The 72,089-nt window shown below is 40.8% G+C and overlaps 2 protein-coding genes and 2 non-coding genes across 6 annotated transcripts in view; 2 read left to right on the forward strand and 2 right to left on the reverse strand.

Moving 5' to 3' along the window:
* The first annotated feature begins 24,865 nt into the window (after window positions 1-24,865).
* On the forward strand, window positions 24,866-42,241 carry slc39a7 (solute carrier family 39 member 7). The gene is made up of 8 exons (XM_037543059.1): window positions 24,866-25,014; window positions 29,228-29,784; window positions 36,738-36,906; window positions 38,021-38,095; window positions 38,240-38,362; window positions 39,820-39,930; window positions 40,050-40,246; window positions 40,940-42,241. Exons 2-8 carry the CDS (start codon window positions 29,233-29,235, stop codon window positions 41,192-41,194), a joined length of 1,482 nt encoding a protein of 493 aa, XP_037398956.1. The 5' UTR covers window positions 24,866-25,014; window positions 29,228-29,232; the 3' UTR covers window positions 41,195-42,241.
* Window positions 42,242-48,919: 6,678 nt separating this feature from the next.
* LOC119264455 lies at window positions 48,920-49,060 on the reverse strand. Its single transcript, XR_005131029.1, has one exon. It is a non-coding gene; the product is annotated as a U4 spliceosomal RNA (small nuclear RNA).
* A 2,380-nt stretch (window positions 49,061-51,440) lies between these two features.
* LOC119264456 lies at window positions 51,441-51,581 on the reverse strand. Its single transcript, XR_005131031.1, has one exon. It is a non-coding gene; the product is annotated as a U4 spliceosomal RNA (small nuclear RNA).
* A 13,274-nt stretch (window positions 51,582-64,855) lies between these two features.
* Window positions 64,856-72,089, forward strand: part of zgc:92242 (uncharacterized protein LOC436899 homolog) — a 25,686-nt gene continuing 18,452 nt past the window's right edge. Inside the window, exons 1-3 of one of the 3 annotated variants that reach the window (XM_017725754.2) lie at window positions 64,895-64,979; window positions 66,851-66,972; window positions 69,081-69,444. In XM_017725754.2, coding sequence (XP_017581243.1) covers window positions 69,267-69,444 — 178 coding nt within the window. In that variant the 5' untranslated portion in view covers window positions 64,895-64,979; window positions 66,851-66,972; window positions 69,081-69,266. Of the gene's footprint in view, window positions 64,984-66,850; window positions 66,973-69,080; window positions 69,445-72,089 lie in introns of all 3 variants that reach the window. The other 2 variants (XM_017725753.2, XM_037542407.1) reach the window with 2 other exon arrangements.

A 72,089-nucleotide genomic window follows, 5' to 3' on the forward strand; every position in this document is an offset into this window, starting at 1 on the left:
AGGGAAGTCTGTCGTTTATCTGCAGGAGATTCAGGTGTGCTCAGACGGTCAGAAGCGTGATGTCCATCCACAACTCCTGATATCAGACAGCTACAAGAATTGCGTTTGGACAATCAGCTCCGGACCACCAGACCATCAGACACGGGGGTGAAAAGCAGAAGAAAAGAAAGGAGAAATGAGGAGTTGAGGAAAAGAGGAGACAGGAGACATGAAGAGAAAAAAGTGAACACATGAGAAAAGAGAAAAGGAGAGGAGAGGAGAAATGAGGACAAGAGGAGAAAGGAAACACAGAGTACAGAAAAAGAGGAGAGTGGAGAAGAGTAGAGAAGACAGGAGAGGAGAAAACAGGAAAGGAGGAGAGAAGTGATTAGAAAAGAGAGGAGAAAGTAGGAGAGAAAAGTGACATTAAAGAGGATTAATAAAGAGATGAGAGAAGAAGCGAACAACAAACAGAAAAGAAGAAAAGAGAAGAAACAGGACATTCATAGAAGAGAGGAGGATATGAAAAAGGAGGAGATGATAAGAGACTAGAGGAGAAATCAAAAGGGAGAACAAAGGGAGATGAGAAAAGACAGGAGAACAAACAAGAGAAAAGAGGAAGAGAAGAGTGGAAGAGATGGACACAAGAAAAAAGAAAGGAAGAAGCGTTAAGAAAAGAAGAGAAGAAAAGAGACAGGAAGAGAAGAGAAGAGAGGAGAAGAGAAGAGAAGAAAGCCAGTGAGAGTGAATCTGGGCTGTATTGCACTGTGAGTTTCTCTGAGCTCTATAACTTACTCAGCGGTCAGCAGCAGTGAGGGGTCAGTACAATAGGATCCACACGGCCTTAAAGATCAAACACAGCACCACTAATACAGCTCGCATACAATGGACCTCACATACATCACACCACTCACCCCCCTCTCTCTCTCTCTCTCTCTCTCCCTCTGTCTCTGTCCTTCAGTCTGAGCTCCAGGCTCTAAAGAGTTAAGCGCTGCTTTAAAACCACCTTTTTGTTTTCGTCCACTCGCGAGTGATTTAGTTGCTGATTTGAGAGCTGAAGAGACTGAAGAAAGAAAGACAAGAGACTGAAACCTTTACATCTTATGCTCCAGGAGATATTTTGGTTTGTCCAAATCTTTTAAATTATTCAGTAACTGCATGAAATAAATGTGAATTTTCATTTCATTAACAGATTAACAGAAAAAGTGTTTTATGATCTACACATTTCACTATATGCTCACTATTTACTGCTGAAAGCCAAAAATCTCAGACGCTCTGTGTTATTTTATAAAAGTAATGTTTACAGAGACGCCGTCTGTTTATAGTTTAGAGCCCAGATTTGCGGAAAAACGGGTCGACTTTCAGTAGAAAAACAAAGTTCAGCTTCTTAAGGGTTTAAAGTGACATCACCGTCTATTTGACTGCAAAGAAGAGTTACAGCCTCATACGACGCCCAGCTTCTGAATGTAGCTTATGAAATATGAAAGTTATGAAGAGCATGACGAAGTGCACTTCGGAACCTCCGGTGGTCTCAAGGGGCATGAGAGGCTACACAACAGTCAACAGAATCATCTCTCCAGTGTATATGACTGTTATGATCTCCAAGATGGTCAGTTTTCAGAAGAAAAAAAACTGTTTTGAACTTAATTTAAATTCATTTCATTTAAATTTAAGACATTCAAGTCATTCTGGACTGTTTCTATTTATGCAGTTTGTCCTCACAGCTGACCTGACCGGTATTGACCTCATTGTCCTCATATATTCCAGTGAACTTTGGATGTTTTTGACATTTAAAACAGCTACATAATTACCCAACAATGAACAAGACAGACAAAAACTGAACCCAACTGTTAGTGTCAGATCATGAAACTTCACTCAGTACGCCCTTCTGTAGCAACTCTGTTCTAGATATTAGAATTAAAGCTATTAAAACTAATTAAAACTATTAACCGATTAAACAATGATTACCACAAACATTTATATTGGCAAGTCTAGTCTAAAATCTAAAATCTCTTATTATACGATTGCTGTAAGTATATTAAAAGATAATCCAACTTTTTCTAGATTTTACATGCATTTCAAGTCATTGTACCTGGAGAAAAGTGTCTTTGTCGCTGCAGCTCATTTCGCAATGAACCAAATCATCTAGATCAAAACATCTAAAAATATGTTTAAGAATCTTACAATATGCTATGAAAATCTCATAATGAGAATATGTATGAGAACGGATATGTTGACTACATTTAAAATGATTTCACTGATTAGCCTTTCATAATTTGCATTTAAAAGAGGTTAAACACTGAGAGAGAGAGAGAGAGAGAGAGAGACAGAGAGAGAGAGAGGGAGGGAGAGAGACCTTTCTTTTCTCTGCTATCTTACACCTGTTCAGTGGTCCAGCTCCCTCCCCACAGCTCCCCCACCCTCTGTCCACTCCCCGGCCTTCAAACTGCCTGATCTGCAGGCCTCGCTGACCAAACTCACACACAATAGAGCCCAGACAACGTCCACAAAAATAAAAACATCTAGAAAAATAAAAATCCGGGAAACATAAAAAAGAAAAAGAAAAGAAAAACTGAAAATCTGGTTTATGAGTTTACAATTTAAAAAGAGGCAAACAATAAAACAATAAAACCTTTAAAGCCCTTAAACTCTGAGAGTCTGTAACTTTAGTAACCCACAGCTATAGAATAGATCAGGTTCATAGTACTGAATCATTTTAAGTAGTACTTAAGTAGAATGTATTTTAAGTAGTTAGCTACGAAATAAATTGTAGTAGTTCTAGAAACAATAATAATAATAGTTACTGAATAGTTTTAAGTAGTACTAAAAGATGTGTTACTAAGTAATTTAGAGTAGTTACTAAGTACTTTTCAGGAGCTACTAATTAGTTTCTATTAGTGAATTATTCATACATTCATTATTAATTTATATTCAATATTGTAAGGTAGTTACAGTACAATTTTAACTAGTTACTAAGTAATTAATAGTCTTTTCAGAAAAGACTTTCATACAAGTAACTGAATTATTTTAAGTAGATACTGAGTAATTTAAAGTATTTACTATATAATTTTAATTAGTTGATGCATAAATTGATGTAGCATTGAATCATTTCTAGTAGATACTGAGTTATTTAAAGTATTTAGTACATCATTTTCAGTTGTTAATAAATAAACTTAAGTAGTATTGAATCATTTCTAGTAGTTACTGAGTAATTTTAAATATTTAGTATATAATTTTAACTACTTCATGAATAAATTGAAGTAGCACTGAATCATTTCTAGTAGTTACTGAGTAATTTTAAATATTTAGTATATCATTTTAACTAGTTCATGAATAAATTGAAGTAGCACTGAATATTTTCTAGTAGTTACTGAGTAATTTTAAATATTTAGTATATCATTTTAACTAGTTCATGAATAAATTGAAGTAGCACTGAATATTTTCTAGTAGTTACTGAGTAATTTAAAGTATTTTGTAAATAATTTATACTAGTTAATGACTAAACATAAGTAGTGTTAAATCATTTCAAGCATTTATTAAGAAATTTAATAAAATTTTGTAAATACATTTTAGTAGTTAATGAACACATTTAAGTAGTACTGAATCATTTCTAGTAATTACTGAGTAATTTAAAGTAGTTACTTTTTAGATACTGGACAGTTAGTAATTAAAAATTAATTAACTAAGATTTGTTACAAAAACAGAATAATAATTTTTAACCATGGTCCCATAAGGCACATTTAATGGTGTTAAAAATTACACATTGTGTCTTAATGTTACTTTTAGCACAAAATATGTTAAAACAGATTAAATGATGACACAAAATAGAAACAGCAGCAGAAAGTGTTTGAGGGTTTGCCTCCAGTAGAGCCTCTAGAGGAGCTTTGTTACGCTCTGCATCCCAAAACTCCTTAAAAACTTGGTGTTTGAAGGCCTGCAGGGGGAAACGAAGGTTACAGCACGAAAACATCACAAAATACTGTTCAGTTCCTTCAGCACTTGTTCTTACTTCCTCCTACTCCTCTTCTTTTCCTTGTCCTTCTCCACGGGCCTTCTCTCGCTCCTCTTCGTTCTTTGGGTTGGGTCACTTTTGCATCTGCTCTCGGGCCGAGCTGAAGCTCAACTGACACTTTCTCCTTCTGTCCCCCCAGTTTCGTATCCCCTCTTTTCACTTGTTGCCCCCACCCCTCCCCTCCTCTCTCTATCTCTCTCTCTCTCCCCCCCTCTCTCCCCCCCCCTCTCTCTCTTTCACTCTCTCTCTCTCTCTCTCCCCCTCTCTCTCTCTCTCTCTCTCTCTCACCCTTATTTCATGCAGCACTGGGGTTTCCTAAGAGACTGGACCTCAATGGAGAAAATCTCCTGTGCCACAATGCACTGAGAGAGAGAGAGAGGGAGAGAGAGCGAGGGATAGAGAGCAAAGGAAAGAGGGGGTAGAGAAGAAGAGAGAGGGATGCAGATGTAGGATAGAGGGATTGAGAAGCTCAGTGACGGGCTGAGTGGCAGTGTTTGAGTGATTAGCGCTCAGTGGTCCTGTTTTCACAGTTCACATGCACTCTACACACACAATCACACACTGAGCACAGTATCAGCAGAGAAACGGATCGTTTTTGCAAGCAAGTGTGCGCAAAACGCTTAAACACATCGCGCTAATCTTTATTCCAGTAAAACAAGCTGGCATCAGTGGGCAGTGAGCACTCCCGATCTGAAAACTCTCAAAACACCTAGTAACATCATTAAAGACGGACGCCAACGTATTGAAAACCACTCCAGATGATACTGAGAGCTTCTTTTGTTGTGCTGTAGTGATTTTCATGTAGCAACAGCTGCAGATTTTTCTGTAAAAGCTACAAATGAACCCAAATAAATGTGAAAGTAAGCCTTAACTCTTTTACTCTCTAGCATATATAATACATATGAAAGCAATACGAAGTATAAGTGTAAGAAGCAAGAGTGCACTGGTGCTGCATTGACCCCTTAAATGGGCAAAGTTTTGTTATACACTTCTATAACCTAAGAATAGCTCATCCAGTTTGTATCAAAGTCCCTGTAGTTACTGAGTAATAAGCCTTAGTATATCATCAACATGGGATTTTAAGGGATTAATATGAATAAACTCTACAGTTAGCTGAGAACAGTCTACTCATATGCTAATTTAGCCTGACTGAACTCTTCAGAAGGAAACAACACTGCACAATTTGGAATTACGCCCCAGTTTTTGGCAAAGTATCCCAAAATGCAATAATACTAAGAGCCAATACTATATTTGAAAATGAATAAAATTAAACTAAAACTCATAATGGACTCTTAAAACTAATCAAAGTAAAACTGAAGTTAAAGAACAACATAAAAAACAAAATGAAAAATGAACAAAACCAATATAATCACTTCTCTGGCTTTATCTTTTGGCTAAGGTAGAGTGTAGTATCTGTTCTCATCTGTTTAACATCTGGGAACCAGCCCCAGAGCCGACAGTACATGACTGAAGTGTCTTTGATCAAGGCGCCTAACCCCCGGGTGCTGTGGATTGGGCTGCCTACTGCTCCACGCAAGTGTGCTCACTGCCCCCTAGTGTGTATGTGGTGTTTCACTTCAAGGATGGGTTAAACGCAGAGGTGAAATTTTCCTGTTGTGGAACTAATAAGGGTCTCTTAATAAAAAACTATAACAATCCTATTATTTTATTTATACATCAAATTTTGCTCTTTTAAAGTTTTTTTTTCAGACATTGGAAACTTTATGTGTTCAGAATCCCCTGCAGGGCAGTGATGGAGATATTTCATGTGTTTAATCACTCATTGGGCAAAGATGTTACAAATGCTTTCTCGTCTGTCAACGGTTGTATTTGTCTGTACTTTAACTTTGAAATCACTATGCAAAGAGGGTTGATTTTAGAGGAAAAATGAAGCAAACATAATTAATACCATTTCCTACCAGTATCATGCTAGATGCAGATGTTTGTGAGAAACACCCTGCTAAGTTAGTACAGCAACACCATCTGGGCAGATATCAGAGCTTCTAATGCTTTCTGTAGCCGGCTAACAGTCTTTATATTCCTGTTTGGGGAATTTTCACCCACTTTTGCGTTCAGAATGTTTCTAATTCTGTGGTATTCCTAGGACATCTTGCATAAACAGCATGTTTAAGGTCTACCCACAGATTGTCAGAGATGTTGAAGTCAGGAGACTATGAGGGCTGCATGTTTTGGAGGGCTGTCCGGTTGTACAAACCAGCTTCTTTTTAGCCTGATCTTGATTTATTGTTTCATATTTGATTCTAGAATCTGCTGATATTAATAAATCTATTCCTTTGTTTTCTGAGCTGCCACACGACCATAAAGCATAATAGATCCACTTCCATGCTTAACAGTCAGCACAGTGTTCTTTTCATCAAATGCTGCTCCTTTTTGCTCCATCATAACTTTGGTGACTGTGGCACTTATTTCTAAAGTGCTTCTGGCTTATTTAGATGTTGACTTATGTGAGAAGATTGCCTTCTAATGCAAGCAGCACTGCACAGTAGAACATTGTTCCACCAGTCCTGTATCAGCTAAGCTTTCCTGCAGGCCTTTTGCTGTCATGTGGGGGTTTTGCTTTGCCTCTATGACCAGAATATGAGCAGTTCTGTATGAGAGTTTTGTTGTTCTTCCAGATCTTGCCTTGACCTTCACAGTTCCCCTTAACTGCCATTTCTTAATGATGCTTCAGACAATGGAAACTGAGCTGGAAGTTCTTTGATATCTTTCATAGTCTTTCATAGTCCTGCCTTGCAGAAATCAGTTAGCTTGGAGAAAATGTGTTACCCTCTGGAATTATCGTCAGCTGACGATTCCTAATGACCTGTCTAACCTGTATGAAATGAAGTCAAGCTGAACAAGTTGATCAACTTCTGAGATTTTAAACCTGTAAGGGTTTCCAAACATTTGTACATGTAGTTTTTTTAAAATTAATTCATTTTAAAGCAGCTGTAAATAACATTTGCAGTTAGAGAATCACCAAAATATTGTAGCATCTAGGTGGAGAAGAACCAGAGGGAGACGCTGTGCATGCAAGTATGCTTGTAATCCATTCTAGTGCCATTTTTAGACTATTAAACTGCCCTTTCACAGTTAATTATATTGTAAGTACTTTAATCCAAGCCTGTGATATTAATGGTGGAACTGTTTAGGGTGTTGGCTCTTGGTTCTAGTTAAGAACATAAGTTGCCAGTCCCTCAATTTAAACAGAAAAACTGGTTCTTACTTCAGCACTTCGTCATGTTTTCAGGGTATATTTATTTACTTATTTACTCACTCGCATTCTTAAATACTCAGAAACGAAGCTGAGCTTCCAGGGTGTGTGACAGAAAATGTGTGGGAACGTAATCCGAATCTTTCTGAACTGAATTGGTGATGCAGAGCTAAACATGTAAACATCAGCCTGAGCTGTAGCTGTACTACACCCACACACACACCCACACACACACACACACACACACACACACACACGGACAGTAGAGAGAGTTGAGGCCTCAGACTGAACAGAGAGAGTGTTTGTGTTACAGCGTGTGTGTGTTTACATGTTTATTCACTGTAAGGGTCAGAGGTCAGAGTGGTTCTCTGTGGAGAGGACGTGTCTCTACTTCACCCTCCTCACAGCCGTAAACGCTGAGTGTCTGCAATAAAGAAACAATCAGCTCTGTTTGTTCTGCTCTTCACAGTCACACCGACACTCTGCTTCACTTCAATAGGAACATCTTTACGACCTGCAATCAACAGTGTAAAGTTTTTGTGTTTTTAATGTTATTTTAAAATCATGATGTGTGTGTAATTATGTGCAAGTCAATCAGGGATGTGCCTGGTTTTGATATAAATGAACAGAACAGGTTTGGAAATCATATTTTGAAGAGATCACGTCTTTTTTCTATGCTTAAGTAGACAGAGCTTTTCAATAATTTGGGATATATTTATTAAAAAAACCAAAACAAAACAAAACAAAACAAAAAAAACAACATTGGGCCTTGTTTAAGAAGTTTGTTCTTAAATGTTTATGTGAGAAAGTTCCTAAGAAAGACTGTATGTCAGATTCATGTTCACGCGGCTGTGGATTCTGTTCTTACCTAAGAACAAATCCCAGATAAGAGGACGCTGGTGAAACAACACAATCATGAAAACTGTGGAAGTGGGTTTTAAGAAGGAATTTCTTCTTAAGATCGGTTGGTGAATGAGGCCTGATGTCTGCCCAAAAGTCTCTGCAAGGTAATTATGGATCTATTAAATTTCAACAGTATTGAACACAACTGGAATAAAAACACGTTTTTATGCATTTCTTTCTATAATTAATGTTTTATCTGTTCAGAATCTCCTGATAGATTTTGATCTAGACAATATATAAAAAGCATATCACTGCTGTCGGTACAAACATTTTGGGCTTTTTTCAGCTTTTTGATATCATTTGAAAATGCCTGTTTCCCTTTATGTTGTATATAAGTTTCACGATGAATGGACCAACAGAAACAGCTCAAAATGACATGCAAAGACGCCTGGTTGCACTGATTTACAGTAAAAGTAAAGTATATTGTTCTTTCTCCTGTAAAGTTACCATTCTGGAGATACATTGTTTTGTTCCAACAACAGCGATATTGATATTTTTATGTGTGTACTTTTTTCATATTTTTTTATTTATTTAAATACTGAAAACATTTTCTGACCAAAATTCTCTGCAAGGCAATGGTGGATATTGTTGCTGTTGCAGAAAAACCTTGATCTCCTTTTTTGGCTGTACCGTTTTGCATCATTTGAAATCTCCAGTTTCCATTTATATTGTATAAAAAATGTATGATAAATTGACCAACAGACGTGGTCCAGAATTACTTGGAAAGAAATCTTGTTCCATTAACTTCTATGAAAGTTGCTATTTTGGAGCCAGTGGTTGACGCAGACATGTTTTTGTGTTTAATACAATTCATTTTCTGTCCTTTATTCATTATTTTACGTTTAAAACAGTATCTCAGCATTTTGGACCTGTTGAGTTTAGAAATCTATCTGCAGCTACAGCACTGGAGGTGGATTGTGGTTGCACATGCGGCCTAATGAGGTTATAACCTGTCTTTGCAGTGTTCAGGTTTATGGCTGTGTCTAAGTCAAGGTGAATCTGGGAGCGTGATGGTAATGACTTTATCAGGCTGCTCTGGAATGAGCGAGAGTGAGTTAGAGAGAGTGTTACTGAGGGGGGGTCCTGGGGGCAGATTGTCTGCTGCTTGGCTGAATGAAGTTATTTCCAGGGCTCTGTCCATCTGTTACCGTGGCAGCAGTGGTTGAGGCGTTGCCATGGTGAGGTCCACACAAAAGGGCGTGGCGTGGGAACGAGTGCAGGGGTCAGGAGTGAGGGTCTAAAGGTCAGGGGTCACAACCAGCTGGACAGCACAAGAGGAGATGAGGGTGAGAAAAGGGGGCGGGGCTTGTGCCGGGCTGGACACCGCTGGACGTTAACATTGAACTGTGCGCCGAGATGAAAGCAACGCGTATGTGAGCGAGAGGCCCTCTGTCCAGCTCTTTGGGGGGCTCCCCGTATTAGCCTCGCTGTGGTCCCTGCTGCCTAATCGCGCATAGCATTTGACAGGCAATTGACTCCGGTCAATGTCCACGCAAATGCGCCTATTGAACGATTCCGAAAAAACTGTGTCTGTGTGCGCCACCGCTCTGGACGGACAAGTGATACTCGCCCAAGACAATGCTCAGCCGTCGGCCAACGTTCTCCTCCCAGGCAGCACAAAAGGCTGAGGACATGCAGACGGTGGTGGCCCAGCTCTCTGTGCTGGAGGATGTGAGCCAAATAAACCACTTTTTACCCAAAGTTTGTGAATAACTGTTGGCTTTTCATCTCTACAATCATAAAACATCTTCCGTACATGTAGAGCAACAGTAAGATTCACAGACAGAACAAAAGATCATAATATCATAACTCAAGGCTTCCACCTATTTTTCAATATTTCTGCATAACTGTAGTTACTGAAATGTAGACATTCAAAGTGGTTTGGTGTTAAATAGTTCAGATTTTTTTACATAGGATCCAGGGGTCGCCATGGCTACAACACAAATATAGACACTTTATTTACAGTCCAATATCACCAGTGAACCTGTACGAGTCTTCTGACTCGTTTATATGGAATGATGCTAATGGTACAATAGTGAGAAATCTAGAAAAACAAATTCAGGTACTATTTTGCCTTAGAACACTCTGCATGTATCCCTCCACCATGAATGTACTCTAAAAATACATTTTAGACCAAAATTTGATCTCAAAACTATTTTTAAACAGTGTCCCAGGCATCAGGCAGTGAATTCATAACCACATCATGTAGTCATGGTCTGTGAGGGAGCTTTTAGAAGTTCCTGTCACCACCACTGTGAACAATTGACACCAAACTACTCTGAATGATGTTGTTTCATTCTTAACTATTCAACTATGCATTTAAAAAGAATCTGTTTCCTTTTAACATTTGGTTGAAATAGCTGTAATAGCTTTCTGAGGGCTAACTTTTAGAGGCATCAGGCTCTTCACAGGCACTATGAACAATTCTGACTTGGTAAATTTCGCTAGAACAGAGAATTTCACACCAAACCTCTCTGAACGACTCTGTATACATCTTAACCATTTAATTATGCAAAAAATTTAAATAACCTGTTCCCCGTTAACATTCAGTGCTTGGACCCCTAACAGAAACATTAATTCTCCTTAATTAAATAGATAAATGCAAACAAGATGCACTTATGCTTGCATGCTTGGTGTTCAACACTAGACAATTTATAGTTTATAACCTAACCTAAGAATATTTGATCAACAGTAAGTCTGCATCTGAACCTCAATGGTTGATGTCTATTGGGTAAACACAGCTAAGTTCACAAAGGAAACATCTCAGGGACATCAGCAGACACAGTGGAAGTCCCAGCAGGCTGAGCAATAAAAGCAGTGGATCAGTACGATATGGGGTGTCAGTAACAGGATTAAAGAGAACAATGTATTCTTAGTGCAGAGACACATTCAACACCTTTTATGGATCTGCAGGAACAAGACTCGGATCTGGAGCTTCGTGATAAAAGCCCTCCAGCTGACACGTCCAAGCCGCTTATAAGTTTAATGACAGAACGCTAAACGATACTGGAAGGTGGGCCTGATGTGACATCTTAATATAGTCCTTGTCAGTATTTTCTCTGTAGGTGACACGTTAAGCTCACAAAGCTCCAACTGTTTCAATAAAAATGACAACAAACTACAGCTGAGTCCCAATTCAGGGGCTGCATCCTGCATTTAAAGGCCAACTGCGTCACAGCGTCGACTAGGCTGTCCCATTTCGAAGGCTCCATCGTATGTGGCTGAGAAATGTGTCCTTCTTTTCCATGGCAATGAAAGATCCAACGAGTGGATCCTCCATCAGCCAACGTATCGCGTGGTTCCTTGCGTGCCTTCAAGGTTTCGAGAACATGGCAGCGTCATGGCGGAGCGAACAGAGGATGAGGAGACACTTTTAACCCTTAAGCAATTTGCAAAACGCTAGGTCACTTCTAGCCTTCATAACTTCAGAACGCTTTAAGATACAAACATGATCCACATGTCAGACCATTCATCAGACCCGCCTCTAATGAGCAAGCATGACATCTTTGAGCTGTGATGTCAGCATCAGTGAGTAATTTGGCTCAGAAAATCACCTAAAATCCTGATATTATTGTTCAGTTTTTTGGCCTTCATATTCCAACAAAGGGTTAAACCAGTGACAAGATTCACACATCAGGTCACTCATCGGACTCTTCCTCACCATCCAGAGTGATTTTATTGACCTGTGACCATCAGCCAGCCAGCAATCCAGCTCCACAATCACTCACAACCCACTCGCTACTGTTCTACTACATCTCTGCTCTTAGCCTTCATATTAATAATAAAAAATACATCTGCCTTAAGCTAATTGTGAATGAATCACCATCAAATTTATTACACTTTCAGCTCACAGACACTCCAGACTATTTCTGAAACAATAACTACAACTGTACTTGCTTTCAAGATCTTTATAATTAAAAAAAAGAAAGTTTGATCAGAAAATCACTCAATGACAGGTTCTTTAGCTGAACTCAATGACATATCTAGCCTAGAGTCTCCTGAAAATAACAACATATGGCATGTGTGACTGTCCCATGTAAATACTTTAGAATTGCAATTGTAATTGAATCAATAGGGATTGAAAATCCCTAAAATTTTAGGTTTCCAAGGGTTAAATGTAAGTATTGGATTTAAACTGAGTTGAATAGCTAACTATACAAATGTTAAATATAGCTAAAGTTTTCTGAAGCTAAACTTATGGTAATGTTTCGTTTTGTTTCAGGGAGCAAGGAGCTGACAGAGAGAAGCATCTCCAACTGTAATCAAATCAAATCAAACTTATTTGTGTAGCATTTTTACAACGGATGTTGTCACAAAGCAGCTTCACAGAATTTCAGAAAAGACAGAGTTTTAACAAGAATGTAATGTGAGCAAGCCAGGGGTGACGGTGGCAAGGAGAACCTCCCTCAGAGCTGAGGAAGAAACCTTGGGAGGAAGCAAGGCTCACCAGGGGGGACCCGTCCTCCTCTGGTCAGACTACTATTAGTAGTAGTAATAGCTGGGAGTCTATGAAAACATCAGTGTAGGGTGGGCAGCTAGTCCAAGGTAGGTGGCGGTAGCTGGGGCGTGGGCGGCTGGTCTGAAGTGGGTAGCAGGAGGGCTCAACAGTCAGTCGTCCAGTCGTTCAGTGTCCGGCCGGACATGTGGGCGGTTGTATACTCGGAAAAAAAGCAGGGAGAGGGAATTAGTTTTATTCTGTCTGTTTGTATGTAAAACAGTGTTTGTTTAATAAATGAAACAATAAAAAAAAACTAAAATCAAAGTTTCTTTAAAGAACTTTAAAAGAACTTGACTGAAGTGCGTGGGTGGGAACAGCGATGCTGTGATGCAAACAGGAAATCCACCGTAGAGCAGACCATTTCATTTAGCCTTCGTGGGTCTATGCAGTCTTTGAAGGACACACCTCCTATGAAGAATGCAGCCCCTGAACTGGGACACAGCTAATGTGCTCTTCTCCCTCAGGCTTGCACTGCACAAGTAAGAATTATCACCACTAATTTTGGGATCAACGTTACCTATGCCTGCTCAGTCCTCCAAGCCTTAAAGAACCATCTATTGAAAGGTTCTCTAGTGAACAAAAAGTTGTGTTGTTGGTTTGCACCAAGGAACACCATGGCAACCTTGTTTCTGAGAGTGAAAGTGAACGTCTAACCCCTTCAGATACCACAGATACCACAACCAAAAACAAAGCTTCATAAATGGTTCTTGACTTGTTGTTCTTTAAAAAGGATCTTCAGCCTCTACCATGTCATTTATAAAGAAAGGTTCTTTAAAGAAGCATCTATTGAAAGGTTTGTCAGGGAACCAAATGCCTAACATTAATCCTGAATCGGAGGCCTGATTGTTAAATTCAGAGGGTGGTTACTCACAGTGTAGTCGAAGGTACACGGTTAAAATGATGGTTCTTCACAGGTTCTTTAGTAAAGAAAATGACTCTCTATAGAACCATGAACACTCAGAGAACCCTTTCCATGATAAAAGTTTCTTTGCATCATGAAAACTTTCTTCAGGTTGATGTAGAATGTGCTGTAGATGGTTCTATATAGAACATTTTTGAAAAGAGTTCTATATAGCACCCAAAATGGTTCTTCTATTTTTCCAATACAATAGAAGAAACATTTTGGTGTCATACAGAACCCTTTTCAAAAAGGTTGTATATAGAAACATCTACAGCTCATTCTTAATAACACTTTCACGGTGGCCAGAAACCTTTAATCATACAGAGGGTTCTTTGAGAAAAGAACAATCTGTAGTGGTTTATGGTGCTAATAGTTTCCATAGGATTCAACTGGAATCAATTGGCATTAGCTGAACTAGTAAAAAACAAACCCAAAACCAAACCCTCTGCATGATTAGGGTTCTTTGCATGGTGAATGGTTCTTCGGATTGATGTAGAATGTGCTGTAGATGCTTCTCTGAAAGGTACTTTAGAGCTCTAAAAAGGGTTTGTGCTATTGCTATGATGTCAGGTTCGTTACAATAGTGCTGACTAGAACCCTTTTAGAAACGATGCTATATACAACCATTTCCAGCACGTTCTCCATTAATCTGAAGAACCATTTCACCATGCAAAGAGCCCTGATCGTGCAGAGGGTTCTTTGAATGTTCATGATTCTCTATAGAATCATTTTCTCTGGGACCATCATTTTAAGTGTGTACAGTGTTAGAAATAAGGATTCTGTGCAGGTACATTTTTCATTAATCAAGGCACAAACAATGTAAACATTCCCTCAAAGGTTCTACGGTGGTTTTAAGGTCTGATTGTGAACCTTAAATAAGTTTATCCAGGTGAAAAGTTCATGTTTGTACCTTTTCATAACCGAATGTTTTAAAACAGAACAGTAGAATAAAAGCCTGGAGACAAGACGGGCCCTTGAGGGTCCCACCCCGGTGACAAGAGGGATCCATTCCAGGTAACAGTTTAGTACCTTTATTTCTGAGAGTGTAGATAGATGCAAGTTCAGCTACAGAACCTAATCTTCTCAATTATAGTGTTGCAGTGTGGTCTAGTGAGGCCTGGCGCAGGAACAGGATCATGAGTGGAGTATCTAAAAGCCACAGAGGGCAGTGTGGGGGGGTGTGTAACGTTAAAAAAATATGATTTTGGCCTAAAACTTTTTTTTACTCCATGCAGGGTGGAGAGGTACATACAGGATGGTGTGAGGCCAGACAAAAAAACAGAAAACTTATTTTTTTAATTTTTCACTATTTTATCGACCTCAACCTTCCAGGAGACTTGTGTAGGTTCTCTGGTGGTTCTGGATAGTGAATAAAATGTCTATGTTTGTGTTGTAGTCATGGCGACCCCTGGTTCCTATCACCACCACTGTAAAGACATCTGAACCATTTCACACCGAAACCCCTCTGAATTACTGTGTTTATATTTCAATTATTAAAGCAATTTTTAAAAATTACGTGGAGTTCCCCTTTAAATACGGTGCAGGTATCATTCAGATCACTTTCTCTATGATCTTGCTTAGTGAAAACTACTTATCACATCTTTTATGCTGAATCTGTCTTTGCTACGATGAGTTAGTGAGTTCCTGAAGCAGCTCTCTCACTTCCTCTCGACTGATGAGGAACTTTTCACTTCACTTCCATCTTCAGCCGCTCCGTGTTGCTTTAACCTCTAACCCGTGAAGGACTGAACAATCGTGACTCTGGCAAAAAAGCGGGAAAACGTTTAAGGAGCAGACAGACAAAAGTGAGGAGCGCTAAGACAGGCTTGTCTGGCCTCAGGAAAACCCCGGAGGCCCTTAAAGCCATTTTCAGTCTCGCCTTTTACACGAGGGCCGTGTCAGTGCGGACGGGGGGCCCGGTGGGCAGAAGCGCTGAAAGAGAGCAAAAGAGCAGCGCATATGATTAGGCAGCAGGTCAGGCTGGAAGAGAAAGAGAAGGACCTTTACCTTGAACTCTGTCCACTCCGTCTGCAGTGCGGGGTCAGCGGGTGTGGCCTAGTGTGAGGGGTCTGGGCTAGAGGGAGGAGGGGCTTTTTTAATGTGATCCAAAGACATTAGTCATTGTCTGAAGCCCTCATCTGTCTATCTATCTATCTATCTATCTATCTATCTATCTATCTATCTATCTATCTATCTATGTCTGTCTGTCTGTCTGTCTGTCTGTCTGCCTATCTATCTATCTATCTATCTATCTATCTATCTATCTATCTATCTATCTATCTATCTATCTATCTATGTCTGTCTGTCTGTCTGTCTGTCTGCCTATCTATCTATCTATCTATCTATCTATCTATCTATCTATCTATCTATCTATCTATGTCTGTCTGTCTGTCTGTCTTTCTGTCTGTCTGTCTATCTATCTATCTATCTATCTATCTGTCTGTCTGTCTGTCTGTCTGTCTGTCTGTCTATCTATCTGTCTGCCTATCTATCTACCTATCTATCTGTCTGTCTGTCTGTCTGTCTGTCTGTCTGTCTATCTATCTATCTATCTATCTATCTGTCTGTCTGTCTGTCTGTCTGTCTGTCTGTCTGTCTGCCTGTCTGTTTATCTATCTATCTATCTATCTATCTGTCTGTCTGTCTGTCTGTCTGTCTGTCTGTCTACATATTCTACAGAAAACGCACTTCTGCTTATTTGCTGAATTTAATATTTTGGAAATGTCTAATATATTTTTCACAGGCCACTTTATTTTAATATATTAGATTATGTATAAGATTCATGGAGAACGTGCTGTACATGGTTCAATATAGAACCTTCTTGAAAAGGGTTCTATCAATGTTTACATGTAATACATTTAATACAAAACCCATAATAATGTGCGCGAAAACTAAACATTCTTAGAACCTTTTAGTCATGCCAAATCTTCAGTTTGATGGACAGCGTGCTGTAGACGGTTCTATACAGCACCGAAAAAAGGTTTTATGGGTCTATAAAGAACCATTTAATTTAATCAGAGACTCTCGAGGAACCATCATTTTCACGTGTGTATGCGATGCTACCTGAGGCTGGGGTGCATGGTCTGTGGTGCGGTGGTCTGAATGCTAGCTCGGTTATATTTATTAGTCTGCAGGCCCGTCTCCACAGGTAGTGATGAATTATCATGGGACTTCATGTTGTCTTAATAGCAATGCAGGCTACAGTGAGTGACTGTTACCTGTTAGAGGTAACAACAACAATATATCTCTAAACACTATTTAGAGAAAATGCACTCAAGCACAGCTGCATACTAAATCCATGTTGCCTGGTCCTACTGTGGGCCTTGGTGGGGGGGGTGGTCCCGGGTCGAGGGCGGCTCTAGGGTCACCGGGGGCCGTCTGAGGGGGGTGTTAGGGGCAGACGGCTGTGTTGGATAGATTTGGGAGCAGATGCCCAATATGCAGCTGTCTGTAATGGAATCGAGTGATATTGAATTGGCCGAGCGATTAGCATCGGGACAAAGGCCGCTCTTTCCCGCCTGTGGCTCAGGGGTCATGGGAGGTGGGCTGAACTTGAAGAGGGGAGTCTGAGCGAGAGAGAAAGAGAGGGAGAGAGAGACGGGGGGTCAGCAACAGCCACGCTGGACACCTCGGAAGCGATTATGCCAGATTACAGCCACGATCGGATTGGATGTATTTAAGAAGGCCTGAACAGAACATGTGCACATGTACAAACTCCATGACCGTCAGTGTGCGCTGAAGTTTGGAGCCGCACGTCAGATTAAGAGCTGCTTTTGTTTTTATTATTAACGTATTAGTAATGTATCGCCGCTGTCCAAAGAACATCTCCATTCTTGTGAATTTTTATTTCCGACTTCATTTAAACACGGCTTTTACATTGCGTACATTGTGTGAACATTTCCTGAAGAAATGAAATGCTCCAAATTCAGTTGGAATAAAATCTATGTACATTAACTTAAATTGAAAGTTAAAGAAATTTTTTGCCCTTTTCTGTCAATGTACCAATTTGGAGAGACATGTTTTCTTAGGACAGCATTAGTATAAAGCGTAGATTGACCTTGATGCTGTACGGCCTCGTCGGTCATTTCTGAACCTTCTCCAGCTCCGGTCACTGTTCTGGACACATTTAACTGTTTTACATTTTAGAACCAAATCATCTCATGGACCAGGACCATAACTCACTCACTCTCTCATTCACTCACTCACTCATTGCTTGTCCACTAGGGGCACTACTGGCACGCTATAGTGTTAGAAATAAAGGTTCTGTGTAGGTAAATTTTTCGTTCATCAAGGTACAAATAGTGTAAAGATACAGCAATGGTTAGATTGTGGGTCTGATTGTGAACCTTAAATAAATGTTTCCAGGTGAAAAGTTTGTATTTGTACCTTTTCATAACTGATAGTACAGAACAGTAGAATAAAAGACTGGAGGCGAGGCCTTGAGAGTTCCACCCCAGTGACAAGAGGGGCACTGACCCAGAGACAGTTTAGGACCTTTATGTTTGTAAATGAAGTTATTTACAAAATTTTACAAATGAGCAATACTTTATTTGGACAGCCCTCTGTACACACTACCTACTAAATTCACCTTAGTTTTCTCTCATCCTGATCCTAATCCTAACCTTAACCTCAATGTTACACGTAAAACTAACCTTTCCCTTGGTCTTAACTATAATCCTGGTTCAAATCCTAACTCTGACCCCAAAGCTGTTGAGAAGCAGTTCACTAGATAGGATGTTAACAATTTGGGGGTCCAAATTAGGGGGGGCACCCAAATAAAGTCAAACCTATGAAAGATTCAGCTAACAACTGCCGTGTGGTCAAAACCCGGCCACTGGGTGATACGACCTACACCAGGGTACGAGTATAACCGACAGTGAGTAGCAACTAATACTCTCTTCTATGTAATCAAAGACATTTTTATTTTCTAATAATAATTAGTGACTATTTGCTATAATAGCTTTATCAATGGCTAATTTCTAATTCCTCATTATTTTGGCATTTCATTTTACAGGCTAGCAATACAGAGAGAGCCTATTTGAAGCCAAACACATGACACATGTTTATTCTGGCTAATATAAATGTCTCACTTTGGGGCTTTCTGGTCCGTTCTGTCATCACAGCCTTCAATGATCTGTTTATTGTGGAAAGTCATATTGTGATAATGATAGTGAGACAATTTATTGTCTTATTTATTAATTTAAAAAATGGTTCTGTATAAAAAGTGTAAATAAGCTTTTTTTTTAAAGTTTAATGAATCTCCACATAATCTGAACATTTTCCTAGAACTGTACATTCAAGTCAAGAACCATCAAGAAGCCTTTAGTTTTTTAAAGGGTGCCCTCTAGAAGGAATGACATCCTTGGTGAAGATGACAGACGATACCTTTATACTGTAGATGATTTCTGCCTGAACCATATAATTGATAAACATTTATTCTCAAAACACATTTGTTACAGTTGCTGGTGCCTGAAAATCTGAACACTATATAGTTTATATGCTATAGGCCTGTTTCTCTGATAGGGATTAAGCCTAGTTCTGGACTACATTTCCCTGCCAACTGAGAATTTCCATTCAGAAAGCTGTGGAGTGCAGGACTAGGCCTAATCCCTGTCTGGGAAACGGACTGCGATTGTCCCAAAGTTTGGGGACACCTGCCTCTGCAGCGTTTCTTCTGAAATGAAGGGTATTAATAATGAGTTTGTGCTGCAGTACCAGCCGCCACTCTTCTGGGTAGGCTTTACGCTAGAGGTTGGAACATTGCTGTGAGGATTTGATTGAGCATTAGTGAGTTCCTGACGTTAGACGGTTCTCGTAATGAGAAATATTGGATATTTTGATAGTTTGACTAGATTTAGCCAATGCATCTAATATTATAACGATTTTTCATTCATCATAGATAACGTGCTTGCCAAGATGTCATTTTAATGCAGTGTATGAAACAGCATTATTGTAGTTAAACATTGTCCAGTTTTTATTTTTATTTAGTTTTTAATTTTGTTGTGTAAATTAGTGTCTGTCTGTCTGCCCTGCGATAGACTAGCGACCTGTCCAGGGTGTTTCCAGCCCCCCTCCAACGATTGCTGGGATAGGATCCAGCTCCCCCTGCAACCTAGAAGTGGCTTAGAAAATGTGTCTGTGTGTATTTCAGTTGAGTTTCAGTGAATTTTAAAGGTGCAGTTTTAGTTTAGTTTGTATGTAGTTGCAGTTTGAAGATGTTTGGTAAGTGTAGAACAGAATTAACACAACTGTAGACTCCAGCTTTCCTTACAGAGGTCCAAACACAGGAAGACTCCACTTCTAAACTCTTATTCACACACTGAAAAAAAAACTCGAAAACTAAAGACTTTTAGAAAAACTAAAGAAAACTTTTTTCTCACTAATTCCATTTCTTATCTTTTCGCACTTGCCTATAACCTCCCTCATACCTTCAGTGTCTGACCCTGCCATTGTCCAGCATTTCTTACGTAAACTGCTCTGCCTCAACATATAACCTGCCCTCAGTCTGTTATGCTCCTTCATTTGACCTCCCATATACTGCCTTGCCTTATTGTATGTATTACTGTGCTCTTGTTGTCTGTGTTAAGTGTGTTATCTATGTACTCTGAATTGTAAGCGTCTTTGGGTCCTTGATAAAGCGCTATATAAAAATAAAGAAATATTATAATTATTATTTCATTGTAGTTAGTTTTGCACTGAACATTATACGTTTTAATTTCATTTTCATGTTTTTTAAAAAGAGTCATTTGTATTTTTATTTGTTTCTTTTTTTACATTTTTAATTTAATTTGTATTACAACAAGCCCAGTTTTTCACTGATAGCTTTCATTTTACTAATTGTTTTGTTTATCTCTAACAAACCTGGTAGGAAACATGTAATGATGGACTCCGTCAGACACCTGGAGATTTTACACTACGCTTTGGCTCCCTCTGCCAGACAAAAAGACCACAGTGGCCATCCCAAACTGCCCCGACTCATTTTTACATCTGCTCCATTAGTGAGCACTAAAGACCCTGAATGGTCTAGAGTGATTCTGTATGGAAGGATGACCTCAGATCTCTCTGACCACCCCCCCCCCCCCATGTTTCAACTCTATGAAAAGCTTTTGTAGGAATGTTTCCCTTAATTTGCTGCTTTTCTGTTGTTTTTTTAGGTTCACTGTGCTAAAAAAAGGTTTTGAGCAGAAGAAGCTGAGAAAGTGGGCCTTGAGGTGGAAAAGGTTGAGAACCCCTGTGTTAGAGAAATACACGGGAAGTGATTTCTTTAGATGGATCAACGCCTACCTCATCCTGTTACATCAAATCTGGTTAGCTTCCTGAATATATTCAATCCCATTTCTTCTTTTTACACCCACCCCTTGTTTTTCAGTGTCACCCTGACTCCTTGGAACTGAGTTACAGGGCAGTGAGATCTTCTCTCTGAAATGGGACCCTCAAATAAAAACAGCATCACTTCATTAACAGCTACTAGCACTTCTCTGTAGGCGACCCTGCCCGTCTGCAGTGACAGCAGAGGAGGGTAAAGTTCAGCTCCTCACTGCTGGACTTTAGTTACATTTAGGGATCATACACCTTCAAAGAGGGGCAATTATTTATTATCACCCACCCCTAATTCTTCAGTGATATGAAGCTGAAGCTCAGGTATTTTTCAGCTTCTCGTTTGAATTTTCCCGTTCCACCTTAAATGGTGCAGCAGTTACATTCTGGCACTTTAGGCGTCAGAACTGCTGGACTATTTAAGGTGGAACAGGAAAGTTAGCTAGTTAGCTTCTGAGACATTAGCATACTATTAACGATATTTATGCTTGTTATGAAGAAAATGACCAAAATAGACTGAAAGGACAATAAACTAAGATAAAACAGTGATTATCGTACAACCCCATTTCCAGAAAAGTTGGGACGCTGTGCAAAATGTAAATAAAAACAAATTGCAATGATGTGCAAATCATTTAAAAACTGTAATTGAAAACAGTACAAAGGCAACACATCAAATGTTGAAACTGAGAAACTGTATTTTTTTGTTTTAAATATTTACACATTTTGAATTTGATGCCAACAACAAGTTCCAAAAAAGATGGGACAGGGGCAGCAAAAGGCTGGTAGTATTGTGTAATGCTGAAAAAACACCTGGTGGTTGATTGGCAACAGGTCAGTAACATGATTGGGTGTAAAAGCATCTCAGAGAGGCGGAGTCTTACAGAAGTAAAGATGGGGAGGGGTGCGTCACTCTGTGAAAGACTGCATGATCTGCATGATCAAATAGTGCAACAATTCAAGAAGAACGTTTCTCAACATAAAATAGCAAAATTGTCTATGGTACATAATAACATTAAAAGATTCAGAGAATCTGGAGAAAACTCTGTCTGTAAGGGATGAGGCCAAAAAACAGTATTTGCTGGCCGTGATCTTTGGGCCCTCAGGCAGCACTGCATTAAAAACAGACATGATTCTGTAGTGGAAATCACTGCATGGGCTCAGAAGCACTTCTGAAAACCACTGACTGTGAACACAGTTCATCACTGCATCGACAAACGCTGTTAAACTCTAAAACACAAAGAAGAACCCAAATATAAACAGGATCCAGAAACGCTGCCACCTTCTCTGGGCCGGAGCTCATTTAAAATGGACTGAGGGGAAGTGGAAAAGTGTCCTGTTGTCCGACGAATCAACATCTGAAGATCTTTTTGGAAATCCTGGACAATGTGTCCTCCAGGCTAAAGACCACTAGCTTGTTATCAGTGCACAGTTCTAAAGCCAGTGTTCATGATGATTTGGGGGGCATTAGTGCACATGGCATGGGTGAAGTGCTCATCTGTGAAAGCACCATTAATGTTGAACGATATATACATGTTTTGGCAAAATATGCTGCCATCCAGACGACGTCTTTTTCAGGGAAGGCCTTGATTATTTCAGTAAGATGATGTCAAACCACATTCTGCATGTACTACAGCAGCATTGCTCCACAGTAAAAGAGTACGGGTGCTGAACTGACCTGCCTGCAGTTCAGACCTGTCACCACTGAAAACATTTGGTAAATTATGAAATGAAAAATAATAAATGAGCCCCTGAAACTGACAAGCAGCTGAAATCCTGTAACAAACCAGACCAGGAAAACATTTCACTTTTAGAACTACAGCAGCATCTCTTCAGTTCCCAACAGAGGTGGACGAAGTACACAAACCATGAACTCGAGTTAAAGCAGAGATGCCCAAGGTAAAATATTCCTCCAGTAAAAGTAGAAGTTCCTCCCTTTAGACCTCCACTTGAGTAAAAGTACTAAAGTATTTCCCTTCAAATGTACTTAAGTATAAAGTAAAAGTACTAAAAGAGTAATTCTGGCTCTGATCTGGTCCTGTTATCATTTTTATAACCAGACTGGCTTCATGAACTCATTTCAGGTGAAAGTCCTCCAGCGTCTCTCTTGGTAAACCAGTCTTTTAATAGAACGTCATTAATTAGTGACGCTGACGTCTATTAAAATGATCAGAAGCACAAAACACTGAAGGTAAACAGTTTCCATCAGGGAGAACCGAGTGGCTCTGAAATCACTTTTTACACACAAGCAAAGTTTCAGTTTCAGATTTATTTACAACTTAGTTCCAAGTTTAAGTTGAATAAAAACTGGCTTTAAACTCAGGATCACAGATGAGCTCCTTTACTATGTTGATCTGTAGGCGTCTGTTCATAAACATAAACCAGCCCAAACTCATTTACTATAAAATGAAATGGTGTTTGTAGAAATTCAGAAAAAAGCCGCGTCAGTCTCGACTGCATATGTGGACATATTTCTATATTGAGCTCTATTTACACAAAGTTAGGTTAGTTCATCATTTATGTTGAACAGACTCTCCCAAAGTTTTACGCTGCTGCGCTGACGTTGAACCGCGTGCTGCACTGGGTCGGTATGACCAACAGGTCAAAACCAGCTCTAAACAAAGTGACCGCTGGGCCCTGATTGGTGCTCTGGCTTTGCGCTTCTTTCGTTTTGACATGTTACGTTTTTATACACACAGAAACCAAAAGGAACGACAGATTTCTCAGAATGTAGGAGGAAAAAGTCGGATATTAGACTCTGAAATGTAGTGGAGTGAAAGGAAAAAGTCGCTCAAAATGGAAAAACTTAAGTAAAGTACAGATACACAAAAAAACTACTTAAGTACAGTAATGAATTACATTTACTTAGTTACTGTCCACCACTGGTTCCCAAACACTTACAGAGTGTTAAAAGAAGAGGTGATGAAACACAGTGGTAAACAGGCCCCCGTCCCAACATTTTTGAAACATGTTGATGGCATCAAATTCAAAATGGGCAAATATTTTTCAAAAAACAATCAGATTTCTCATTTTCAACATTTGATTTGTTGTCTTTGTAGCTTTTCTTTAAAAATATGATTTACATGACTTACACATCATTGCATTCTATTTTTATTTACATTCTGCACAGCCTCCCAACTTTTTGGGAAATTGGGTTGTAAATTCTCAAATTGTCCCGTTTGGAGGGCCATGTAGCCCTAACACTTCACCCTACCCCTCTATCTCAACAAGAATTGGGACACCCTACTCCTAGACCAGGGATGGGGGGAGTAGCTATAAAAATATTAGCAGCTAGCAGCTGTAGCTGTTTTGTGTAGCTATAGCGAAATTTATCACTACAATTTTGCTACAGGCTTGAGTCAATCCACGCAAAATGAACCACAGAACGCAGTCGTTCACTGAGCTGGTGGTGACTGTGCAATCCTGACTGATCCACTCAGACCAGCGCAACACACACTAACACACCACCACCACATCATTGTTACTGCAGTGCTGAGAATGACCCACCACCCAAACAGTACCTGCTCTGTGAGGGTCCATGGGGGTCCTGACCCCTGAAGAACAGGGTAACAGAGTATCAGAGAAACAGATGGACTACAGTCTGTAACTGTAGAACTACAAAGACCAGCTATACAGTAAGTGGAGCTGATAAAGTGGACAGTGAGTGTAGAAACAAGGAGGAGCTCATAATGTTATGCCTGATCAGTGAATACCAGAGTCTCACAGTCCTGTCATCTTTATTTATCTCGTAACTGAAGATAATAACACAGCGCAACCCAGAAATACCTTCCTGTACGACTCTAAGAGTTACCGACTAACTCAGGTCGTTACTTTTACTGCATATATCGTTCTGTTTTCCCCACAACGACCCCCTTCTTGTTCTCTGTCTTCCTATTTCTCCTGAAACCTTTCAATTTCATCACATTTTCACTACTAACAACGGAAAAGCGTCCCAGAGAAGGAAGGAGAGCGGCTTTATATTCATTCAGGAACTTGTGATCGTCTCCCCGCGAGATTTGGGGGTCAGCAGTTGCGGCGGCCCAGGGGAGATCTCGCGATATTTCCTCGCTTGACTAAACGCCACGTCGGTTTTCGGAAAGTAGGAGAGCATCAGCTGTGCAGCGGGTTCTGGCGGTTTTGAGGAAATCCTTCAGACGAATAGCCTTACGGTGCCGAGCGCGGTCAGCAGACAGGTGAGTCCATACGAGCTCAACGCCCAAACGGAGGACTGCTGACTTGTTTTTGTCCAGCAGCGACATGTAGTTAAGCTAGCAGGCTATCGTTAGCCGCTCTATCATAATAAGCCATGTAGCCTGTTAGCAGGTCCACTTTCATCACTGTGCTCGTAAGAGTTCTGCATGCTGGCATTGGCAGAGCGCACACATCATTTTCAGTGCGCAGTGTAGGCAACAGCACAGCACAGCCTCGGCTTTGTTCCTCCCAGACCCTGTAGCCACAGATTAGCTGCACTGTTTGAATGAAGCAAACGGAAACTGGGGGTTTAAGGCTTTAAGACGGGCTGTGACTGACCTAAACTGGGGGTTTAAGGCTCTAAGACGGGCTGTGACTGACCTAAACTGGGGGTTTAAGGCTCTAAAACTGGCTGTGACTGACCTAAACTGGGGGTTTAAGGCTCTAAGACGGGCTGTGACTAACCTAAACTGGGGGTTTAAGGCTCTAAGACGGGCTGTGACTGACCTAAACTGGGGGTTTAAGGCTCTAAAACGGGCTGTGACTGACCTAAACTGGGGGTTTAAGGCTCTAAGACGGGCTGTGACTGACCTAAACTGGGGGTTTAAGGCTCTAAGACGGGCTGTGACTGACCTAAACTGGGGGTTTAAGGCTCTAAGACGGGCTGTGACTGACCTAAACTGGGGGTTTAAGGCTCTAAGACGGGCTGTGACTGACCTAAACTGGGGGTTTAAGGCTCTAAGACGGGCTGTGACTGACCTAAACTGGGGGTTTAAGGCTCTAAGACGGGCTGTGACTGACCTAAACTGGGGGTTTAAGGCTCTAAGAGGGGCTGTGACTGACCTAAACTGGGGGTTTAAGGCTCTAAGAGGGGCTGTGACTGACCTAAACTGGGGGTTTAAGGCTCTAAGACGGGCTGTGACTGACCTAAACTGGGGGTTTAAGGCTCTAAGACGGGCTGTGACTGACCTAAACTGGGGGTTTAAGGCTCTAAGACGGGCTGTGACTGACCTAAACTGGGGGTTTAAGGCTTTAAGAGGGGCTGTGACTGACCTAAACTGGGGGTTTAAGGCTCTAAGACGGGCTGTGACTGACCTAAACTGGGGGTTTAAGGCTCTAAGACGGGCTGTGACTGACCTAAACTGGGGGTTTAAGGCTCTAAGACGGGCTGTGACTGACCTAAACTGGGGGTTTAAGGCTCTAAAACTGGCTGTGACTGACCTAAACCGGGGGTTTAAGGCTCTAAAACTGGCTGTGACTGACCTAAACCGGGGGTTTAAGGCTCTAAGACAGGCTGTGACTGACCTAAACTGGGGGTTTAAGGCTCTAAGACGGGCTGTGACTGACCTAAACTGGGGGTTTAAGGCTCTAAGACGGGCTGTGACTGACCTAAACTGGGGGTTTAAGGCTCTAAGACGGGCTGTGACTGACCTAAACTGGGGGTTTAAGGCTCTAAGACGGGCTGTGACTGACCTAAACTGGGGGTTTAAGGCTCTAAGACGGGCTGTGACTGACCTAAACTGGGGGTTTAAGGCTCTAAGACGGGCTGTGACTGACCTAAACTGGGGGTTTAAGGCTCTAAGACGGGCTGTGACTGACCTAAACTGGGGGTTTAAGGCTCTAAGACGGGCTGTGACTGACCTAAACTGGGGGTTTAAGGCTCTAAGACGGGCTGTGACTGACCTAAACTGGGGGTTTAAGGCTCTAAGACGGGCTGTGACTGACCTAAACTGGGGGTTTAAGGCTCTAAGACGGGCTGTGACTGACCTAAACCGGGGGTTTAAGGCTCTAAGACGGGCTGTGACTGACCTAAACCGGGGGTTTAAGGCTCTAAAACTGGCTGTGACTGACCTAAACCGGGGGGTTTAAGGCTCTAAGACGGGCTGTGACTGACCTAAACTGGGGGTTTAAGGCTCTAAGACGGGCTGTGACTGACCTAAACTGGGGGTTTAAGGCTCTAAGACGGGCTGTGACTGACCTAAACTGGGGGTTTAAGGCTCTAAGACGGGCTGTGACTGACCTAAACTGGGGGTTTAAGGCTCCAAGACGGGCTGTGACTGACCTAAACTGGGGGTTTAAGGCTCTAAGACGGGCTGTGACTGACCTAAACTGGGGGTTTAAGGCTCTAAGACGGGCTGTGACTGACCTAAACTGGGGGTTTAAGGCTCTAAGACGGGCTGTGACTGACCTAAACTGGGGGTTTAAGGCTCTAAGACGGGCTGTGACTGACCTAAACCGGGGGTTTAAGGCTCTAAGACGGGCTGTGACTGACCTAAACCGGGGGTTTAAGGCTCTAAAACTGGCTGTGACTGACCTAAACCGGGGGGTTTAAGGCTCTAAGACGGGCTGTGACTGACCTAAACTGGGGGTTTAAGGCTCTAAGACGGGCTGTGACTGACCTAAACTGGGGGTTTAAGGCTCTAAGACGGGCTGTGACTGACCTAAACTGGGGGTTTAAGGCTCTAAGACGGGCTGTGACTGACCTAAACTGGGGGTTTAAGGCTCTAAGACGGGCTGTGACTGACCTAAACTGGGGGTTTAAGGCTCTAAGACGGGCTGTGACTGTCCTAAACTGGGGGTTTAAGGCTCTAAGACGGGCTGTGACTGACCTAAACTGGGGGTTTAAGGCTCTAAGACGGGCTGTGACTGACCTAAACTGGGGGTTTAAGGCTCTAAGACGGGCTGTGACTGACCTAAACTGGGGGTTTAAGGCTCTAAGACGGGCTGTGACTGACCTAAACTGGGGGTTTAAGGCTCTAAGACGGGCTGTGACTGACCTAAACTGGGGGTTTAAGGCTCTAAGACGGGCTGTGACTGACCTAAACTGGGGGTTTAAGGCTCTAAGACGGGCTGTGACTGACCTAAACTGGGGGTTTAAGGCTCTAAGACGGGCTGTGACTGACCTAAACTGGGGGTTTAAGGCTCTAAGACGGGCTGTGACTGACCTAAACTGGGGGTTTAAGGCTCTAAGACGGGCTGTGACTGACCTAAACTGGGGGTTTAAGGCTCTAAGACGGGCTGTGACTGACCTAAACTGGGGGTTTAAGGCTCTAAGACGGGCTGTGACTGACCTAAACCGGGGGTTTAAGGCTCTAAAACTGGCTGTGACTGACCTAAACCGGGGGTTTAAGGCTCTAAAACTGGCTGTGACTGACCTAAACCGGGGGTTTAAGGCTCTAAGACGGGCTGTGACTGACCTAAACCGGGGGTTTAAGGCTCTAAAACTGGCTGTGACTGACCTAAACCGGGGGTTTAAGGCTCTAAAACTGGCTGTGACTGACCTAAACCGGGGGTTTAAGGCTCTAAGACGGGCTGTGACTGACCTAAACCGGGGGTTTAAGGCTCTAAGACGGGCTGTGACTGACCTAAACCGGGGGTTTAAGGCTCTAAGACGGGCTGTGACTGACCTAAACTGGGGGTTTAAGGCTCTAAGACGGGCTGTGACTGACCTAAACTGGGGGTTTAAGGCTCTAAGACGGGCTGTGACTGACCTAAACTGGGGGTTTAAGGCTCTAAGACGGGCTGTGACTGACCTAAACCGGGGGTTTAAGGCTCTAAGACGGGCTGTGACTGACCTAAACCGGGGGTTTAAGGCTCTAAGACGGGCTGTGACTGACCTAAACCGGGGGTTTAAGGCTCTAAGACGGGCTGTGACTGACCTAAACCGGGGGTTTAAGGCTCTAAGACGGGCTGTGACTGACCTAAACTGGCCTAAATCTGCACAGTGAGGACTGTTTAAACCAAGCCATTCTCTATCCTCACTTAGGTGTAATGCATTTACTGACATAAGGTTTGAATTAGGGCACCCAGGCTGAGATTTCTCCTTCTAAACATGAGCCCTGAGGTCTATGAGGCTGTTGGACTGTAACATGCATTGTATTGTTCCATCTCTCTTATGTGCGTTTATAATCATAAACTGGCAGCATATGAGCTCGAAAAAGCCGAGAATCACTGATGGAGCCGTGCTTAAATACTTTCTTTGTGTGGCTTTTGTCATAAAAGCAGTTAGTTGTCGATTTATGGATGAAATTAGACAAGTGTGTCCTTCCTCAAGGTTTTTTTCTAGCTTGCCTGAAGCTCCAGTATAGTTTCTGCTGCTGGGTGCCAGTTTACAGTGACAGACCTCACCCACTTAAACGTGGCAATGTTTGCTCCATGGCACCATTTCCTGCTCCAGGATTGTGAAGTGGATGCTTTGTTTTCATTCCTGTCCAGGTGAGATGAGGGCCCTTCCTCTGTCTGTGCTGCTGCTGGTGTTTGGGTTAGCAGTGTTAACATTCCAGCTAACCGGTGCTCACGACCACGGTCATGCCCACTCGCATGGCCATCACAGACACCACCATGAGCATTCTCATGGTGAGGGTGGTTGCCATGGGCACCATCATGGGCATTCTCATGGCGAAGGTGGTTGCCATGGACACTCCCATGGTGATGGTGTGAAGATGCACCACGGTGCCAGCAAGTGGAGCGCACAAGCAAACATGCAGCATACAGAGGAGGAGGAGCTTCAGCACGACCACGGACATGACCTCGACCACGGACATGACCTCGACCACGGACATGACCTCGACCACGGACATGACCACGACCACGGACATGACCACGACCACGGACATGACCACGGACATGACCACGGACACGACCACGGTCATTCACACGACCACGGTCACTCACACGACCACCGGCACACCCACAGCCATGGTACCGGTGAAGAGAGGGTGAAGAGAGATGCGGAGGGCGAGAGACGGAACACGGTGGAGCTGTGGATGCAGGTAAAAACTATAAAACTGCACACAATAATAGCAACAGTTCATCAACAGACAGTTGCCTGAGGTGATCATATCACAGTCTAATAATCTGATGTGACTATGCTGGCCTTTGCATTTATTCTATGCAATATGAAATAACCAACACTATATAAGCACATATATATATATATATATATATATATATATATATATATATATATATATATATATATATATATATATATATATATATATATATATATATATATATATTGCTGTTGATACTTTGGCCTTTCTGTTTAACATAGTTAGCTGGTGAAGCAGCGGTGCAACTCTGGGAGGGTGATGTGGCAAACCTATCATATCACAATACCTTTGACGCAGACACAGTGCACTAGTAGTGCCACATTTAAAAATGCCGTCAAAAACTAGCTATCATACAGTTAAACTGGACAAAATGACGCTTTCTTTAATGAAACATACAGCTGTTCAGTGTACTTTAAGTACAAGTAACATCCGCAATATGCCCACAATAACCTATTGTCATATTACCCACCTCTAATTACTAACAAAGCCTTGTTTATCAGCTTGATATGACCTGGAACACTAGCCTGAAGAGTTTGCTAGTCCCCAAGCTTATCAAGCAGTAGTGATCTCAGCCATTCTGGTATCACATACCCACATACACCAACCATGACAAGCTTGAAATGAAGGCTGGTTTGTGCCACATATTTTAGCAAAGTATACTCAAGAACAGAATATGGCCGTTAGTCCAAAATACTGAGCGCATTCACACACATTCAACCCCCAAACACACACACACACACACACACACACACACACACACACATGCTGGAATTTAGAGATGATGTTGGTTTAATATTTAACATGTCGTCGTCGTCGTCGTTGGTGGTGGGTGCTCTGCTGACAGTCTGGTTTGGTTATTAGTATTGACACCTGCAGTGAAACCCAAGTAAGAAAGTATCACTTCCTATGGTTTTTACCAGTTCAACTGATGCCGGCTGATTTCAGTTGAATCCTATAGAAACTGTTAGTACCGTAAACCACTGCACTCTTAAAAAAAGGTGGTTCTCATAGTTTCGTTTGTAAGCAGATGTTTTCTACATAAAGCATGAATAAAGGATACATTGCACCATGAAAGGGTCCTTGGGAATGCGCTCTAGATGGTTCCTTATTTGAAAAGATCGATATAGCGTCAAAAAAGGTTCTTCTGTTGTTACAGTATCAAGCTTATAACAAGAGAACCCTTTTGGGGTTCAAAAGGTTATGTAGAGGACCATCTACAGCACATTCTCCATGAAACTGAAGAACCCTTTCAGGATGCAAAGAACACTTTAGTCATGCAACGGGTTCTTTAAGTGTTCATTGTTCTATATAGAACAGTTTACTAAGGAATCCTTAAACAATCTGGACTGAAATTTCCTATAGGAAGAATATATGCATTAGTTTCATAGTAGTTACTGAATAATTCATATTAATTATTTATTCATAGCATTTGTAGTATTCGCTTTACAGTGCAGTTAACAGTCACTGAGTTTCTACATTACCTCATACAAAACCAGAAAATGGGCACATTATATAACTTCTGTAAGATAATATTTGACCAGCAGGCTGTTCAGTCTGATTCTGAAGAGGGAGAGTTACTGCAGGACTTGAGTCATAGTTCTGAACGGGTCGTTCAGCCTTTCGAGTGAGCTGTTAGGCCGGAAGCTGAGGCAGAACAGCTAAACAAACTGGAATTAGCCAGAAACAAACAATATACAGTTCAGCAAACAAAATCTGCTGTGAGAAGCTTTATAGACTAACTGGAACAAAACCACACGCAGTTTAATCTGGTAAGTATTGGAAAAACTGAGCTGAACCTGATATTGCCAATGTTTTGTGGCTCTATCTGTAACACAAAGTTAACACTTTTTTGGCAGAAGGACTTCCCAAAAAAGCCGTTTAACACAGGTTGTGTGTTTTTGAAAATAGTCAAGGCTGTAATGATCCATTGTAATCCCCGTCAGCTTGTACCTACAGCTAAATCAAAGGCGTGAGTTTATTTGCTGTAACGTGCTTCCTGTGTTGTATTACTTAAAGTAGTTAATGAATAAATCGTATTAGTTAAAGAATAAGTTATAGCTCTTATTTACTGAGTAATTAGTAATATTTGTTGAATAATTCATAAAACTTACTTAATAATTTATAGCAGTCAGTGAATAATTTGTTACAAAATAATTTGTAGTAGTTGCTGAATAATTAATAACTTACTCAGTATTTCATAGTAGTTACTGAACAATTGGCAGTAGTTACTGAACAATTGGTAGTAGTTACTGACCCTGAATAATTCATTATAATTACTGAAAAGTCTGTAGAAGATACTAGTAAACTGAATAATGGGCATGCATAATTATCCAGCTGACTTTAATATGAATTCAATGCATTAATATGAATGTTATGCATTGGTGTGCATAGAAATGAGAATGCTTGTCTGATCAAATCTGATCAAGCTGTTTAAAGTGTAGTTAGTCCAGAGGAAAAACTCACATGCAAATTTTGGCTCAGAATCTCATATTGACGCATCATTTCGTGGATTGGCGAGAAACGTACGTTGTGTATATTTACAGGCTTTGTGTATGTATGTATTTATAAACAGTTGGATTACATTTAACATCTGTGCCTATCACATTCACTCTGTTCTCTGTTCCGTTGATGGGACGTTGCTTCCATCGTTTACGTTGTGAAGCTTCATCAGCATTTCCTGTTATTTGAACACTTGATTTACCAGGACTTCTAGCGTCCTTGTAGCTTACACAAAAACACATTGTTCCTCAGAAAGCTGACCTGAGTTGTGCTGTGCTTTTGGTGAAATTGGGACCGTGCAGAATGTCTATCAGTGTAAAGATGTGGTCCCTCCGTTCCAGTCGTTCCATGGTTGGTGGTTTAGTGGTTGGATTTTTTCAGCTTGTTATGATGTGCAGGCTGAAGTTCGCTCCAGTTTCGTAAATGTGTCAAGAAAAAAAACCGAGCAAAATCAAGAGTAGTGGCATTTATGACTGGGTTGGGCGGTAACCACTTGAAACCAAGCCTGCAGGGCTACTTTCATAATCGATTAGTTGTTTTTATGAATTGTTTAGTTACAATGTGCAAACCTGCAGGTATTAGCCTGGCACAAAAAGCCAGGTAAAAATAGCCTTTTTTCCATTTATTAAAACTCTTTAATAAATCTCTTCTTTCATGTTATATAAAACGGGCTGTCATCAGTAGTACAGCAACACATTTTCTGCATTGCTCCTGAAAACTGCAGAATGCAGAAACGAAGAAAAATCTATTTGTTTATGACCGTGGAAAATGGGGCTTTCCTGTGTTTCTTCTCTAATCATAAAGCATAAATAAAAAGCTTCTGTGTGGTCGATAACCTATCAAATCTCATTATATATTTATAGGTGTCAGCTGTGTTTGATACGGAGATCTACATTAAACATTATAATGTGTTCATGAACTGTCCCCTTAAAAACCTGCTACCGCGTGTAGTCACATGACTCTGCTACCTCCACACAGCAGGTAAAAGTGACCCAAATCCAATTTTTTTCTTTGCCTGTTCACATTTATCTTTTAAATGTGATCTGTATGTGACATCAGTCTGAATAGATTAGTCCCTAAACTGACCCGCATGCGCAAAACAACAGTGCTTCACGGCTCATCCAGAGGTCAACCATCATGACCGCCAACGAACGCCAGTCGCTCCTGGAGGATCAGCTTCATCTTCACCAGCATCACAGGAGCCACCATGAAGCTTCACTGACTGACAGCTGGGCTCATCAGCCAGAATGCGTTCAAGCTGTAAAAGGGCACGGTCACTTCTTTGGCTCGGATTCTTTAAACTTTGCTTTCAGACTTGTTCTTTGACGCTGCGGCCTCGTTCTCCTACAGCCGCCTTTGGCCATTTCTACAGAAATGTCTTGGAACATGGAGGCGTTTGGATGAGGCTCTTCTAGTTTTAGTACAGATACATCAGCCTAAATCTTTATTAGTCCCACAACAGGGAGATTCTCAGCATTAAAGCAGCAAAGGGTGAGTAAGAAAAAGAAGCAACAAGAAGAGCAAGTAATTAAACTTCTTAATTAGTTAACAAGGTTAGTGTTTGTTACTTATTACTGCAACACACAAAGTACTAAACATAAACAAACTCCATCCTTCACATAAACTCTAACAGAAATTTAACAATGTAAAACATCTGTAAATTAAGAAGCGAGAAAAATTCACACTGTACTGCACATGGAGTGCTGATTATATTACACAAGGGAATGGTGATGGATTAATAATATAAACAGAAAAGCAAGAAACTTTACACTGTACAGATATTATATATATTTTTCTATTTATATATTAACAGCACCCAAAAATGTCTTGTTGAATCCCGTTTCAGACAGATTTAAACTAAATTTCTACTGCTGTGTGTGTTAAATCTACACTATAATAATGACCAGCTAAAAGATTTTGTTCAGACGTGTTTTGGACAGACTCAAGTCTGAACACTGAACACTGAATTTACATCTAATGTATGGCAAATCTCTGAAACTCTAATCTGTATCACTGCTGACCTCTGGTGGCTGAACTGTATTACTGAAACGTGTGCCTGTTTCTTCGTCTTGCTAGAGAAATCAGTCATTCGACCATGCGTTGGTCTAGCAGTGCTTTAGGTACGCTTGTAAAACGGTGGTGAAGTAGTTCACTGTTCAAACTGGCATTACTTCTGTGAACTGATTGTAATGGTGCATTAAAAACCTGTCGAATATATTACTGATGTATGCACACACTCGCATGAACTCTCACGTTCTCCCATTACTGGCAGAACAAAGATGAAGTTTTGCTGAAGTGCTGCTGTTTTCTCTGCTGTTGGCACAGACACAGAAAAGAAGCAGCTATTAAAGCTTAAGTGACAGTCATAAACATAAAAATGTGATCAGTTTGGTATTTTTTAGTTTTAAATGTACATAAACTCAGTCGTGCCTTAAACTCAGCTCATTAAAAAGCTTCGCTCCACATGTGAGAGACTTTTCAACATTCTTCTGTTTACTTGCTGTATTTTCTTCTGTAGTGCTCTGTTTTCATTGGTTGTTGCAGGAACCCCCTCAGACTGAGCTGATCAGTTTACATTAGATTACTCTCAAAAAATTATTTCATCAACTCCAACCAGTCTGAAACGTGACTGGGAGGCCAAACATCTGAGTCTGCGCCCCTCAAACACGACTCAGCTCTCTCTCCAACTGTCGACTCCGACTGACCCAAAAACCTACAGACTAGAGTCGACCAGCTCAGACTCAGCCAGACTGAGAATCGGGGCTAAAATCGGGGGAAACGTCATGCAGTGTAACCCCAGATTAGAAGTTAGATTCACTACAGGACACGTTCAATTTCAGCTTCACACAACTCTCAGATATCCTCGAAACATGGGTCATTTCAGCTCCAATCAGCTGGAACCGGGCCTCTGCTGTGCTGTGTAGCGTAGCATGTCTGGCCTGCTAACTAGGCCATCGTTATATTATCATCTACACTTGTTTCAGCAGAGCAGCGGTCAGTCAGAATCAGACCCGTGCTGTAACGGGTGGAACTGTTTGGGTCTGCAGCTGCTCACGTTAAACAGCTGATCAGGATACAGATCCAAACACCACATGACGGGTTTAATTTCATCTTTATGTCACTCTGTCAGAATTGAGTCATCATCATCTAAACTTGTGTCGGTGCTCTAGGTACAGCCAGAAATGGACGTTCTGTGGTGAGCAGCACTGTTTTCATACTAGCTGAGCACTAGTTAGCAGCACTGTTTACCTCTAATCAACAGTCAGACAAATGGTTTGACACTTACTGAATGATGGCTTGGTATTTGGTGCCAACGTGAGTTTAACTAAAAAGGTTTGGATTATTATAAAATACAGTACAAAAGTGGTCCAGAGAGAGGCCATGAGCTAGTTCAAATTTTCTGGATGGTTATTTTGAGATCACCACTTTTTCTTGTGATCTCAAAATCATAGCCACAGCTCAAAGCCCCGTCAGACTTCCATACAAAATGACCAACATGATTTTACATCATTTACAAATGCTTTTATGCAACTGTTGGTCTAAACTGCTCTAATATTTTCAGGATTTGATTGTGGACTGATCAAACCCATATTTGAAAACGGCAACATCACATTAGTACTGGGCGATATGACAAATCAATGTCATGATTAATTGAATATTTTACCTCAAGTATGACTAATGACTGATTATTTTTGTTTGCTTGTTTGTTTTTTTGCCCTCATAGTTCACTGACAAGGTTTGGACTGTAAATATGCTCTGCATATCTTAATGTAAACGTTTTACGTCAATCCAACTTGGCATTTCGTGGTGCTGAGACCTAATAAAGATTTAGTTTATCTTATTTCATTTTATACAGTATTTGTTGTCTACACCAGAATATTGTGGTCCTGACACACGGTGGTGTTGGTTTTCACTTTAAGTCCCAGAAAATTAGGTCTGTTTCCTCAAACGTCTTGTTTTGTAATTCCACTTTGTGCTACAAGCCTCATTGATCAATTTAGATTTTTTTTGCTCAGATCTGATCCTTGTGGTTTATTCACATGCGTGAAGGTAAATGAGTCAAATACATTATATGAACGAACACTAATGTAATTGAACGTCCTAATCAGTAACATGAGCAGATAAACAAACTAGCAGAACAAACTTTTTTCATGAAGGTAATTAACTACTTTGGCGGTGTTTACTGGCTCTAACTTCATGTTTGCTGCTGTTGTCGCATTAACACTGAAGGATGGTGGGAAAAAATCTGGTTTGTGGCGATTCTGCCGAGGAACGGGAATGTAGCCTTAATGTGTCCACGGACTTCATTCATGTAATTGTGTGATATTTAAAGTTTCAGTGATAAACATTTCACATGGTATCTTTAATGGTTCTGTTCTAACCGGTTCTAGGCAGTCGGAGCCACTCTGCTGATCAGCGCTGCACCCTTCCTCATCCTCTTCCTCATCCCCGTCCAGTCAAACACGGATCAACACCAGAATCTCTTGAAGGTTCTGCTCAGCTTCGCTTCTGGGGGGCTGCTGGGGGACGCCTTTCTACACCTCATCCCACATGCTCTTGGTTAGTGTACACACACACACACACACACACACACACACACACACACACACACACACAAAATAAGCATTCCCACTTGTGGCTGATGTGGAATGCAGCATTACGTAAGTATTAATTACGTATTAAATAAAGTATTTTTCCGTATTTGAATATTTGGAGTGTTAATAGTTGTTAAATGAATGCTACACAACTTCAACCAGAAAAAAATGATGACGATCTTCACAATTGGTGGAGGAGGGATGATGCTATGGGTTTTTTTTCCTCAGGGAACTCTTAGTTCCAGGGAAGGGGAAATCTCAGTGCTTCAGCACAAGACATTTTAGACGATTGCACACTTCCAGCAAGACTGAACACCAGTGCACAATGCAAGGTCGATAGCGGCTACTTGTGTCTCCAAGTTCTAATCGGTTCTTTGTGACATGGCATGAGGCATTTGACTTCATAAGGTACTAAAGCAGTGCTGCATTTTCATACGTTCACGTTAGCAGGCCACCCTTTCCAGTGGAAGCAGGCGACTTGTACCTGTGTTTTAGCGTCATGGCAGCAGAAGGCTCAAGTGGCTAAATGAATTAAGAAATTTTCTCAACTTCATGCAAAGTACCAATCATGTGGTGAAGCAAAAATCCACATGATTGGCTGAAGCAAAATTCTTGGATAAGTCAAAGACATGGAAGTCTGGGTCCCCAGCTCCAGCATTCATTCCTATTTTCAACAGTATTGCACAAAATATGTAAGAGAAACTTGTAAACTTTTGAGTACGGCTCGTATTTTGAACAGAAAGACGATACGTGAACTACATTTGGTTTTTTTTTTTATTATTACATTTTCTTGTCAGAATCTCGACAGTGTACGCACCCACACATGGCACAGTGTAATGAAAGCTGGAAATGAAGGAAAACATTCCTGTGAATGGGGCTGAAGGATATAACTCTGCAGATGTAGTACTAAACTCTAGCTTTAGGCTGGATGCCAAGATCGACTCAGACATCTGTGTAATCAAGCAACCACATTCATTTCTAACATCAAACTCGCTCATTTCTGCTGGAGTGGAGAATTCTCACGACTTTTGCTAAAGTTCCAGCAACTCAGTTCGTTTTCACTCTTTCCTCCTGCACAGAACCCCACTCTCACCATGGAGACGAGGGCCACGGTCACTCCCATGCCAGCGAGGCGTCACACGGTCACTCTCACGGTACGTGATTGGCAACATGAAGAACAGGAGGAGGATTATGGTTGTGCTGATCTCACTTTAGGCATGGACAGATGGCTGATTGCAAGTGTTTGTACATGTATTTGTTTGTGTTTTCATTGACACAGCGGTTTGTTCCCTCTCCAGGTGCAGCTCATGATCACATGATGTCTGTAGGTCTCTGGGTGCTGGGAGGTATCGTGGCGTTCCTGGTGGTGGAGAAGTTTGTTCGTCTGCTGAAGGGGGGACACTCTCACTCTCACTCTCATGGTAAGAACCTTGTTACTTTCCGTTTCTCGCTTACGCTGCTGGACTTGGGCAGTATAACTACAATAAGGTTTTCTGTGCGCTTTCAAAATAAGTGTTTTCAAACGATCACTCCATTTCAACATGATGACGTCAAATTTCTGGTGTACGTCTATCTAGTAAAAAGTCAAATAAGCACATTGCACCATTCACACTTTAGTCAGCGGATGAAGTGCCTGAAAACAACCGTAGCCAGAGATGGAAATACATCCAACATGCTTTCCCATTTAAAATGAAATACCTGGTAACACAGTCTTGTCGTGAAGAAAAAAAGAGGGATCATCCGGCAACGTAAGAGAAAGGAAGGCCATAGCATGTATAGTTTGCCTCGGTAAGTTTGTTGTGTGTGTGTGTGTGTGTGTGTGTGTGTGTGTGTGTGTGTGTATTACAACAGAAGGATAAAATTAAGCATATAGAAATGCAATCTTGATAGTCAAACACTGGCAGTATAATGGCAGCGCCTTTACACTGGGCACTGTCATGGGATGGCACCTCTGATACAGTTTAGTTTGTGAAATTTCTGTCCTGCTAGATCTGCCCCTGTCAGCTGAAAGTGCTATTATTGTGAAATGGAAGCATCTAAGAGCAGCAACAGCTTAGCGCTGGAAGACAGAGAAGAGCCGCCGAGTGCTGAAGTGCCTCTGGAAGCTACATCAGCAAAAGAACTGCATGTTAGATTCTTCATGAAATGGGTTTCTGTGGCTGAGCAGTTGCACACAAGTTGCTCACAATGCACAGTGTCAAGTGTCAGAGGGTGTAAAACACTGCTACTGGACTCTGGAGCAGAAACATATTCTGTGCAGGAGTTACCTGCCTGACTGCACTGTGCCAGCTGTAAACTTTGGTGGAGGAGAAATGATGATATGCAGTTGTTTTTCAGGGTTTGGCCCAGAACCCTTAGTTTTAGTGAAGGTAAAATCTTGATGCTTCAGCACCAAGACATTTTGGACAATACTATGTTTCCAACTTTGTGGAACAGTTTGGGGAAGAGCCTTTCTGTTCCAGCATGGCTGAGACCCAGTGCACAAAGCAAGGTCCATAAAGTCATGGCTGGGTGAGTTTGATGTGGAAGATCTTGACTGGCCTGCTCAGAGCTCTGACCTCAACCCCATCAAACACCTTTGGAATGAACTAGAACAGAGATTGTGAGCCAGACCCTCTTGTCCAACATCAGTGTCTGACCTCACAAATGATCTTCTGGATGAAAGGACACACATTCCGCACAGAAGCTTCCCAGAAGGGTGGAAGCTGTTAGAGCTGCAAAAGGGGGCCAACTCCATATTAATGCCTATGGATTTAGAATGAGATGTAGGTGTCCTAATACTTTTGTCCATATATTGTACCTTGGACGTCTGTGACAATGAATGCCAGTTTACCTCACTTTGCATTGAGAACTTAAAAGAAATATTTTATGTTCCCAGCTGCCCCAAAAACAAAAGACAGCGATGGAGAAGAGAAAAAGGATGATGTGAAAAAAGGAGACAAAGAAAAAAAAGACAAGAAGGCGAAGAAAGCAAAGGCGGAGAGCTCAGGTAAAAGGTTAAAAACACGTAATACAAGCTTATTCCCCACCAGTTGGCATAGAGCCATCACAGTGATATGACCTCAGATGATTTGCCTGATGAGTGTCTCTCTTTTTCTTGTGTTTTAGACATTAAAGTGTCTGGCTACCTGAATCTGGCAGCTGATTTCACTCACAACTTCACGGATGGTCTTGCTATCGGAGCATCCTTCCTGGTTAGTCCAGCGGTCGGCGTGGTAACTACTATCACCATCCTCCTGCATGAGGTGCCGCACGAGATCGGAGACTTCGCCATCCTCGTCCAATCAGGATGCACCAAGAGGAAGGTGTGGTGCCTTACAGTGTGCTGGAACACAAATGTGCTCATGTTTGTGTATTGTCTACCATTTGGTTGATTGAAACCTCAGGCCTGGCTTGCAGTAGGTGTTAATCCTTAGAAGTCACTATTATCATCCTGGCAGTAACTAGAAATGCACGATGACACCTAGTTCATATCAATATTGGCAGATAATTGCATTAAAGAAAACTTTGTATCAGTATCAGACTGATGTTTAGAATTGATGGATGGACTCTGAAGGTGCGCTGTGGTATCTGACACCAAGACATTAGCAGCAGATCCTTCGTAAGTCCTGTAACGTGCGAGGTGGAGCCATCGTGGATCAGACTCGTTCCAGCACGTGTCACAGATGCTCAATGGGATTGAGATCTGGGGAGTCTTGGGCGCCCAACACCCTGTCGCTGGTCTGTGGTTAGTCCATCCTCGGACCACTGTCGGTAGGTACTTGCCTCTGCTGACCAGGACCACCTTACAAGCCTTGCTGTTCCAGAGATGCTCTGACCTGATAATCTGGCCTTGACGATTTGGTCCTTGTCAAAGTTGCTTAGGTCTTCATGCTTGCCCATTTCTCCCACATCCAACATATCACCTATGAGAACCGACTAGTGTTTTGCCAATTTGTTGTTTTAAGCTAAACTCCTTTTTCTTATTCTCTTCCTCTGTGTTTGTTCTCATCTTTCAGGCGATGTTTCTTCAGCTCCTCACTGCTATTGGTGCGTTAGCTGGGACGGCCTGCTCCCTTCTGGCAGAGGGGGTCGGCGCTGCCGCCACGGCCTGGATCCTCCCCTTCACGGCCGGCGGCTTTGTTTACATTGCCACAGTTACCGTCCTTCCAGAGCTGCTGGTTGGCCGCTCAAGTGTGGGCCAGTCGTTGATGGAGATCATTGCTCTGCTGTTCGGAGTCGGGATGATGGTGCTGATCGCAGAGTATGAGTGAGGAAGGACGGAGGTTAAAGAACAGATGCACAGCAGGGGGAAGAGGGAGAGCTGAAGACGGGGTGTTTGGCTGTTAGAGACTCAGGGGATATAAAGTACAAAAGAGAACGATGTTTAAATGTTACCATTGACAACTATTGATGCATGTATGATGAGTGAAAATGGAGGCCTTCTGAAAGAGAACTGCACTAAAAAGTCCAAAGACCCTGCATTCATCCGCTCAACCAGCTCCCACAGGGACCAGCAGTGTGGGGCTTGTGGGTTGGATGCTTAATCATAATTCCTAAATATGTCCTAGAAATAGGAGTGAATTACTGTCAGCACGCATTTAAGGAGGCTATGCTTGAGCGCACTTGCTTTGCTTAAATATCATATCATATCAAAATGATGTGGAATAACGATGTGATTTGTTTTTATAAAGATTTACTTCACCTGTTTAGGACAGTAGTGCTGCGTTTACATGTTGGCGGTGGATATACCATCATTTCCAGTGGTGCCGCAGCAGTGAGTGGAACGTTTTGTCAAAAGTTCTGTTTTCCCTACTATAGCTGTTCACTGCAACAGTGGGAAAAAAAATGCATATTGATTTTTTTGAGAGCCATGAATGCCAAACATCTCGTCAAATCCCGAACAAACCCTGTATTATACAACACAAAATAAGAGTACAGAGCGTCCTCCTGCCTATTCCCACCTCATTCCCACTTTTTTTTCTTTTTTTAAGGAAACCATGCCAGTTTGCATGGCTTTACTCTGCATGCTTTACTCTGCTATTGCTCGCATCGGTTCTCTCAACGCCAACATGTAAATTCAGCATAATATTTTTGGAAAATACTTGCTTCACACTACTTTATAGACGGTGAAATGCCTTGCTTGACTCTCTCTGGAAAGCTCCTTCTCTTTGGTTGATTAAAAAAGCTGTTCATACTGTAAAAAAATGGTTCTTCAAGGGTTCTTTACTGACCATAATGGTTCCATGTAGAACCATGAACACTTGAAGAACCATTTGCATGCTTAAAGGGTTGCTTGCAAGGTGAAAGGATTCTTCAGGTTGATGGACAACGTGGTGTATATGGTTCTGCATGGAACCTTCTCGATCATCGTAACAATAGAAGAACCCTGGTAACACTTTATTTGAAGGCTACCTACATAAGGGCTTCATAACACATTCATAAGCACTGAATAATGTGTTCATGAAGCACTACTTGAACATTTATTAAGTGCTTATGTCGGTTCTCGCAACCTGACATAAGATGTTCTATGAAATAAATGACATTATACTGACATAATAAGAATAAACGTTGAACATATTTACAGCACTAAACATTTAAAACACTATACATAACTATTTATGTCAGCATTCCTAAGACGACATTGTATTAATATCAGGAAATATGCCTGGAAACCACCCCCTCTTCCCTCCATGGCATGGATAAGATGATTGATGCAATTATGTACAGGGTTTAAAATGTTTAGTGCTGTAAATATGTTCAACGTTTATTCTTATTATGTCAGTACAATGTCATTTATTTCATAAAACATCTTATGTCAGGTTGCGAGAACCGATATAAGCACTTAATAAATGTTCAAGTAGTGCTTCATAAACACATTATTCAGTGCTTATGAATGCGTCATAAAGCCCTTATGTAGGTAGCCTTCAAATAAAGTGTTACCAGAACCCTTTTCGAAAAGGTTATGTATAGAACCATCTGTAGCACATCCATGCACATTTTCCATCAATCTGAAGAACCCTTTCATAATGCACAGAACCCTTTATTCATTGAGTGGTCATGGTTCTGTGTGGAACCATCTTCTTTACTGAAGAACTCTTGAATCTTTAAGAGCATGGATCAGCACTTCTTTGATAAGCTTAATCAAAGGCCTTAATGTTTCTGCCTCCAGGCTCGAGAGGCTGAACACTCCACTGATGTCTGAAAACAGGCAAAAGCAAACTTTTAGCGGTTTAACTTCCATGACCGACACTGCTGTCCACGTCACGCCGTCGCTTTAACTCCTAGTCCGTGGAATTACAACAGTTTTTGACATTTTCTGCATAATTAAATGTAAAGTCACTTATAGTGGTTTGGTGTTAAATGGTTGATTGTAGAGGCTCAAATGTCTTTACAGTGGTGGTGATAGGAACCAGGGGTCGCCATGACTACAACACAGATATAGACATTTTATTTACTATCCAGAACCACCAGAGTCTTCTGAGTTTATATGGAATGTTGATGAGGTTTAAATACTAGCGATAGATTTCTGTCCTTAAATGTATTAAAAATAGAGATTTTGGCCTAAAAAGCAATCTGAGCTTTTAGAGGTGGATGTCTGGTTCCTATCACCACCAATGTGAACAGCTCTGACTCCAAGTTTCTCTAGAATAGAGCGTTTCACACTGAACCACTCGCCAACGACATCTTAAGCATTTTATTATGCAGAAATAGTAAAAATTCAGTTCCAGTTTAAGTACTTTCCCTGACGGTTCCTGACCCAAATCGGTCTGTTTTGTCTGTCTTAAGTGTTTTTTGTTTTGTTTTTGTTTAGTAGTATTTGTGTGCGAGTTCAAAGTCTGTCACAAATGTCTCTTCCTTCTTCCTGACTCCATTTCAGTCTTTCGTGTAACAGTAAGTGAATGTAGTTCAGCATTGTGCACTAACTGGACCAAGGAGTTGATTCTGTTGGTGATATCAAGCCAGATTTCAGAGTCTGAAGTTGTATCTTTTTGTCTGAAACTACTACTGGGTTTATTGGAGGTAGATCCGTATCCATCCAGAGCTTTGATCATGTGTAAAAAGCTGGAAATGTGGTTCTATCCATATGTGTTTAGTGGCTCAAAGCAAATCAAACTTGAATATAGTGCAAACCTCCAAAGCTGTATTGCACAAAGGTTTTCTCCACTTACTAGACAAGCCTAAGCCAACAATAAGGAATACAGTCAAAAGACTGTCATGCCGCGATAAAACAAATGGAGATGAACATTTGGCTTGAGGGAATTTTCTAGCTGAGATGCCTGTTACTTTGGGAAATACCATCTCAACACGGAATATGTTTAGCCTGAAAATTACACTTGGGAATTTTCACTACAAAAAGTTTGGCCTCGTTCTTTATTGGAGAAGCTGGGTCTGTATTCTCGGAGCTTGTCAGAGCAAGAGTGCTGAACTAGCGTGAGGGTCCTCTCTTATTTACACTGACTTTCCTGACATGAGCAGATCCTGGACCAGCACTTCTGCTCTGAGAAGCTTCATGACCTCAAGCTCTGGCCTTGAATATCTAAACTGGAATCTACCAGAAGGACCAAAACAGGGATATGGGTAGGAATGACTAAAGACTCTGAACAGGTGGCGTTTCATGCATTGTTGTAAGGCGTACTTAATTTTGTCTTCATCCCTGAATAAAATGAGTGGAGTCATTAGTGGGTTTAACTGAGTTTTCTTATGAACAGTGTTTTGGGGGGTTTCTTTTGTAAAAATAATTTTTAAACATTTAATTAAAAAATGAAGGGACCTATGAAATCTGTAAAGTTTTTTCTACTTATTCGATTTTCCCATTTTTGGTTTTCTCAGAGAGGCTGTCTCCTCATAGCAATGGGTTCGGTTCCCCAGCCAGGTGACCAGGGTCCTTTCAGTGGGGGGTTTGCTTGCTCTCCCTGTGTCTGTGTGGGTTTCTTCCCACAGTCCAAGGACGTGCAGTCAGGGTGATTGGACATGCTGTATTGCTCCAGGTGTGTGAGTGTATGTCTGTCTGTCTTGCGATGGACTGGCGACATGTCCAAGGTGTCCCAATGACTGCTGGGGTAGGCTCCAGCACCCCACACAACCCAGAAAGAATAGAGCTAGAGAGCAAAACGTAAACATCCTGATGGTTTGACCTCTTCAGTTGAGACTGAACACTTTGAAGTGTTTTGTTATGAAACGTTCTCTGCTGCATCCTAAAGAATATATTCATTTGTTAACAGGGATACATAATACTCATTTGCATCACACAGCATACTGGACATTTGGAGGTAGGCTTATGAAATATGACAGCTTTTTAAAAAAATGAGCAGAATTATCACCAGCATAACACAAAGCAGGCACTGAACCTTTTCTGTATTGACTGTATGTACAGTTGCATCAATAAGTTACTGAGTTTTGGTAGCTACTTAGACTTTTACATGAGCAGCTCTGAAAATATTAAATACATGTTCAGAACTGAGCAGCTCAAGATCAGATTTTTCACTGGTTTGTATTATAGAAGCAAATCTACCCTTCATTTAGGAATTTTATCTGATCTTATAGAATCTGATCATATTTTTCCTAAAGCTTTAACCAGCATAAAAGCTACATTGTTGTGAAAAAGTATTCACCCCTTCGTAGTTCCTTCCTCCGTAGTTCACTTCATTGAAGTGAAATGTGAATAGTGCAAATGTGAAAAAGTAATTGCCCCCTTAACTACTAAATCAACCAGTTAACCACAGTCACTTGACCACTGGGTTCAATTTCATTATTCAGGCATAACAACTGCCAGGCCTGCTGAATCTCAACATCACCTAAATAGTTATTTAAATCTACTGTCTGGAAAGGCTTATAAAGCCATGGCTGAGGCTCTGGGACTCCAGCAAACCACAATGAGAGCTATGATCCACAAATAAAGAAAACCTGGGACAGTGGTGAACTATTCCCAGCCTCTTCAGACCTGATCCAGCTCTGAAGGGTTTAATAATGATCTGATGAGCCGGATCAGGAGAGTCTCGGCAGGGAAGAGTTGATGTTACACAGGGCAGAAGTTTCCCAGGACCGGAGACAAGAACCACTGGTCCACACTGAAATCTGCTTCATCACCATGAATTAAAGCTTTAACACAATGTTAGATTTTTTTCAGAGATATTTTTTTCTCCAGAATCCAGAGGTCAGGCGACTCAGACTCCTGCAGTGAAATCTGCTCCTCCAGGAGAAACGGTCACTCTGAACTGTAGAGCCAGCCCTGCAGTGAATGAACACCTGTCCTGGTTTCAGCAGAAACCTGAAGAAGCTCCTAAACCTCCTGATTACAGATGTAGAAACGTTAGTCAAGCATTCCAGCTGGTTTCAGTGGCAGTGGATCTGCAAGCTGACCATCAGTGGAGTCCAGACTGAAGCTGGAGATCATTACTGGTGCGTCCACAGTGATACAGAGCCATACAAAAAGCTGTGGGAGTCCGAGACACAGAGACTGCACTGCTGCAGCTGAGACCTTCTGTAGGTGCTGAGGGGGAGGATGTGATGAATTACACACTCTGATTCACACTAGCACACTATTCAGTCAACACGACACACTGATCTGCTCAAACCGCCTCAGCGTCAGTGTTACAGGTGATGTTTCATACACGCTCTTTCTATAATATGAGATCCTGTAGTCGTTTCTAACAATTAGAAAAATTCTCCTCACCACCTTCAAACCACAGCTCTGAGCTAAACTGCTGTCCAAACACTCAGATCTTCTACCTCAGCTTCATCTCTTCAGATAACACCTGGCAGTGCATCACCTGCTACTGAGCACTGCTTTCATAAGATGCTCTTCACTCTGAAGGTGCTGATGAAGATCTGCTCATTTTAAAGAGCTGTATTGTAGGAACACAGGAGAACAGGGAGAGTCATGTGCTGTGATTGGAGGAACTGGTGAAGTGTGTAAAGATGAAAGGAGGAATTAGAAACACACTGTGGTTAATAGCTGTTAGATAGAGCTGTTCCGTTTAAACCACCAAGAGCTCCATGTCAAACTGATAAAATTCAGAAACACCCAAACGTTTCCTTTTAGAGTGTTAGTGTTGAAAGAAATTTAAGGTTTAAAATAGAATTAAATATTAAATCAGTGTTTTAAAGGAATTTTAAAGATCAAAGATGTGAATTTCTGTAGTTTGTAAATCTAAACTGTGGAAATGAAGAAGTTAAATATCAATAAAACAGCATTTTATTATAAGTGAGATTTTTTAAAGTATCAAAACTGAAAGGCTGAGAAGAATCACACTTTATTTAAAGATACAGACTTCTGGGTCTATTTTAGCTCATTAACTCTGTGCTGTGTTCTATATTGTTTGTAATCCATGGAAATCTCAATTAAATCTTAAACAAAAGGAAACTCCAGTCTCTCTCATCCAGATTTCACTCTACTGATTTATTATTTATTTTATTAAAGAGGAGAAAATGATTCATTCTCTGTAGGCGATGTGAGTGGATGTGTGCTCTGGTGTTTCTCCTGACCAAAGCAGCTGGAGATCATGGAGTCTCTCAGGCAGACTGTACAGCCCACCTCAGCCCCTCCCAGCCTATCCTGGTGCTTCACTCTCTTGAGAGCTGGGAGGCGTCAGGAATGCTGCTGAGTTTCCTCACTGGTCATGTTGCTGCTGCAGGATTCCTCACTGTAAACTGTGATGAAGACCACAGGAGAATCAGCTGGGCTTCATTCAGTGATCCACTCATTACACTCACATTTTATCACTCAGAATCAACACAGAAGCTGTTCTTATACAATACCATCCTATCAGGATCCATTTCAGACTCCACAAGTCTTTAATCAGCCTCATTAGTCTCTTTAACATACATCTAACAGTTTCAATCTTATTTATTTACTTTTATTTATAGATTTTAAATTTATTATCAGCTACATTCTGAGAAAATATTTGTATTTAATATTTACTGAATATTAATACTATTCATTTGAAATCCACTATATGTGAGTGCTAAATGTATGTTAATTATTTATAATAGTAACAATAAAAAGAATTGATAAAGGTAGTAATTAGTTCTCATTATTAATTTTGTCTTTCATTATTACAGTTTCTTTTATTGAGGTTCATCAATATTAATAATCATTAATTACATTATTACACTGAATCTTGACTCATTTCTGTTCATTCAGTGTCTATATTTACCAAACTAACCTGCTAATAAAGTCAGTCGATGTTTCTCTTTCATACACAAATCATGGCCTGCCGTTCCAAACATGGCCACACGGTGCGACAGACTCCACTGAGCGGCTGTGGGTGATGTGGAAGTGCGCGCCAGTTCTGGACTATCATTCAGATCCAAACAGACGTTCTGCTCGGTTCGGTTAACGGTCAGGTGGTGCTGGTGCTGGACAGCAGCACTAGCAGTTCTATTTCTGCTGTTTCTACCTTTAACACCATCTGTAGGTCCTGTTTTCATCTCTCTCTGAATCAGCCACTCACAGTTTCAGAGGATCAGTCAAATCAGTCTTCATGGTTCCTGATACACCTCAGACAGCTGGATCTGAACAGCAATAAAACAGGAGAGTGAGGAGTGAAGCTGCTCTCTGATCTACTGGAGGATCCATACTGTAACCTGGAGAAACTACAGTGAGTTGCTGAATTACTGTCTCTATATAAACACACACAAAGTGCGCTAAGGACTCTCCTGCACCTCACAGGGCGAGAACCCCTGCAGTTGTGCCGATCGGCTGGGAGAGTAAGTGCGGTAGGCCAGAACTGAGCTGGATGGACAAGCACAAAAAAGAACAAAGCTCACACAAACACTCCAACTCATCTGAAAACACCTCTGCTCCACAAGGGCTTGGGCTCAATTCCCCTCAAGAGGACACAGCAACATTGCACACATCCAGGATGCCATACACAGTAAAGAAGAGCAGAAAGCAAAACAATGACAGAGATTGCTAGCATGAAATATGCAATAGAAAAACACGCCAGACTAGAAATAAAAGAACACTGTCTTATTTTACACACCACAACATCAAGTCTCAAATGAGACCATCAAAAACTGCCATGGCTGACTATATTTCAAGTCATCCTAGCGGGGTATTGGGTAAAGTTTTCAACCAGCAACGATCGCGCCTCGGATTAACCTCACAGGCTACGATATCGCCTCTGCGAAAGAATAACGGCCTTATTCAGACGTATACATGCACAGGTTTAGCACCGAAGGACTCAAGAATGGTAAACAGTTAAGCAACATAATAAATAATAATAATATTAAATTTAATTTAAAAGCGCCTTTCTTGACACCCAAGGACACTGTACAAAATGTAGGGTTAAAAAAAAAAAACCTTCAACAGAGAGAGGAGGCTAATTTGAACAGGTGAGTTTTAAGACTGGATTTGAAAAGAGGAAAAGAGTCAATGTTACGGATGTCAGGTGGGAGGGAGTTCCAGAGTTTGGCAGCAGAGCGGCTGAAAGCTCTGCACCCCATGGTACTCAGACGAGCAGAAGGTACAGAGAGATGAATGGAATCTGAGTGAGCGGGTAGAAGTTACGATTTGGAGAAGATTTGACAGATAAGGGGGGGGCAAGATTATGTATGGCCTTAAATGTGTGGAGGAGAATTTTGTATTCGATCCTATATTTAACAGGGAGCCAGTGGAGCTGTTGAAGGACAGGTGTAATGTGATGGAATGAATGTACTGTCAATTTGGATAGAGGAAATATCCACTATCTATAATGTGGATTTGGAACCACAAAGCAAAATTTCAGTTTTATCACTGTTAAGTTTTAGGAAATTAGAGGTGAACCAGGATTTATTTCAGATAAACAGTTGGAAAGGGAAGAGGGCGGGAACAAAGTACTTAGCTTACTAGATAGATAGAGCTGGGTGTCATCGGCATAGCAGTGGAAATGGATGTCGAAAGAGCGAAAAATATTGCCAAGGGGCAGAAGGTAAATGATGAAAAGTAGCGGCCCCAGGACAGAACCCTGGGGTACACCAGAAGAAACAGGGGAAGACTGAGACCTGAAAGATTTGAGTTGAATGAACTGAGTGCGGCCTGAGAGATAGGAATGATCCCAGTCGAGTGTGATATGATTAATGCCAATGGAAGATAGTCTGTTAAGGAGGATAGTATCAGATCTAGAAGAACGAGAATGGAAAATAAACCAGAATCAGCTGCCATGAGAAGGTCATTAGTGATCTTAAGAAGAGCCGTTTCTGTGCTATGGAGGGGTCGAAAACCAGACTGGAATTGTTCATAGAGACAATTTTGGGATAGGTAGGAATGAATTTGAGTAGCAATAACTTTTTCAAGTATTTTGGAAATGAAAGGGAGGTTAGAAATCGGGCGAAGGTTATTAAAGTTGTTGGGGTCTGAGCCAAGTTTTTTCAGAATAGGAGTGATAGCAGCCGTTTTGAAGGGCGAAGGAACAACTCCACTAGTGAGTGAGGTATGAATAATGGCAGTTATGAGGGGGAGCAGAGAGGAAAGACCATATTTAACTAAGACTGTAGGGAAAGGATCAAGATGACATGTAGAAGGTTTTGATTTGCTAATGAGATCAGAAATGACAGATGCATCTGGAAGCTGAAAACAGGAGAGAGACTGACTGTGAAAGAGGTAGAGAGAAGGAGAGAGGCTGTGGATCAGGACAGATGTTCTGGTGGATTTTATACATTTTCTCACTGAAAAATGACATAAAAGCATTACAAGTATCAGTTGAGTAAAAGTGGGAAGGTAGGAAGGATTTGGGTTGGAAGAGTTTGTTGACTAGATAGAACAGTGTTTTGGTGTTCCCTTCACTAGAGTTAATTAGACCAGAGTAATAGGAGGATTTAGTTTGAACAATTACATCCTTACACTGCAATATGTGTGTTTTGTGCATTTCTTTGTGGATGGTAAGACCAGATTTTCTATAGAGTCGCTTGAGCTGACGAGTTTTAGCTTTCATTAGCCGTAGTTTAGGGGTATACCAGGGGGCAGAATGAGTGAAGGAAACAGTGAGTTTTCACAGGAGCAAGAGATTTGAGAACATATGGTAATGAGATCATCTGGGTTTCGAAACAACAACCTCCAGCTGCACAAGTACATTCTGGGAATACAGAAGCTGGAAATCAAGCAATTCAAACAATAAGCATGCACAAACAACATTCCATAAACTTATCTGAAAGAAAAAGCATCTTGGGAAAACTAGCACCTCAAAGGTGGAGCCAGTGTGCAAAACGATGACAAAGTGACACGGGCATTTAGAAAACACAGCAAGGCAAGGAAGGAGTCAGAAATTTACCTGGAGCTGGATGGACAAGAACAAAAAAGAACAAAGCTCACACAAACACTGCAACTGATCTGAAAACACCTCTGCTCCACAAGGGCTTGGGGTCAATTCCCCTCAAGAGGACACAGCAACATTGTACACATCCAGGATGCCATACACAGTAAAGAAGAGCAGAAAGCAAAACAATGACAGAGATTGCTAGCATGAAATATGCAATAGAAAAACACGCCAGACTAGAAATAAAAGAACACTGTCTTATTTTACACACCACAACATCAAGTCTCAAATGAGACCATCAAAAACTGCCATGGCTGACTATATTTCAAGTCATCCTAGCGGGGTATTGGGTAAAGTTTTCAACCAGCAACGATCGCGCCTCGGATTAACCTCACAGGCTACGATATCGCCTCTGCGAAAGAATAACGGCCTTATTGTTTTCTAAAGGTGAAACTTTGTCAGGAAGCCTTTCCAAGTTTTTTAACGTTTTTGAGACAGGGCTTGAACAATCAGTAGCCAAAATGATAAATGATCTACTCCCAGTGACAAACACTAGAAATAAATGCAAATAATGAACTATTATATGACCAGTAATAAAGAAAAAAATGTAATTTAACATGCTTATCTGTGCTTTAGAGTCAAACTGGTTCTTAAACTCTTTTTTGTGCTTTTAGTAGGTGTAGTTTCAAGCACAATTCTGGTTTGAACCAAACCTAAAAATTGCTGTATAACACATAAATCATCCATTTGCCACTAGATGGCACTTTTACTGGGCTAAATTGACGTTCCATTTAACCTGCTAGAGGCAGTTTTTCTTTCTTTCTTAGGCAACACAACTAAAATTGAAGCATCTCGTCTGCTCAGATATTTTACTGTTTCATGTTTTAACCTATATATCTTGATTATGTTTGATAGATTGATGTTTAATTAGAATAAGCATCTCTGTAGTTAGATATTCTCTTGCTTCAATGTAACCTGAATAGTACAATTTTAAAGCCGAGGTACGGGGTAACTAACAAAGTATTAATATAGGTTATTATAAATACACAAAATATCACCACTATCTAAACATCAGCACTATCAACAGGGGATCACATAATCAACTCACTGATGTTATAATGACAGGAGCCCAAGAGAACACAATTGGCTACAGGTTCCCAGGGTAGCTTTTTTCTCCATGTGCATTGAGCTTTCCAATGATTTTGCCTTAGTTTGAAAAGATGACTTTGAGGAGGCCTGTGTTATCCTTTACCCTTCTAGTGCTCATAGTCATGTGTGATTGGGGGAGACCTATCTAGAGGGTGGAAATGGATGTAACTAAACTGGGGAAAAAGTAGTTTGACATTTGGGAGTTGCCATTATATTAAGTGTGCAATGCACGTTGAGCGGGTGATGCCAAATGGTTGCACTGCAGGTTGTTTTGGCCAGCAGATGTAGCTAAAAACAAGAAAAAAAATTACATACAAATGCAAGTTAAAACTCAAAAATGCAGACGAAACCAGATATAAACAGAATCCAGAAATGCTGCCACCATCTCTGGGCCCGAGTTCATTTAAAATGGTCTAAAGGGAAGTGGAAAAGTTTGTATCTAAAGTTTCTCCCTTGTATCATTTGGTAAGTGTTCAGACTTATAGCACTAAGAAAGATGCAATTAAGACGTGGTGTGATCGTCCGATGGAAAAGACACGTGGGTGTCTTTCAGGTTGGGGTGCAAAAGTCGGTGTTTATTGAATCCCAGTGAAAAAATTGTAATTTATCCAGTGCAAAAAAGAAAAGATTTACAAATATATACAACTTAGTTTGAATAGTCCATTATTCAATCACAATTTTAGAGGTTTTGGGGCTTCAACCACATTTCATTAACTGCTCACAAGACTAGCTCATTCTGCCCCCTCTAGGGCTTTTATAGAGCTAAACAGGAAGTGGCGTGACATCACTTCTAGGTTTTGCATGGGAAAAGTTCATTATAAAAACTCAGCAGACAAAGGGCACTGATTTCCTCCCTGGCTGAAAACATGGCTACCTGCCTCTGGAGTCTATTCACAGGTGTTGTTGCCTCCGCTAAGTGTTCAAAAATGTAAAAGAGTTTTAAATGTTTAGTTTTATTGCAATCAAGTCAATCAAAATGAACTAATAATAAAACATTCATATTCACCATTAAGTTTTGTTTTTTTCTGCAGGTTTGCTCTTAAACATTCAATTAATGAAGGCTGTGGTGGAGGGCAGCTCCGTCACACATGGATCACCAGTGCTCCATCTTTTGTTTACAGTTCATTTTATGTACGGTATATATGTGGCTCAGTCGTTGTTATTTGTTTCACACTGTAAAATACTGTAAAAGTGGCCAGGTAAGACCTGGAGATTTTACTGAGGTGGTAAGAAATGAAATAAATAAGCTAGTAAAACTGCATTAAAATGATACATACATTGATGTGTTGTTTTTTCTCTGAACTCAACTAAATCTGTCCATCATTTCCACATAAATAAAATGTAATGTCAATATAACTACTGCTGAAAGTCAACTAAAAAGTAAAAGTGTTGATGTAACATATATTAGCCGTTCATGAGGAAATCACGGATGCGAATCAAGTAAATGCATCACTTTTTTTCAGAAAAGAAAAATGTTATATGTAGATGTTATATGTAGTCATTAGTTCAGGCTGCCCTCACTTGTACACGAGGCTAATGTTTAGAAAGCTATCCAGACACCACTGTATAAGGTAACTTATTACATTATACAGTATGACCCCTGTTTAGAGACCCCCTAGCTGAATGCGGACACAGTACCTTGGTGCAAACACTCTCCTCCACAGTTATTGGTGCTCCTGGAAAAGCACTTTAATGGCAAAGGCGAAACTTTTAGTGTTCAGTAAACCTTTTTTGTGTTGATCTGGGGACGTTTTACGTCGTTGTTGGAAGATTCAGTGATGAACCTTTTTAGTTTTTTTGGCACAGGCAGACAGATTTTGATTTAAAATGTACCAGTATTACATGGTGTCCATGACGCCAGGTACCCAGGGCCTTTGGAGGCAAAATAACCCCACAACATCATAGAGCCTCCCCCATACTTAACAATGGATATCAGGTTCTTTTCAGTATTATCATCCTTCCTTTCATGCCAAACCCACCTTAAGTGTTTGTTGCCAAAAAGCTACATTTTCTTTTTCTCTCGCCACAGAAGACGGTTCAGTCAAAGTCTCAGCACCACTTAGCAAACTCCTGGTGTTTACGCTTGTAGTTGGATAGACGGCAAGAAAGGCTTTTCCCCAACATGCCTTCCAAATAGCCTGTTGGCATGGAGGTGGTGTCTGATGGTAGTTCTAGAGGTTTGGTGCTACTATTTCTGTAATTCTCCAACAGTAATTCTTGGGGATTTATTTATTTATTTATTTATTTATTTATTTATTTATTATCATCCTCCTCACTTTACATAAGGGCAAAATAAACAACACTTCTGGTTGACTGGACTTGAGCTTTTTAACTGTAGATAAAGGCGTTTTCAGACAAGTAGCTATTTCTTTTATATTTTTCCATGACTTATGAATGACAACACATTGGCCCTTATTTGAACTGTGTTCTCTTGTCTTTCTCACGATGAAGAATGACAAAAGGGAATGTGCCAATAACGGTGGCACAGGTGGTTAAATTTCTTGCAACCCTTTGTACTCATCTTAACCAGAGGTGCCAATAATTACCATACCATATCATATCCATAGTAACATCCTGGGATACCAAAGGCCCATAAAGCTGATCTGCCATTGTTTAGGTGTTTAGATAGATATAAAATACATGTAAAACTACAATCTACAGAGTCTGATTCAGTTTACAAAGTGTTGTGTATGAGGTTTTCTATTCTGCAGAATAAAAATCAAACAGGAAAACAAAACTAAAAGAAAGAAAAAGTAACGGATAAATACAACTATTGAAATGGATAATTATTTTAGCATAAAGTGGGAAAAGAAGGTTCAAATTATTACATATTTGTTGTCAAATGAAAATTGTTGATAAGAAGGAGGACACAGAAATAGTAGAACTTTGTTCTTAATAAATAGAAAAATGATGTTTGACCATTATTATGAAGAAAAGTGCATAGAGGGTTCAAGACAGTGGTAAACGTCCAGGTTACTTATTTTGGCCAAGCAGAAATAAGTCTGTTTAAAATGACTCACATAGGATGACCATGTCTGTCATGCAGCTGAAAACTGGACACTAAAATCTTCATAGCTTTGCTTCCTGATGAGTTTTTCATTCTTGAAATTTGTGGGTGAACGGATGATTAAAATGACACCAGCAGGTGGCATCAGTGAACTATTTACAACAAAGGCTGAAGACAGATGAACTTCATGTTATTTGTATTAGAAGTTGCGGTTGCTGGTCTGACAGCGCCAAGGACTTAAAATTGCAGAAATTTGTGAGGTTGCGGCAAGAATGCATATTCATTTCAAGATGTCCAGTCATAAGAGTATTTTGGAAAATGTTGATATATAATCTCTGTTTAAAAAACAGTTGAATTCTACAAGCATATCTAAGATGTCCTGCTCTTATTGTTAATTTAGCTTCTATATACATTCAACTATTATAGCATTTATAATTATAAATGTGACTTATATTACTATCTTTATTTACTTATTAATTTGTAAAGGTGGATAATCTTACTCATCATCTGATAGTTTTAACAGGAGTGGCTTGGATGAGATGCTGATAAAATATTGTCAAAAAACAGCAAAAAATACATTCAATTCAAATAAAATGTTTTGCCAAAAAGAGTGACTTATGTGCTAATGTCATGACATGTGTCTTAAATGGTTTTCATCCATGATGTTTGTGTGGTTTATGAACCAAAAAGCACAATTAATGTTTACATGATAATTTCCAACCTTTCTTTGTCCCTTAGAATTAAACTGATTGGTTTTGTTACTGTGTCTGACAGGCTGACCCATATTGGGCCTCATTCAGACAGCAGTCAAGGCTGAAACTCTCCTTATAACAGTGTAAATGGATGGTAAACTGCAATAGGCTGAATAGGTAATTATATGTAAATCTGTTGTTTTTTCATTAGATCACTGTTTTTTTTTCACTGTAACTGTCATATATGGCTGTGTATGGCACACGTGTGCTGAACTTCTGTCTGGCCACCTGATTTGTACACAAAGAAATTGGGTAGATTGTAAAACTGAATACAGGTGAAATATAAACCAGGCACATGCACAGATAGACTTCCAGCTCTGAAAATAAAAATATATAATGGCTTAGAATTTCCTGCTGTCAGTCTGTCACTGAAGAAACACCAGTAGCTGCTGGACCAAGATAAAATGCACTAACTGCAGTTTTGGTCAAAACCGGGTTATTACTGAAATCAAGTATCTGGGGATCAGCTTTATAGTGACAACATATTTCTTGCAATTTTTCTGGCCAATATTGCAAAATTATCCCAATTATCTGTTACAAATTAGAACCCAGGCCTGTTTTTTTGTTGCTGAACATACCAGAATATCTATTTTTGTAGACTTGAGGCTTGAACTCCACTACAAATGTAGAGTACCAGACAGCCAGTACACAAACTTTATGATATTAGGCTACATCTCCCACTTAAAACCTGATATGAAAACACTGAAAAATACAAAATATGATTAAAACGGCAGTTCTTGCAGTTACAGTTAATTGTATATGCTTCATCTTAAAGAAAAACAGAATTAGCATATTGCAGAAGTCGTTTTTCACAGCTTTACTGTTGATATAGTTAATGCTGTTTGCTTTTCTAATTTAGGGTATAGCCTTAAAGCAGTAATGAAGTCCGGCAGAAGTCAGAGTTACCACTTTAACTAAGGGTATCAGTGTTAGGTGATAGCGTAATCTGATAGGTGTCAGATTCAGGTTAACTGCGCTTGACTCAACTGGAGTATGAAGTCCCATCACATCTGCCTCCATGTCAACTGCTTTAACTGACAAGTACCCACATATAGCATAAACCGACAAATCGCTGCTGTCGGAAGAAAACCTTGTATCTCCATTTTTGTCATTTGTCAGTTTTTGTTAAAAATGCATGTTGTCCTTTACACCGTGTGTAAATTTCATGATGAATATACCAAAACAAACGGGCCAAAATCATTTGCAAAAAAGTCTGGCTCCACTGACTTACATTAAAAGTAATGTATGTTTTTTCGCTTCTCCTGTAAAAAGTTACCATTTTGGAGATTTTCTTCCAACAACATTAATATTCATTACTTGACTTATAGTGCTTATCATGAGCTTATTCACAGTTTAGGCCTAAGAACTGCCTAAAAATAGTGACTTCAGCTGAAAAAGAAGCATATTTAAGTTTGAAATCTGTACAAAAAGTGGAAAACTTGGAATGCCAAGATGTTTAATGACACAGTGCTCTTGACTCACAGCCATCACTAACAGGATATTTTGAGGCCAGGAGTTTTATCAGTCAACATACACACAATACACGCACAACTGCGCTTTCCTGATATGTGGCCTGAAAACATGCACGTTCTTCTCCACTGATATGTGCTCTGATATGAGAGTGACCTGTAAACAGAACTGCTCGTACTGCAGCGTGAGGTGTGTTTTCATTTTCTGTGGAACTGAGCCCACAAAAGACCACCTTTACAGTGAAACCAAAAGCAAAACAGCAGAGTGACAGAAAGCAGAGCAAACGTTTACCTTAACAGTGGAAATCTAGACTTTGAACAGGACTTTGAACTTTTGGACACATTTGACCATTTCAACCGAAACCACATGAAAAAAAGACACCCAAGGTCTCAACAGCCAGCGTTTCCAAATCCAGCAGTGCAACAAAAGCATATTTTCTGCATATTTCCAACTCCCAGTCAATGCCACATTCTGCTGAGCTCTGAATGCCACAGCAACTCAGTTTAAAAAAAAAAAGTTTTAACACTTTTATTGTCTCACTCATGATAACCATCTATTTATTGGTAAACCCAAATGAAACTATTTAGGTTGTTTCATAGAACATTCAACAAAATGATATTTGTTTTATAGGGAAAAACACCACACAACATCTAATCGATGGTGGACTCTCTGTGTGGAAAAGGCCTGGAGAACTTCAACCAGACTGTAGTAAACTTACTGTAATCTCAGAGATGGAAACAGCGGGATCCATTGATTGTGTTCAATAATATGATCATGTACTCAAAAGTTCAAAGAATCTGCTTGGACAATAATGATCTGAATCTCCATCGACAGTGTCATTTAATGCAAAAAAAAACAATATGATCTGTATGGAAAACCAGTCAAGTAACTGGACCTAAAAGCAGAAAGACTAAAATAAATTTTCAAACATAACTCAAAAACAATAGTTATACTTACTTAACATTTTCAAAGCAACCAGATCCTTTTAAGTTAGATCAACTTATCAACTTTTTCAGTGAATAAGTAAAGATAACTTGAAAATAACTTTTTCAAGGCAGCCAGTTTCCTAGATTCCAATAAGTAATACCAACTTATCAAAGCGTATGACATTTCATTCAAAGACTAGATGTAATTTCTATGGCAATCAGCCATTCAAGGCCAGAACTTCAAGTGGGTTAAGAGCTGTGGTCCGACTTCAATCAGGCCGAGGCACCTTGTGCTGTGGTTGCGTGTGTTTGCAGTCACCTTGCAAAGTCTATCCTAGTGCCATTGTTTTGACTGTATACAGTGATAAGCCTTCAAAGCCCCACATGCAGTTTTACAGTAAATGCAAAAAACAATCAACGCAGTCACATGAACATTCCCTGCCCATTACTCAAGCAATAGAAGAGAGGTAAACATGTCAGACACCCACTTCCTGTTTCCTGATGTGCTCAAGTGTGTCCCATGTACCTGTCACTCAATGTACAGAAAGGTTACGTATGTCAAACACCAGAATCAGAGTCTATTAATGATCACACAGGCATGTGATTCCTATTTGGCACAAGTTGAGGGAAGTATTTTCCATGGAAATCACTATCATGTGTAAACCACACAGCCCCGTCTTTACATTTACGGACTTTTAGAAAGCAGCAGGTGAAAACACTGAGTCACTAGCAGACTGGGCGTGAGTTTTAAAGTATGACAGCATACAAAACAAACTGAGATCGGGAGGTGAATAGGAGGTGCTCGTCTTACAGTAAATTAGTAGACTAGATTTCCGCTATCAGCTGGTACGTCTAGCAGAACGGGTATTTTTCCCGGTAAGTCTTGAAGTGTGTAGAATGATGGGAAAGAACCTGAGCAACACCTGGCTAATGAAGTTTCCTCACACCTTCATATTTTTATATAATTCTCAGCAGTGAACTGGGGGACAGAAACTAGGAGGACAGAGGGGACACATTCTTCCCCAAATATTTAAATGGGTTTCCTGTGTCCCCACTAAATAAAACAACCAATATCAAGTTTGAATCAACATCCATAGTGGAATATATATAATTAATAATTAATGAGAATTGCTTTCCCTGCCATTGGCCTAGCCTAATGTCCCCTGAAATAACATGCTTTGTATTGGGGGTGGGTGATATGCCAAAAAAAAATGTAATTAAAAAATCTAATTATTTAAAGATGTTTTCATGATACATGATACACTGTAAAAAATGAGAATCAATGTGTGAACACCAGAGTTCACACAGCTCAAACTTCTTAGCTGAGTCAAAAATTCTCCCTGCTACTGTTTCTAGGTCTCCAGCTCATGTAGATAAACAAAAGTGAAAGGTTATGAGTTTTAGCCCCAGTGATGCCATAGCCATCCATAATGCATACCCAAAATGAAAAATGTCACGCAGGATTATGTGATGAAAAGAGTCCTGGCTAGTGGGTAAGTTGAGTGTAAAAAAAAAAACAAGCTTATTTTATTTATTTATCTGAGATGCAGAACTAAAAAAAGCTTTTGGCTCAACTAAGAGTTGTGGGAACTTTTGTGTCCTCAAATTGAGTCAACTCAAGAAAAGATATGTAATCAGTTGTTATATAGTTTTGAGTTGAGCTGTCCTCATTTTTAACAGTGGACATATAATGACATGTTGGCACACAGGCACAATGCATTAGTAGTGCTGGTGCTATCAGAAACTGGGTGTTATGGCTTTTATTCAACTTGCACACACTTGTTCTAAGTCCTATTGAACAGGACTAAATATGCTCTCTTTGTAGTGGAGCATGCAGTTGGTTATTAAGTACTGACACTAAAATTGATCATGACAATAATAAAATTATTATAATATTGCCCACCTCTGCTTTACATCTATATGCTCTAAATGTCTGTGCAAATATTAGCACTTCAATCCACCCCGACCTCCTAAAGAAAAGCCGGTGTTCCTGATTCTCCGAATTTTTGTGATTAATTTGGGTCTTGGTATTATTCAGTCCTCAGCTACCCCGAAGATCTGAGACCACAGTCACAATGCAGGGTTAGAATAACACAAACTATGAGTGTGATTTTTTCAGACCTGTCTGAACACAAACATCTGATTACCTCACATCAGATTTGAGCCACTTTCATGGCCCTAGAGCGGACGTATTCTATACATGACCACCCAGTGGAGAGCTTTACTGTAGCTCCTTCTCGCCACAGCCATGTGTTGAGTGAGCAACCACACACAGTTCCTCTGTTGTAGTTCCTCTGGTGCTCGCACAGGACAGCAGTAGACAATAGAGATGAGAAACTACACAGAACACCACAGGGGAGAATGGGGTTGGTTAGCACAGGGGTTGCTGGCCACATGAAAACATAACATAAAAAGTCTTGACCAGCATTTATCCATTTTCTCAAGAGCTCTGTAACATTTTTTTCTGCATTAAAACAACAAAAATGTCTCTTTGAGGACACGTGGCACGTGAGGCACGGTGGCGTGGTGGGTAGCACTGTCGCCTCACAGCGAGGAGGGCCTGGGTTCGATTCCCCGGCCGGGTGACCGGGGTCCTCTCTGTGTGGAGTCTGCATGTTCTCCCCGTGTCTGCGTGGGTTTCCTCCGGGTTCTCCGGTTTCCTCCCACAGTCCAAAGACATGCAGTCAGGCCAATTGTGTAAAATGATCAAATTGTAAGTCGCTCTGGATAAGAGCATCAGCCAAATGCCGTTAATGTAATGCAATGTAAATAAATTAGATAAATGTTTAAAAGGCAGACCTTAAAAATGTATCAGTTTTAGTTAGAAACTGCAGTCATCTTTATTTTGATATATCATTTGAAAGCCAATGATAAGGAGTGCTAGCTAGCAAACATGAAGGAAATACTTCAAGATCTTAAATAAAGACTTATGTCCAGATGTGTGAGGGGTTGGTTATCACACGTGTTGACCTGCCCAAGTGTAGGGCTATTGTCAAAACTCTAATATACTAAATGGGAGATAATTTAAATAACTAAATGCAGTGTTGCTTATATTAAATGTACATAGAACTGATACAAGTTGCTGTTACTGCTGAGTTTGAGGTGTCTGGAGACTATTTCAAGACAACAATAATAGTAATAATTAACAACTAGGGACCCAAAATAAAAATAGGATTTCATTTTACATTTTATTTCAACAGGATTAATTTACTAAATTGAATTTACTAAACAGAAAAACAGATTCTTTTGATCAAATACTAGTAATAATAATAGAAATAAAGTGGTATTGTACAGTTGATATTATTCCTTAATGCCAGTGATAAATAAAACATTCTTGGTTTTCAATTGATTCAAATACGTTATTTAGTTTGCCATTAAATGTTTATATTTGTGGTTTAGTTTAAGTTAAAAGCTCTGATTGAGAACTGAGCAGTACAGCTTGTAATATGAACATATGCACCTGATCCAGCTAATCAAAGTCTAAGAATATGACTCAGATCAAATGCGCTTTAAACTGGAACACGGCTCTGTAAGAACGCAGCTTTGTAGGGCCGGTGACCACCGATGTTATTCAAATGAACAGGAAGCAGCTGTTAACACATTCTACATTCTTCTGGATTTTTCCTTTTGCTTATTCATTCATTTTCGCTGCATTTCAGAAGTTGCCTGCATATTAAGCCCGAGCAACATGACAGTATTTTCGAACGAACTATGTCACGATATGTTACAGTGCGCTTTTCATAGTTTCATGGATATCAGTCCTCAGAAGCACTTCCTGCCTGCATGTTTGATTACAAAGAGAACATAATTAATCCTGTAATCGAATTTAGTGCTGTTGAGTGTGAATCACTGAAATCATAGGATTTTTTAAACGTGGCACTGCTTTGTCTTTTCCCAAATATATATTGTGACATTTCATCCATCCATCCATCCATCTTCTAAGCCGCTCCTCCAGCAGGGTCACGGGGGGATGCTGGAGCCTATCCCAGTCTTCGGGCGGAAGGCAGGATACACCCTGGACAGGTCGCCAGTCCATCGCAGGGCAGACAGTCACACCCAGGGGTAATTTAGCATGTCCAATTGGCCTGACTGCATGTTTGGACTGTGGGAGGAAACCGGAGAACCCGGAGGAAACCCACGCAGACACGGGGAGAACATGCAGACTCCACACAGAGAGGACCCTGATCACCCGGCCGGGGAATCGAACCCAGGCCCTCCTCGCTGTGAGGCGACAGCGCTACCCACCACCCCACCGTGCCGCCGTGACATTTCATGTATTGTAAAAATAGCTTAAGGTTACATTTGCGCTACATCACCCAGCTCTACTTCATGTAGTCACTGAGCAACCTGTCCTGATATATTGAGCTGTGCTCCTCTTTTAACCTTCACTCATTTCTCATTCACTACATGCTATTCAGAAGCGAAAGAGATTTTGTTGAGTTGACTTTCCAGCTCTTTTGTCAGACAGACTCATTGTGTAACTGTTTCAGCCATGGCCTCTAACCCTACTTAACCCCCACCCCCACCCTCACCCTACACAGCCTCACACATGTGAGGCTTTACAGGGAAATTCCAACATTTCTGCATAATTGAGAGGTAAACAAAGTCATTCAAAGTGGTCTGACATGAAGTGGTGTTTTGTGCATAAACATACAAAGTCGGATTTCTTTACTGTGGTGATTAAAGGAACAAGGATATAGCCCATTTATCTGCTGCTCGGGAAGACCAGTGAACACACAGATGCTTTCGGAGTTTTTATACGTAATAATGAAAATGGAAAAATAAATCTAAGTACAGCTGAAAAAAGATTTCTCCAGGAACTATCTCTCTCCACCATGAATGGGTTTATATGTTGCAGGTCAGAACCTTATTCATAATACAAAGTCTCAGACACGAGGCAGCATACAAAACATCTCGTGTCATTTCTGTCAGGCAGCTTATAGAGGCTTTAAGCTCAGACGTCTGGTTCCCATCACCACCACTGACAACATTTCAGACTCAATTAAGTTCCTCTAGAATGAAGAATTTCATTTAAACAACCGTGACTCACAGGTCACGACTCAATTTACTATCCAAAATAAACAGTGAACCTGCATGAGTTTTCCTTTGGGAACTGTTTTGCCCTGCATGTGTATATAACCTTCTGTGAGGGAGCTTTTAGAGGTGGACGTCTGGTTCCTATCACCACCGCTGTGAAAAATTCCGACTGTGTAGGTTTCCATAAAAGAAAGCACTTCACACCAAACCACTCTGACTGGCTTTGTTTCCATCACAATCATTTAATTCATGTAGAAATTTTGAAAAAGTGATGGAATTCCCCTTTAAAAGGCCAGGTATCTATCAGACTTGGCGGCGATGTTAATAATTTGGATCTGTTACATTTTCTGCAGCTAAAGAGGGGCTCAAATAACTCCAAGAGCCCCACCCTTTCCTCCTCCACCCTCCCTTTCTGTTTTCAACCCCCACTCCGAGTGTAATTAATGGAGACGGGGCAACACAATGAGTGGCCGTTTGGCTGTTGGATTCATAGCCGTGTCAGTTTGCCCACAGTGCTAACTGTCATCTTGGACTTGGGGTCTGTGTGGAAAGAGGACAAGGACGAAATGAATGAACTGAAATAAACTGAAAAGAGTGTCCACCGCATATTAAAGCAGTATTTTATTAATATTTTCATACAAATATTTCTGCATAATTAAATGACTAAAATCAACAAAGTGGTTTAATGCCTCAAAAAGCTACTTTACAGAAGGTTAATGCACAACATGGTTACAAATGCACTGCCTATGTCCACTCAGACATTCTTTAATGTTTGTTTAAAAGACAAAGCTTTAACCTAAACTGTATCTTAAGGCAAAATGTTTTCAGATAACTTTTTTTATCATCATCAACATTACATACGTATACCTTGTAATGGGAATTAGCGTAAAAGTTTCCAAAAGAGACCACTAGTTTCATGTAGAGCACCTTTAGATCCCATTAGGAAACCAACAAATGCATTTAGAATCAGCCACTGGTGACCTGTTAAACCATTTGTGATATCAACCCATTAAAAAGCCAAAACACGTTACAAAAGTGTCAGAAACCAAGAGCAACACTTTTCAGCAGGGTGGTTATTCTGGCCAGTAAATAAAATGGCAATGTTTGTGTCGACATTGTGACCCCTGGTTCCTATCAGCACCGCTTTTAAAGTTTCTCTTCAACGAACCAGTTCACTCTCAGTTTCAAACCACTCTGACTGACTTTGTTCACTGACTTTCACTGAAAATTTGACACATTTGGTTGGAGTTCCCCTTCTACGTATAGAGAAAGGGGGACAGAAGTGCGGAGGAGGCAGGGAAGAGGCTGTGTTGAGTTAGTGTCTGAGAAAGAGAGGAGGGAGGAAGAAACAAAGAGGAATGCTATGATGTCACTCCACCCCACTCACATACAAAGGCGTGAGCGAGAGGAGCACACATACTCACTCTAGTGCACTCAAACACAACTCCACTCCGGCTGACTCGGCACCTCTCACTCAGAATGTGAGTATGTGTTTACTTCCTTCTCCGTCTTCACTCTCCACAAACACTTCATTGGATTCTTTCTCACTCTTTTGCTGGTTTAGCCTTGGATTCTTTTCTTTCTTCTACTCACTGTAGGGCTGCTCCACTAACCCACTCGTGTTTCTCTGCTGGAGAAAAGATCATTTCACCATAGTTTGATCTCTGCTGTCTTTCTTGTCCCTTTTCAGTGCTTTTTAAAGTCGGTCTCTGACAGACAGTCTCTCTGTGCAGATGTCTCAGTCTTGGCATTCTCCACATGCTCCGTTGTTTCTCTCAGTTGAGTGTAGTTAATGGTTGGCAAAGAAGCTATTCAGAGCTTTTCTTCTGTTATTCTCAATGTCTGTTAATGCTGGGGCCTAATATAGGGGGTGCTTATTGGACTCAACAGAGCTTACATTGCTAGGCTTCAGTTTACAGCTTCTGTACATTGAGGTTAGCATGGTTCTTAGATGGTTCTTGGTTTGAAGGAAAGAACTTTGCCTTATTAGTACCTTTTTATTCTGTAGAGGTTCTGTAAATGTACTTGTGCATCTCCTAGACAATGCAAGCCCAAATACCCATCCACTGAGAGGTTCTTCAGGGGAAACACTTTTACATCGTCTTAAAACTTTTTAAAAAGGTTCCTCTTTAAAGCGGTAGTCATCAAGGACCACCATGTGGTCCGCATTGTTCCTCTGTGCCCATGTGTTGGAAGTTGAGATCGAGCGCAAATGTGGATCGCCTGGGTCGTTTGAGAGCCACTGCTTTGAAGAACCCCCAATAAAAGGACGTTTCAGGAGCCAAAAGTGGTTTCTTTATGGCACATTTTCTCCATCACTTTTTAGACGGATCGTAGTCACTGTCTGACAAAATCCTTGCATCTCCAAAATAGCAACTTTTACAACACTGAGTTTTGTGGATGGTAATGAAAAATGTTTGAGCTTCACTTATTTTGGATCAGTTCTGTTGGTCCACTTTAAATTTTAGCAAAGCAGCTAGTATTTTGTATGTAAATTATGTTAAATAAATAGGACAACGACACACATTTTCGTTCCAATACTGAGGGTATGTGTATCACACTGATCAGGATCCACTGCTGAAGTGTTAATGTTTACGTACACGTAAAAGATGTTGGGTGGCTTTCGTGGACTCGCCGGCTTTCCGACGCGAATGATGAGAGAGAACATGCATATTGATGTTTACTTTTGAAAAGAGGGCCACTCCCTGCAGGAGAGGTGTGAATAGCTTTTCTGATACGTGTGATCATCATACAAAGAGAGACAGAAAAGAAAGAAAGAAAGAAAGAAAGAAAGACAGCAGTGGCAGAACAGAAATGAGGGTGCAATAAACTCTGCAAACCGGACAAACAGCAAGAAAGAAGGCACGATAAAGGCTGCTGGGTGAATAGATAATCATGAGGGATGAGTACATAAAGTGAGTGAATGAGAGGAAAAAAGGAGGTTCATTTTGCTAAATCAACAGCAGCAGCAGGAGCTGAGGAGCATGAGGAGAATACAGAAAGGCCAAACACACAGGGCTGGACTAAAACAGGCTGTCTTTGTCAACACATGCAGAGGATTGGGATCATATGAACAGAGGCTGCTGTCATGAGCTGAACACACAGTTCAATCTGCAGTCACTCCAAATGGCAGGCTGGTTCTCAGAAACGCAAAAACAAAGGCATTCCTCTTAGAGCCGTACACCTGAGGGGAGTTCATTTAAACAGGTTTGTTAAGTGTGGTTGCGTAACATAAAGGGGAACTCCACTAACTTCCCAGAACCTCTGCATTACTTAATCATTGAGAGTTTGGTTTGTTATGAAATGGTTCAATGTAGAAAGATTGATTGACTTTGGTCTGGTTTCTTTACAGTGGTGCTGATAGGAACCAGGGCTCACAGTAACTACAGCACCAGGATAGTCACTTTACTCATTATCCAAAACCACCAGTGAACCTACACGTCTTCAGAGTTTTAATATGGACTATTGATGAAGGTAAATAAAAACGTTCTGTAGACCAAAAACATGATCATAAAACAACGTCTCAGGCATCAAGCAACATATCGTACCCACTCTAATGTAACGTAAAGACTTTCTGTGATTGTGTGTAGCTTTTAGAGAGATTAAACACTATAGATGTCTGGTTCCTATCACCATCACTGTAAACAGTCCTGAATCAGTGTCTCTGAAACAGATTACTCAGAACTTTGTGTACATCTCAAAAAACATTTAATTATACTTAATTACGCAAAATCTTTAGAAAACCTATGGAATTCTCCCTGAAGCCTAAAGACAAGCCTGTCCAGCTGGAGGGACATTCCTACATTCCTAGAAACGAAGATGCCAAAACTTATTAGGAGTGATGCCATGGAGGAATCACTTAGTTTCCCTGAAGAGCTTTTCAGTGGACGGTTCTCAGTTGAAACAGCAATTCTTGGTTCTTTACTGGATTAATAAATGTTCTTCTACAGCAACAGGCCTCGCTCACCAATCGTTCTGAAGAAGAAATGTCTTTGTAAAACCCCCTTATGCAGTTTTTATAAAGACTCTGACATTCACAAGTGTTTTCTTATTTGGAATTTGTTCTTGGATAAGACCAGAATCTACACACACTAAAGAGCTCAGAGACGCAAACAGTTCTGCGGTTTATGAAAGCGTCATGAATCTGATGTAGACCTCTTCTTAGGAGCTTTCTGAAGAACGTATTTAGGAAGAAACTTAGGAAGATGCTGGTGAAAGAGGCTCAGTGTTCCAAAACGAAGACTGTGCAAGAGAAATGTCTCAGGCTTGACTTTTGATTTTAAAGGGGAACTTCCCCTGTTTCCCAAAAATTCTACATAATTCATCGCTTGGAACGTAAACAAGGTCATTCAGAGTGCGTTGGTGTGAGATGCTCTGGTCTAAAGAAACCTGAGTCAGAACTATTCCCAGTGCTGGTGATGGGAACCAAACGTCTGAAGAGTTTAACACCTCTGAAAGTTATTACATGAAATAGATGCAACCTGATATCTGACGCATTCTTTTGAACACGTTAGCTTTATTTGAATCCATTTCTTTTAACCCATTCATGGCTGGAGAGTTACATGCAGGCTTTGCGAGGCAAAATGAACTTATTTATTAGGATTTGCTATTATTTTACCGCTATGAGCATTACATTTAAAACTCAGGAGGCACGAGTAGTTTCACTGGTGGGTTTGGATGTTAAATAAAAAGGCTATATTTGTGTTGTGGCCATTACAACCTCTGGTTCCCATCAATACCACTGAAAGTAATCAGACTCTGTGAGTTTCTCTACAAGGAAATGTTTCAGATCAAACCACTCAGAATGACTTTGTTTGAATCTCAAGGACAGAATTATTCAGAAACTTTGAAAAATTGGCGTAATTCCCCTTTAAGTTTATTGGCTAGCTGAGAGACTCTTGCAGTCTGAAGACCCCCCTGCTAAAGCATGTGAGATGTTAGCGCCGGGTGTTGTTAGCACTATTTCAGTCATTCCTGACTGAAGATCACTTGGGCTGGTGGTTCAAACAGAGTTGGCAAAGGAAGGAAAGAGATCCTTTACCACCTTCCAAGAGGACGTGGGAAACAATGGGCCTTCTTAAATTTGTTCTTGATAAAGTTCCTAAGAAACAGTCTACATCAAATCTTACATCACAGAACTGTTCACACCTTTGTCCTTTTGAGTGTGTGTGGATTCTGAAGAACAGATCACTAATAAGAAAACAGCAGTGAATGTCAGAATGAAAACTGCGTACGTGGGATTTAAGAACATGCTTCTTCTTAGGAATGCTTGGTGAATGAGGCCCAATGAATGGAAGTGAATAGGCGCCCTTCGGTATAATTGATTTAATGCACTATAATGTTTTAATAGCTTAACCGGCCAATGTGAATACAGCATTGTCCAGCTTGAGTCTTTATTAGCCAAGTTAGCATTTTTACTTTGACTGTTCCTTTAAGAATGAAACCAGAGGAGATTAAGACAGAGAAGTGGAAGCCTGGCAGATAAAGACAGGCTTTACAAAATGGCAACAGATGTTGTAATGGATCTTCTCTCTCTCTCTCTCTCTCTCTCTCTCTCTCTCTCTCTCTCTCACCCACCATAGAACTCCTACACTCACTGCTAGAGGAATGAGCAGAGCTGAAACCACACAAACAGCGCCGGCTACAGGACAACGGGGGTAATTTTCCTTCCAAGAGGAGAACATAAGAGAAGCACTCTTTGGAGAGTGTTTTCTGTTTGCTTGCACACGCTCACCCAGCAGTTAGGACCAGGCCACTCACTCTCCACCATGCTGCAGCAGATCCTGGCAGACATGTACATTGACCCAGACATTCTGGAGGCTCTGAACGAGGAGCAGAAGAAAACGCTCTTTCTGAAGATGAGAGAGGAGCAAGTGCGCCGGTGGAAGGAAAGAGAGGAGAAGGAGGGCAAAGAAGGGAGGAAAGAAAAGCCCAAGCCAAAGAAAGGTAAGGATTTCCTTCCAGTGTAACAAACACCAGGATGTCTGCGACCTGCATTAGTACCTGTGTAGGGCCTACAAAACAGGAGCAGGCCGCACGCTCTAAGGTTTCTGTATCCTGTGAAAACTTTTATTATGGAGGTTCTTCAAACTTTGAAAATGTTTCTTTATACTCATACATCTCATCGACAACTTAAGCCTAAAGAACCATCCATTGAAAGGTTCTTTCGGGAGAACAGAGAGAGCCCTTTTTTGTAAAGGTCAGTGTAGGACATGACTTCTGTTTTGTTGCTGTGACACCAGCATTGAAAAACTCGACTCTCTGCCGTTGAGAGTTTTCTTTGTTCCCCTTCTCATTTGGCTTTTCCAGGCTTTTGTTACAATCACAGGTTCAAAGCGGCTCAGTCAACAAAATGTTCTCGTGTTCTGGGTTCAACAGATCCGCTGTTTATGTGCAGGTTATCCTAGAACATTAGAGCGTGATTACGGCTGTTCTGTCCTTGTCCAGAGCAAAACAAATGAAGTCAGATCATCACCTACGTAAGAGAGAAAGCAGAGCTTAACGGAGCGTCTGGCTATTATCTAACAGGAAATCAGACACATTTTTGTGGGGATACCATCATGAATGCAGTATGAGAATGTTATTAGTCTTGAAGGGAATGAATTTGAGATAGAAAGCCTGTTAGAAAAGACATTCTCCAGCTGAAACATAATACCAAGACTGCTGTCTTGACTTCTTTGTCAAGCCGTTTATTGTTTTTCTCCTGTCTGTTACATCTCAGCTAATGCTCTGGTATTCACACGGTAGCGAAACCCCTTTTGAATTCCACTCATGCTCTTCTCAACTCTCACACTCCGCCACATCTGTTTGTACTTCACAGGTGACTTTGACATTGACAGCATGTACAAAATGTCCAAGTAGCAAAACAAAACTATGTGGAGGTCCTAAAAATAAAGGTGCTCAAGTGAGTTCTCTGGAGTGATGTGATGTGATGTAGAACAGGCTGCCTGAAGGTCTGCTGCCTGACCTCAGCCTGACTGAGCCAGACGATACGCTGGGTTTTGGGCTGACTTTTCACATACGACAGGCATGGGTTGGGCTCAGGTTTGTTTTCAGGTGTATTTTTGTAATGTAGTAAATTTGTATACATAATAAACCTACATAAATAATAAATCAATTTCAGGCACTCTCACCCAAGACATCCTAAAATGGGACCCTCATGTTAAATTTGGCTCGAAAGGACAAATTGATTTGGCCTGCTAGAAGAGTTAGCCTTATCCCACACCTGCACTCAACGAGAGGACATATTTCTATACCATTTAATTCTATATTTAACTCTTATTTTTTATAAATTAGCCTTTCTTTTGGTATTTTAGTAACGCAACGTAGCAACATTTTATAAATAAAACTCAATTTGACTTAATATTTAGGTCTCAAATGCAAAATCAACATTCAGATGAAGATATGATGACGACAGTAGATAATTCACCTACAGCCTTAAACAAGTTTGGACAGTGCTGTCTTTGAATACTCTTTCAACACACTGAAAATCAGATACAACTGCTTAGGGAAGAGACCAAAACACAACCCACATTACAAAAAGTTCAATATGTTGCCTGCAATTACATATTTCCACCAGAGAGGTCTCCAAATCCCCACAAACGTACATAGTGTAGCTTTAAAGAACAATTATGTAAATGATGAACCTTTTTAAAAGGTTCAGGACAGCATGATGATGAGGTCCTATTTCAGTGACAGGTTTTGTTTTTGAAATATGCACCCAAGGCAAGAAACCATTGGGAAACCATGGGTCTGTACAGGCTGTATAGAAAGTAAGAGATGAAGAAGCTAAGATAAGCCCTCTATCAGTGAAGGAGCATTACCTTTTATAGACAATGCATCATCAGCACGCGTGGAATTTGAAACGCGTTAACTGCAGAACATTTTTCGTGAAAGTTTTTTTTTCCCAGGAAGAGAAGGCAGCACCGTGTCAGACGTCGTATGACCGGTGGAATGTGGCAGATCCCCGTTCTGCCTGCCCCACCGCATTTTATTGTGAGAAACTCTGTTCTGTTAAACCTTCCCATCAATAGCTCTGGACTTTCCTTACAGCGCATCACGCCCGCAGGTAGTGCTCGCCGCACCTCGGCAGAGCGGGCCGCGCCACACGGACCCAGCGTCACAGGGCCTTTGTGCTACTGAGGACACGTATCATGGTTGCGCAGGCCGGACACAAAGCAGGCTGTGTGCTGTAGCCACGTGGTCGGCGTCCTGCTTATTCTCCTTTGACGAGTGTGCGGTCAGTCTGACCCTCATCTGCTCTGCCAGTCTATTGAGTTCACAGCTCACGTCAGTGGCAGCATTGTTGAACAGAGACTTCTCCCCTTATTACTCTCTCTCCCAGCTTAGTGTCTCTCTCTCTCTCTCTCTCTCTCTCTCTCTCTCTCTCTCTCTCTCTCTCTCTCTCTCTCTCTCTCTCTCTCCCAGCTTAGTGTCTCTCTCTCTCTCTCTCTCTCTCTCTCTCTCTCTCTCTCTCTCTCTCTCTCTCTCTCTCTCTCTCTACCAGCTTAGTGTGAGTGTGTCTCTCTCTCTCTGCCAGCTTAGTCTCTCTCTCTCCCTCTCTCTCTCTCTCTCTCTCTCTCTCTCTCTCT

Source organism: Pygocentrus nattereri, chromosome 11 (genome assembly GCF_015220715.1).
Source record: "Pygocentrus nattereri isolate fPygNat1 chromosome 11, fPygNat1.pri, whole genome shotgun sequence".
Lineage (NCBI taxonomy): Eukaryota > Metazoa > Chordata > Actinopteri > Characiformes > Serrasalmidae > Pygocentrus > Pygocentrus nattereri.

Bases quoted from the DNA above. Each gene is read 5' to 3' on its own strand.
- slc39a7 (XM_037543059.1), top strand. From the start codon at position 29,233: ATGAGGGCCCTTCCTCTGTCTGTGCTGCTGCTGGTGTTTGGGTTAGCA. The intron at 36,907-38,020 runs GTTAGTGTACAC...CCTCCTGCACAG, and splicing joins CCTCATCCCACATGCTCTTG to AACCCCACTCTCACCATGGA. The intron at 39,931-40,049 runs GTAAAAGGTTAA...CTTGTGTTTTAG, and splicing joins AGCAAAGGCGGAGAGCTCAG to ACATTAAAGTGTCTGGCTAC.